Genomic DNA, 71,332 nt, shown 5'->3' with positions numbered 1-71,332 from the left:
GCCGCTCCAGCCATGAACAGACAGGCTGCTCTTCGACCAGGCCTTCTCTGCCTGGCTTTGCAAGTAGTTCCGAGAACCACCAAGCCACTCCTGGCCCACTCACGGCGTCAGAAGAGGGTCGTATTGGGATCGAGCAGCCAGAGTCCACATGAGACATAAAGACGTTTTTGCTGAGCTCCCTCCCCCTCAGGAGCCAAAGATACTGAGCAGGACTGTTGATTTCCTGGGGGAGGTTCTGGGGAAGCCGCTGCGTGGCGAAGTGGACTCTGGGAGAAGGTCCTTTCCTGCTTAGGAGCATACAGTGGCCCTGTCAGCACGCCCCACTTCTGTCCCAGAGATTCTGGAAGGATTCAGACTGTGCTGGTGTCTGCAGAGACACACAGCTCACAACCACATCGTTCCAACTAGACGTATTTCCTTAAGTACCGGAGCAAGGCAGGCCTGAGTTTTCAAGACCAGCCACGCCTCCTTGACCCAGTCTTCTCTCTGTGTCTCCGTTTTCTCTGCTACGAAGTAACAACATAGCTTTCACAGAAAAAAGCCACATCAAAATGTAAATTCTGATTGTTTATCTGAGTGTCGGAGTCCTGAGACAGAATCTCCAGGGTTTAAAGGTGGGCTTCTCCTAGAATCTTCAGTCTACTGCCGTGATCCTTCCCACTCCTTAAAAAGGAAATGATCAGAACCAGCAGCCGGACTTAGGGAGACCCTGCGGAATATGACTGGGAAGGTTCCAGAAAGAGGTGATGCTTTGGGGTGAGGAAAGGGTGGGGGATTCAAAGCTGTGCTCCCTCCTCTGTCCTCAGACTTCAGTGACCATGGCACGGTACTTAGCAAGGATATTAAAGATGAATGCTCTGGCCCATCCCAGCCTCACTGCTAAGAATCACTGAGTTACATCCAATAATCTACAATTTTAATAAGCTTCCTGGAAGATTCTCAATGCACCAAAGTCTGGGAATCACTGCCTTTCCTGGAAGTCCCTCCCTCTTCCCCTGTGACCCGGTCACCTCTGGAAGGAGTGAGGACTCTCAGTTTAGCTGGGGGCTGCAGTACAGTAACATGTATTTGGTCTTTGTCCCTGGTTCCTAGCACAGAACCTAAAGCCTTGGGATCTCCTGAGCGATGAGTCTTTTATTTGATAAAGATAAAGATGGGGGTGTGCTCAAAAGATTCAGGATGGGGCTTGATTACCAGAAAAATAAGCCAAGAGTTTAAGGGACTAGAAATCTCAATCCCTGCCTTAATCAGTGTTCTATTGCTGTGAAAAGGCACCATGACCATGGCATCTCTTATAAAAGAAAGCCTTTAATTGGGGATGGCTTACAGTTCAGAGGTTTAGTTCATTTTTGTCATGGCAGGAAGCATGGTGGCATGCAGGCAGACATGGTGCTGGAGAGGTAGCTGAGAGTTCTACATCTGGGTCCACAGGCAGCAGAAAAACAGAGTGACACTAGACCTGGCTAGAACATTTGAAACTCCAAAGCCTACCCCAGTGACACACTTCCTCCAACAAGGCCACACCCTCTAATCCTTCTCAAGTAGTGCCATGCCTTAATGACGAAGCATTCAAACATATGAGCCTTTGGGGGCCATTCTTATTCAAAGTGCCACAGCCCTATCCCCAACCTATGGGGAAAGGAAGGGGGCTGGAGGTTGAGTCTAGTCATCAGTGGCCAATGATTTAATGAATCACACCTAATGATATTTGTCAAAACCTGGATGAAATGGAGCTTTGGTGTGTTTCAATACCGGTGAACACACTGATATTCTCAGAAAGTGGCTGTGATGGTTGATTTTCATTGTCAGCTTGGCAGGACTAAGAATCACCTAAGAGACACACCCCTGGCCATATCTATTGGGGACATATTTCCAGGAAGGTTTAATTGAGAAAGGAAGACCCATCCCAAATGTGGGCAGCACCATCCCACAGGCTGGAGCCCTGGGTTGGTTTAAAAAAGAAAAAAGGAAAAAGGGAGCTGAACACCAGAACATATCTCCTGATGCTTCTTGACTATTGCCTTAGTCGGGGGTTTCTACTGCTTCAATGAAACACCATGACCAAAGAAACCTGGAGAGGAACAGGTTTGTTTGCTTACACTTCCACACCACTGTCCATCTTTGAAGGAAGTCAGGGCAGGAACCTGGAGGCAGGAGCTGATGCAGAGGCCGTGGAGGGGTGCTGCTTACTGTCTTGCTCCACACGGCTTGTTCAGCCTGCTTTCTAACAGAACCCAGGACCACCATCCCAGGGATGGCACCACCCCACAAAGGGCTGAGCCCTCCCCCATCAATCATAAATTAAGAAAACGCCCCGCGGGCTTGCCTATATCCCGATCTTGTCTGGAGTCATTTTCTCAGTTGTGGCTCCCTCCTCTGTGACAGCTCCAGCTTGTGTCAAGATGACATAAAACTAGACAGGACAACTGTGTATCTCAGCCGTTGCTCCCCCACCAGTGACTAATGTGTCCTCTGAACTGTGAGCCAAAACAAACCCTCCTCCTCTTCCGTGGCTTCTGTCAGGTGGTTTGTAAGAGTGATAGAAAGTAACTAATGAACTGGCGTTCCCAGAGATCGTGTGGAAGCAAGCCCTGTGCAGCCTGAGCCCCACAGCTTGCTTTATGCATCCTCTCTGTTTGGCCGTTCCTTAATAATACACCAGTGAACATAAAGTATGTTTTTTTCCTAATTTCTATGTGTCATTTTAGCGAATTATCAAATATAAGGGGAGCCTGTTGACGAATTGCTAAAGGTCTTATTAAAAAAAAAAAAAAAAAACGGAGCCAGATATAGGGGTGAAAACCTGAGAGATCAGAGGAATAGGAAAAGCCACAAGCTAACCTCACCTCACCGACCCCTCAGTCCCCAAAGAGACCTACTTCCTGTCTACCCACGCCTATATGCCTTTCTCTTCTCCTATCTCATTTGCTCTCTGTCTAGCTACATCACTTCCTCTTCCTGCCCAGATCTGTCACTTTCTGTCTGGCTGTACAGACTTCCAGACCTTTATGGTTAGTACTGGGATTAAAGGCATGTGTCACCACGCTTGGCTCTGTTCCCAGTGTGGCTTTGAACTCACAGATATCCAGACAGAATATCCCCGCCTCCTGAATGATAGGATTAGAGGCCTGTGCTACCATTGCCTGGCTTCTATGTTTACTATAGTGGCTGGCTTTTTCCTCTGATCCTCACATAATTTTTATTGGGGGACAGAGTACATTAAGGGACACAATACATCACCATAGGATGCCCATGGAAACCTCAGATTTTTAGTTAGCTTGGAAGAAGTACACCCAGTTTGTGGTGAACATCTGATATGAGGGGAGTCTTGAGAGACTGAATCCTTTAACTTGTAGAACCTCACCCAAACTCTAGGTAAACAGGGTCAGAATTTAACTGCATTCATAGGGGAGGTAAGAGTGGTATCCCTCCAAGCTGGAGAGAGGGCTCATCAGTCAAGAGCACTTGTTGCTCTTGCAGAGAGGATCAAGGCTCAGCTGGTCCCTAGAGCCCACATGGTGGACCGCAACCTCCTGTAACTCTAGTACCGGGGGATCCGACACCCTCTTCTGACCTCCATGGGCAGACATACATGCAAGCAAGACACTCATGTACATAAAATAAAATCAATAAATCTATAAAAGAGGGAAGCAATCCTCAATGGCCATAGGGTCATAGCCTGTGGTGGTCTGAAATGAGAATGTCCCCCATATATTTAAACACTTGGTCCCCACTTGGTGGTGCCATTTGGGGAGGCTTAGAAGGTGTGGCCTTGCTGGAGGTAATATACCACTTGGGGCAGGCTTTTTGAGTTTAAGGCCTCACCCTACCTATAGTTTGTTCTCTCTGCTTCATGCCTGCGGCTGAAATGCCAGCTCTCAGCTTCCTACTCTGTTTACTGTTCTGCTGTTGCCATGCCTCCCTGCCTCGATGGACTCTTATCCCTCTGGAACCATAAGCCCAAATAAACCATTTCTTCTACAAGTTGCCTTGGTCAGGGCATTTTATCAATATAAAAGAAAAATAATTAAAACATGGCCCATCTCTAACAAAAGACAGATTAGCAAGAGAAAAGACTAAAACATTATTTAATCAAAGTTTATGTGTAGCCAGATATAGTGGCACACATTGGTATTCCCAGTCCTCAGAAGATGGAGGCAGGAGAATCAGGAGTTCGAGGTCAACCTTGACTACATATCAAATTTGAGAGGCCAGGCTGGGTCACGTGAGACCTTTAGAATGAAGTTCCAATTACACAGAGAAGGTCCCCAATTTTTATACTTAGACTCGGGGAAGTATGACTGTGTTTGGACAGAAAAGGTATGGTAGTTTGAACGTAATTGGCCCACATAATCTCACAGGGAGTGACACTATTGTTGAAGTGGATATAGCCTTGTTGGAGAAAGTGTGTCACTGTGGGGGAGGGCTTTGAGGTTTCCTATGCTCAGGATACCGCCCAGTATCTCCGTTGACTTCCTGTTGCCTACAAGATGTAGCACTCTCAGCTAAGACAGCACCACATCTGCCTGTAGGTCGCCATGCTCCCCGCCATGATGATAATGGACTGAACCTCGGAAACTGTAAGCGAGCCACCCCAATTAAATGTTTCCCTTACCAGAGTTGCCATAAGCGGGGCAGTGGTGGCGCACGCCTTTAATCCCAGCACTCGGGAGGCAGAGGCAGGCGGATCTCTGTGAGTTCGAGGCCCACCTGGGCTACAGAGTGAGATCCAGGACAGGCACAAAAGCTACACAGAGAAACCCTGTCTCGAAAGGGAAAAAAAAAGAGTTGCCATGGTCATAGTGTCTTTTCAGCAGAAACCCTAAGACAGAAGGTATGATCCAAGTGGAACCCAGTAAGACATGTCTCTTTAGGTCCCCTTGGCTTTTTGGTATAGCATTCCTTCTTCACAGACATAGGGCAGAACCCGTTGTGAAATAGGGTCTTAGGACCTGGTATCAGACAAGGGAGATGAGAGATTTTCTTTCTGGCCAGCTCTAAGACAAAGGAACCAGGGGAAATTCAGGCAATATTCTCAGGTATTATGGCTTACTTTGAGAAAAAGGGATCTAGTTTCTATATAAAAAAGTGGTTTCAATGAACCTCCTTTATAAAAAGTAGCTCTGCTGTTTATGTATCTATGTCTGTGTAAGTGTATTCCACACATGGGCCAGTGCCCAAGGGGGACATAAGAGAGCATCGGATCCCCTGTAGCTGTGAGCAGAGTGGGGTAGGTACTGGAAACAGAACTCAAGTCCTCTGGCAGAGCAAGAGGTGCTCCCAACCACTGAGCCATCTCTCCAGCCCCATCTATGACCCTCCTTAGTAGGAGAAACTGTAATTTCTGGTTCTAGCTTCAGAAGGAAAAAGGAGAGTAAGACCCAAGAGGACAGGAGGAAGTGAGAGAGAGAGTTTGCTTTCTGAAGCCTTGCTTCTGAGACCAAAGTGTCCCACTCTGGCTTATCGTCTTCTGAGACCCAACCATCACTGGGCACATAGCTAGTGTCACAGAATTGGTTGGTATGTGGAGAAATGATATGTAGCTGGTGTCAAAACAAAAATCCACTGCATAGGGACTCTGTGGTTTTTTTCTCCTCCTGACCTCAGCTGACCCTTGTGTCACATCAGAAGTGGCAGCCACTCTGATGAAATTCTCTGACCTACGTCCAGAGGAATAGAAGAAGTGTGGCTTACATGGCTCCAGTAAAGCCTGCACCAGGGAGGGCCGGGTTTCCCTGCAGGCCTCTGAGCCAGGCTTCTGATTAATCTACACCACACTCTGTGGGCATTTCAACAGGCCAGGAGCACTGGAATTAGGTCCGGCCCTACCCATTGGTATCAGTCATCTAAGAGACGGAATGCCCTGCCTATCACTGGACTTGGAGCTGCTGGTTGACCTTTGAGTCTATGAAGATGTTAGGTCTACCAGACTCCTCCTAGTTACTCAGCTAGACCTTTTACACTAGCTGTGCTTGTCCTAGGACTCTAGAGTTGCCACAAGCACACTCAGCTGCTTCCTCTCCAGTTTGACTCAGGAACCCAGACAAAGCCCCTGCTGACAGCTTCCCATTCTCACCCTGAGCCTGATGCCCAGATGTGCGGCTGTCCCAGTGTTTGCGTTTAAATTCTAGTTTTTCTGTCTTCTCCTTCCCTCTCTCTCCTTCTAAAGAAGATTCGCAGTGTCGTCAACCAATGCTACCCATTTTTGTCCATTAATGATGCTACAACAAAACTACTTGAGACATTTAAAACAGCAACAACAACAAAAACATACCCAGGAGTAATGATACATGCCCTTAAGCCTGGTGCACAGGAGGCAGAGGCAGGCTGATCTCTGTGAGTTCAAGTCCAGCCTTTGATGTGGAATAATCCTTTTGTACACTGTGAAGATGTTTTGCTCTCATTGGGTTAATAAAGAGCCAATTGGCACTGGGCAGTGATGGTGCACGCCTTTAATCCCAGCACTTGGGAGACAGAGGCAGGTGGATCTCTGTGAGTTCGAGGCCAGCCTGGGCTCAGAGTGAGTTCCAGGAAAGACTCTAAAGCTACACAGAGAAACCCTGTCTCAAAAAATAAAACAAGAAAACAAAAAACAACAAAACAAAACAAAAAAAAGAGCACATTGGCTGATAGCTAGGCAGAAAGAGGTTAAGTGGAGAGCCAGACTGAAAGAATGCTGGGAAGAATGAGGTAAACTCACCAACCAACTGCAGAGGAGGCAGAAGATGAACATGCTGTGCTGAAAAAAGGTACCACCACATGGTAGAGTGTAGATAAGAAATACGGGTGAATTTAAGCTGTCAGAGCTAGTTAGTAGCAAGCCTAAGCTATCAGCTAAACATTTATAATTAATAAGTCTCTGTATGGTTATTTGGGAGCTGGCTGACACAACAAAAACTCTGCCTATAAGCCTTTTCTACAGAGCAAGTTCCAGGCCAGCCAGGGATACATAATGACATCTTGTTTCAAAAACCTTTTGGGGATTTTTTGTTTGTTTGTTTGTTTGGTTTTGGTTTTTTTAAGACAGGATTTTTCTGTGTAGCCCTGGCTGTCCTGGAACTCACTTTATAGGCCAGACTGGCCTCATCTGGCTAGACTCGGAGATCCACCTGACTCTGCCTCCTGAGTGCTGGGATTAAAGGAGTGTGCCACCATGCCCGGGTCTCCAAAAATCGTTAAAAAAAATAAGACATTTATTTTTCCCAGTTTTAGGAACTAGAGAATCCAAGACCAAGATATCCGTAGGTGTAATGTCTGGGGAGAACCTGGTCTCTGCGACCAGCAGACTATTGTGCTAACTGGCTCTACTGACTGGTGGGAAGCACCCTAGGGACTTTAGATAAAACTTGAGACAGTACCTAAGGTAGCTTCCGGTCCATAAGTCCATTAGTCAAAGAACGGTTCTTTCGCAGCTGTGCTGACACCTGGAAATGTCTCCTTCCATTCTTCCCTACTCACCACTTCCAGGTTATGAACATCCCCAAAGCCTTGGGGCCAGTCTCAGTGCGTTGCTTCATCTGGCGTTGGTAGATAATGAGTTCCGACATTTTTACTGGAGTCTTTTAGAAGGTAGAAAAGAGGATTGTATCACGTTCAACGGTAAAGCTCTTTGAAAGCAAAGACCACGTCTTATCGGCATGTAACTATTACTTAGCACAGTGCCCGGGATAGTCTCATCAATATTTGACAAATTAACGGCATGCTTACATGGCCAAATTCAGTTGTCTTCCTGAATAACTCTCCTGTGCCTTCCATCCTGCTTTCCCCCGTAGCCAGTTCAAAATGGTTGATGAAATTAGGTTGTATTGAACTACAAATAATTCTACCTCTTCCGGACTTGATGGTATTCTCCCAGGTATTCCTGGCTTTTAGATACAGGTAGTTTCCCTCTGAACCCAAATATAATGAGCTTGAGTTAAAAAGCAAAATGAAAAGACGTGTGTGTGTGTGTGTGTGTGTGTGTGTGTGTGTGTGTGTGTATGTCTGTGTGTGTATGTGTGTGTGTGTGTGTGTGTGTGTGTGTGTGTGTGTGTGTGAAAATATTGAGTCTGGCATCTTCTGCAAGATAGTTTCTTCTAGACACGACAGAGAAGTTGGACCCATGAAATCTCAACAATATGGTTACGGCCCCCTAAACAAAACTTACGTAATGACAACACCAGTTGACATGTAAAAGCGGATAAGGGAAATTTCACAAGGCCTCACCTCTACATGAGGAGCGGCTGGCATTCAGTGGGTGCTAAGAGAAGGAGAATCGGTTTCTCCAAGGACAAAACCCCTGATAAGTTACCCTGTCCCGGGTGGTCAGTGTTGGTTAAACAGCACTGCTCCTCGTGGCTGGCCGCCCCCTGCAGCGGCCATGCCCACGGAGGAGAGTGCTGATCGGAGGAATCACAGCCATGGTTACCTTTTTAGAGCTTTATTGGGAGAGAGGTGGGGAGAGAGAGGGCAGACGAAAGGAAGGAGTGGAAAGGAAAGAGGGACGCACAGAGGGCCCACCCGCTTTTTAGTCTGGGACGCCATTGCAGGCTGATGACGTAATTAAGGACAGAATCCTTACAGTCAGCCCTCAACAAGTGTATACATAAGCCAAACTAAATAGGCTCAGTAGGTCACATATTTATTATGTATATATGTAACATAACGACAATAATTAAAGATGAGACTGTGAATTTGAGAGAGAGTGAGGGCCATGGGAGGAGTTGGCGGGAGGTCGAAGAGTGGAAATAACGTCAATATAATACTCATGTATGAAATTCTCGAAAGATTAGGTTAAAAATTGAGTCTTGGAATCCATAATTGAGTGGAACAACAACAAAAACAATGTTTTTCCTTGGGAAGGAAGGAATTATCTCAGATGGGGACTCCTGAGTGCCACGAGGAGGGTTGTCGATGAACAGCGCGGGAAAGAGCAGGGATGCAGAAACAGATCAGCCGGGTGGGTGAGAACCTCCTCCAGGTCTCTTTCCAAACAGACGAGAGTTTCTTATTGCCTGTAATGGCTCACGGCTTCAGAGTCTTCTTTATGAATCCTGGAGCAGGGGTCCTGGGAGCAGCTCGAAGCCTGCAGTTTCTGTGTGGCATTCGGAGTACAGAGTCTAGGGGCTCACATCTCCTCAGGCCTTGGGCCTGCTGAGGGGATTATGCACTCGCTCGGAAGAGCAAACCTTATTTTTCAAGTTCTTATATAATATTAGAGGGACCAGCTTAATATTATACTTCCCAGGGGCTCAGGAGAGAAAACTACGAACGGTGAGGACTATTTTTGGGAAATAGAATCTCAGCACACCAAGCTCTATAGTCCACTTGCTTTAATTCCTCTAGGATAACATCCTATTTACACAGCTTCAGTTCTGTTCTCGTGCCTACCTCCTTTCTTGCCTGATTTCTCTCTATATTCATCTACTGCTCCCTCTAAGTTCTATCTTAATTCTCTCGTCTTAATTCTGCCTCATCTAGGTCCTTTTCATCTTGTTCTTACCCAGCTAGTTCTTCCCCATCTGGCCTTCCTGTCTTCCATCTCGTTCCTCTAGTACTCTCTTCTAGCCCTTCAATCTAGGTCTTCCCCATCTCAGTTTGTTCCTCTCAAGTTCTTACCCATCTAGTTCTTCCATTCTCTTTTCTCTTCTCAGTGCTGTTCTTCTCTCTGTCTACAGAAAATACCTGCCTTTTCTTTCCCTGGGCATGGGGTTCCCTGCCTCCTCAGGAATATTGTTTTATCTCTCACCTTGATATGTAAAAACCTCTTTTGTTCTCAGTCAAAGTGCTCTGGAGAATCACTTAGGCCTCCTCAAGGCGAGGGGATGGTCTGAGCTTCATTAGCTCAGGAAACAAAGCTATGTGTCTCCCTCCAGCTTGTCTCCTAAGCTCAGCAGGGCAGTTAGTAACTTAGTAGGTACAGCAGGTCTGGGGAGCTGAACTGTTGACCAATTGGTCACGCAAGGATTTCATAGCAGAAGACAGCTGGAATATTAAAGGCTGGGTAACACCACATATTCATAATAAATGGCTCTGCCTTTTGACAGACCCTTGGCCGGTGAAAGTTCAGCTTTAACACACAGCTGAATCTCTATGATATATTCCTGCGGCCCACAAGATCAAGTGTCTAGCCTGGCACCTTGGCCTCTGGTTGAGCGAGAAGATAAGTAATTTTTCTTACAAAAATGTCATCACATTTACTCTACTCCTTTACCATGTAACTTAACCTTCAGGCTTTGTCCGAAAAGTAAAATTAAATGCCTCGTAGAATCTAACAACGGTCCATTCCTACAGTACTGCTTTGAAGCTGACCTCCCTCTGGACAGTGAACGTTGCTGAAGACTTGGCTTTCAAAGCAGCACAGTGTTGCAAGATTAAGAAAATGGGTTATAGCCAGGCGGCGGTGGTGGCGCATACCTTTAATCCCAGCACTCGGGAGGCAGAGCCAGGCGGATCTCTGTGAGTTTGAGGCCAGCCTGGGCTACCAAGTGAGTTCCAGGAAAGGCACAAAGCTACACAGAGAAACCCTGTCTTGAGAAAAAAAAAGAAAAGAAAGAAAAAAAAAGAAAAGAAAGAAAAAAAAAGAAAATGGGTTATGTGAGTAAAGAAAGCAAGGTTTCTAGCTCACACAAGGTTTAATATGCTGAACACTTCAAAGCCACAGGAAAAGGACATGTTCCCTTTACATCTTAAATAAATACGCTATGTTTCATACCAAGCCAAGCAATAACAACTTCCCTGGTGATGCTCGGTGCTAGCCGCCCAAGATGCCTCTCTTTCATTCTGTGGCAGCATGAACTTGGCAGAACATTGAGAACCGGAGGCTGAGAGATGAAAATTGTGCTCTTCCTGCTCACAGAGGAGGTTCTCAGGCATCTTTGCTAGCGCAGCATTGCTGAAAGGGCTTGTGTGTGAGTCAGACACACGTGTTGGTGGGCTGATGAGACTTGCAGAATCTGTAAGGGTTTCTGATGAAGCAGCATACAAGCGTGCCTTGGCGTTATTGTGTGAGTGTGGCACCGTCTATAATCTGACTCATTTGGATCCTTGTGTTATTATATGTTGTACTTCACCTGCTGCAGGCTCTTCCTCCTTGGCTATCAGAATGCCCTTAATTTCTTGATGAAATTGAGGCTCTGTGGCAAGAATGCTAACTATTCCTTCAAATTTCACAGACAGAAATGAGCGAGACGGTTATAGTGTTTATCAGCATTTGATTATAGGAACATGAGCTCGGTTCGCCTAATTTCCTAATCACAGATGCATCTCTGCGCTCACCGAGGCTAAGTAAGGACCAGGAATACAGATGGGGTGAGTTATATGCTTTTTTTGTTTTTTTTGGTTTTTTGAGACAGAGTTTCTCTGTGTAGCTTTGCACCTTTCCTGGAACTCCCTCTGTACACCAGGCTGGCCTCGAACTCACAGAGATCCTCCTGGCTCTGCCTCCCGAGTGCTGGGATTAAAGGCATGTGCCACCACCGCCCGGTGGTGTTATATGGAGTTATATGCTTTGCTGGGCTCCCAGATCTCTCCTTCCTAGAGCCAGCACCGTTCTAGACCTGGAGATTCAGTAATGGAAGACAGAGGAGCCTGTATTTTCTCTCATGGTTCTATTGAGGCTCCTAATAGCATGCTCTTAATTCTAGGCCATTAAAGCCTAATTTGGGAAAAGTCAGTTAGTCGTCAAACCTTCCCACAGTATTTCTTTCAATCTAGTCCCAGATAATCGAAACCAGAATGGCCTGAGAGGTGAGGAAGAGTGAAGATTCCAGGGCTGGAGAGATGGCTCAGTGTCTAAGAGCTAGAGTCGGGGAGGTTGATGCCCCCTCTCTTGTCAAGTGGCTCACAACTGTCCACCATGGCAGTTCCAAGGGACCCGACACCCTCTTCTGGCCCCCATGGGCACTTCACGCACACGCATAAATCCACACTCAGATACACTTAGGTATACACATAATAAAAAATAAATAAAATTAATTTTTTTTTTACAGGGCTAGAGAGATGGCCCAGCAAATAAGAGCATTTCTTACTCTTGCACAGCACCAGGGTTCAGTTCCCAGCAACCACATGGTGGCTCACAACCATCTACAACACCCATTCCAAGACATTCAACGCCCGCTTCTGATTTCTCTGGGCTGGGTGCATGAATGAGGTGCACATACATACGTGCAGGCAAAACACTCAACACATAAAATAAATAAATCTGAAAAATGAAGATTTGTGATTATCACCTTGGGTTCCCAGAGTCAGAAATTTTGGGCAGCTAATTATGAGGCACAGTAAAGCAAGATAATAATTTAAGGACCTCAGAGTCTTCTCCAAACTATACATGCTGAGGTATGTCTTCTTACTTGCAAAGGATATGAAAAGAACCAGTACCTGGTATTTACTTGGTACCTGGACTGCAATAAATACGTGCTCCCTTAATTCCTTTTTTTTTTTTTTTTTTTAATACATGTTCTTCTGAAACAAGCATCATTAATCCCTTCTTATAGGAGCTTTGGACATCGGGAGCAAAAGGGAGTAGATGTCTACACAAGTCTGAGGCTCTCTCTGATTACACGTGTGGGAAGGGTCTGCCTGAGCTGGAGACTGAAAGTCAGGGGGCCCAGTCTAGTGAGGGGCTTAATCCTTTGAGACAAAGAAAAACAAAAGAAAATCAAAACGGATCATCAGTCAGCAGAGGAGTCTGCAACGACTTTCTCCATCTCTAAACCACCACCGTACCACGTCACTTCGTTCACCCCGAACAAAGAGTTAACCAGAATTCCCTTAGGATCTGTCTTATTGTCCCAATATTAATAACCAGCATTGACGGCCAGTCGGCTCGGCTCGGAGCATCTTGTGAAGGTGTGCAGAGGAATGGGGATTAGTACATACGGATGGGCAGCATGGCTTAGTAAGAGAGCGGCCCCCAAGCCTGCCCACCTGAGGTGATTCCTCAGAGCCTAGTAAGGAGAGAACCAAGATTGTCTTTTGACCGCGCGCGCCTGCGCAAAGTAAATAGTTGCTTTGGTTTAAACTACATGCCCCAAGATGCAAGTGCCATTTTCTTCGAGACTACCTTTCCCGACATGCACTGCAGCCAGGATGCGCGAAGGAAAAGACCTGCAAACTTGACTGGAAAGTTTACCTCTCCGGTACCTCAGGCAAAGGAAAGTTTTTAAAAAGCCTCAGGCGTTCCCCCTCCTTCCCCCAAGGGGTGCTCAACTGCTTAAATCCCGGCAATGAAGGGGAGGAGTTAAACCGAGTCCCTCCCCTTCTCCCGGGAACTTTTACCATTCCAAACGCGATCCAGGCTAGCGTTGGAACGGCAGGGAGTAGCTGCACGCCCCGAACTTTCCCCATGGTTTCGGTGACCAGAACCGCGTTTGGAGAGCTGCCCTCGGGGGGAGGGACGGTGGAGAAGTTCCAGCTTCGGTCAGACCAGCTGAGTGTGGACATCATCTCCTGGGGCTGCACGATCACTGCTCTGCATGTCAAAGACAGGCAGGGAAAAGCCTCAGACGTGGTGCTCGGCTTTGCCGAGTTGGAAGGTGGGTCGCGTCCTGCCCTGGACTGCCAGACGGTCCCAGGCCCGCACGTACTCCCAATCCTGTGGACCCCCGGGTCCTTCCGGGCACTCACGGGACTTGACCCGAGGTCCCCAAGCTTGGGGCAGTCTAACTTGGAAGCGCGTGAGTGGGCTAATGGTAGCGGCTAACTGGATTGTGTGGTTGGAAAAAGCAGGATCGAATGCAAATAGCTGTAGGACATGGCTTTAGGCAGTCGGACTAGTCAGGTTCACGAGGAAGTCCCTGGAGCGATCTTTGATCTGTGGGCCACTGGGTGTGTGGAGCCTACTCCTCCCTTGTGTTTTTCTGAGGAAGGAAAGCAAAGACGGGCGCCTGTCACTACTCCACACCCCCACCCCTATCTCCACCCCCATCGGATTTTCTTGGAGGCCTCCTTGAGCAGAAATGCCTCAGAATGTAGGCCTGGTGTAAACTCATCAGAGCCCTCGACTACTGTGGTCAGTGTGGGGCACAGTGTGTTCATTTGCTCAGGAACATATTCTTTGTTTGTTTTTCTTTTTTGTTTTTTCGAGACAGGGTTTCTCTGTGTAGCTTTGCGCCTTTCCTGGAACTCCCTCTGTAGCCCAGGCTGGCCTCGAACTCACAGAGATCCGCCTGCCTCTGCCTCCCTCCCGAGTGCTGGGATTAAAGGCGTGCGCCACCACCGCCCGGCTCTCAGGAACATATTCTTAATGAAAGGGGTAAAGCCACTAGTCTGGAAATAAGGCCTCCTAAGACATGGATATAATCATTAGGATTTGTTGGGCAATTCGGATCATGTCTTTTTGTGTACTGGACAGAGGTCTCATGAAGCCCAAGGTGGCCTGCAACTCACTATGTAGCCAAGGCTGGCCTGGCATTCCTGATCATCCTGCTTTCACTTCTCAAGTTTTGGGACTGCAGGCAAGCGCCAGCAGTTTTATCTTAATCCACAGACAGGTTTTATCTTAGCTCCTGCAGTTAAAATTCTGTTGATGCGGTGGACTCACTCAAGATAGACGAGGGTCACCCTCAACTTGCAGTTTAGCTGGGGAGACAGATTTTAGCCCAACAATCACAAAATTAAGTCATCGGATTGCAGTTTGATTTGCAGCAGGAGAAAAATGTACATCTTGCCAATTCCTAGCATCGCACGTAACCAGACAGGAAACAAAGTCTGAAGTTAAAATTGGCAAATGGAAACAGAATTAATCTGCTCTGCTAGGTGGTAGGGTGTAGACGGCTTTTTGTACCACAAGGGGAGGTTTGAGGTTTTCCTTTGGGCACCTCTTTCTACCTACTTGGTTCTTCAGATGTTTAACTTGGCCCTTGCTTTGGGGTCAACAGGAAAACTTGGTTTTATTTATTCATTTTTATTTGTCCCTTAAACAAAAATAGATGTGTTCCTCATCTTTTTGTTAAAATGCACTGTAAGGGTATTGCTGAGGCTCCTGTTCGCCCACCCCTGGCTGTCTTTACGTCTGTATTGCCCGGGACCCTTCCCAGCAGAATTTCTTTGGTGACTTAATTGAGGCTGTTGCATGGGACAGACTGGTGGGAAGGTGTGGAGACTTGGAGAAGGTGAGCTCCGATTCCTCCTTCCGTGGCTAGAACGTCTTCAAAGTTGGAAGGCACGAGGGCAGGCGTGTGATGGAGGGGGAGGCTTTAGAGCCAATCTGCTGAGTCACTCCTCTCTGCTGGTAGCATAGCCCTTTTCTGGGCTGAAGTAAAAACGCAAAGCGATGACGGTGGAGTGGAGGGCGAATCTGATACGGAGAATTCCAGAGCCAGAGAATTAGAGGTGGCGGGTGGTGCCTGCTCTTATATCTGTCTCTTATCACCATGCCGGGGGGCACTACCCACCACCCGACAGAGACAAACAACCGCCCTGGCTCCTGGCCACTTTTAGTTTCAAGGTGAGAGTCCAGTGGACCTGAAATAATAAGATCACAGGATGTCTTTCAAATCCATATGAAATGTGAGTGCAGGTGACATCCTACCCAGGTGGCACCAGTTTCTTTACCAATTGTGAGGCTAATCATCTTAGTTTGGGGTGCCTATTGGAGGAGGCTCAGTGAAAGAATTATCCTCACCTATGCATAAAAGCTCTAGACAAAAGGCATTAGCTCTCCTGAGATTAGAGTAACCCAGCAGGTCTCCCCAGAGCTTGAGAAGACTCTAAAGCCATGATTCTCAACATGTGGGTCCCGACCCCATAACAGTAGCAAAATTACAGTTCTGAAATTAGCAACCAACGAAATAATTTTATGGTTGGGGGGAACTGTATTAAAGGGATGCATCGTTAGGAAGGTTGAGAACCACTGATCTATAACATTTTCTTATCAAGATGCATCACAGCTTCACCAAATCAAAACTTTTAAAATATTCTTGGTGCTGTATCAAGATGGACATTTGCATTCCCGTGCTATAATTTGAATGCTGAATTATCTTAAAAGGAGAGAAGAGCTATTTTTGAAAGAGAAGTTAAATGGAAAATACTTGTAGATCATTAAATTGTAATGATTTCTGAGATGTTACCTATCTTCGAGAGTACAGCAGAGTGCAGAGACTTACAGCCCTTGTAAAGTCCTGTTTTTCAGGTTTTCATAGACTCTTCTCATGTTATCAAAGATAGGCATTAGTACATATCACAACAGGAAGTGTATTGTCTCAATTGTAGAAGTATAAAATGGCTCTCTGCTACTACCTTGCTTGATTTTAGTGTATTAAAATCCGCCGGGCGGTGGTGGCGCACGCCTTTAATCCCAGCACTCGGGAGGCACAGCCAGGAGGATCTCTGTGAGTTCGAGGCCAGCCTGGGCTACCAAGTGAGTTCCAGGAGAGGCACAAAGCTACACAGAGAAACCCTGTCTCGAAAAACCAAAAAAAAAAAAAAAAAAAAAAAAAATCCATTTTAGATGCCAGCCTTAACGGCCCACACCTTTCATCCTGGCACTCAAGAGGCAGAGAGTTTGAGGTCAGCCTGGTCAACAGATCAAGTTCTAGGACTGCTATGGCAGTTACATAGAGAAACTGTGTCTCAATAAAAAAAACATTTTAGAGTGGGTTTGGTGGTACCTGATCTACATAGCAAGTTCTGGGATAGCCAGGGCTGCAAAGTAAGACCCTGATAACAGAGCCATCAAAATGGGTCATCAGGTAAAGGTGCTTGCTGCCGAGCGTGACAATCTGAGATTGATTCCCAGGACCCACATGGTGGAAGGAGAGAACTGACTCCTCCAAGCTGTCACCTGACCTTCACATGTGCACATGCGGCACCTGAACACACACATACACACACACACACACACACACACACACACACACACACACACACAAATAAGTAAATAAATAATTGTAATTTCATTTTTTTTAAGTTGGTTTGTGTAAGTCTGGCGTCCCTTTTGTAACTGCCAGCCTCCCAGACAGATTTTTACACACACTGCTTGCTTGGCAGCCATGACCAGAGGTCAGACTGGTTCAATTTCTCTCTGGGAAAATGAGATCTTTCTTCTGTAGAATTCTAAAGAGGGAAATTATATATGATCTTTTAGTTGTAGACTGAAAAAAAAAAATCAGTAATGTCTCCTGTGGGTTTTTCCTACCCTTTCTTCTCAGCTTGTGTGACCCACCAACAGTCACTATGATTTCTTTCAAAGCCTGTGATAAGAATATTTGCTTATAAGCAACAGGTATAAACAGCCTACCCATACATACAATCAATGAGACTCCTGCCCTTTCATTTTCCCCCCAGTTACCACCAAATAACCAGCTATTACTGTTGTGAGAGCCATTATGAAAAGAATAAAAAAACAGCCTTGCTGCCTTGAAGTCCGGGCATGTAGTTCAATGGTTGAGCCTGTGACTGGCGATAAACAGAACTGAGGGGCCAAGGTCCGGGAATGGAGCCCGTTTGGTAGAGTGCTTGCCTAACACGCATGTAGCCTTAAAGACTTTAATCCCAGGCCTTTGAGAGGCAGAGCAGGCAGATCACGGTGATTTCGAGACCAGCCTGGTCTACAGAGTGAGTTCAGGACAGCCAGGGCTACACAGAGAAACCCTGTCTCGAAAAAACAACAAAAACCAACTCGAATTCCATCCCTAGCGCTGCCTAGGAACAAGGTGTGGTGGTGTTTGCTTATAATCCCAGCACTTGGGGGATGGAGGCAGGAGGATCAGAAGTGCAAGGTCATCCTCATCAACGTCAGTTTAGGATGCCTGAGACCCTGTTTCAAGACAAAACAGCAAAAACCTCGGTTTTGAACAGGGAGTGGAGACAAAGGAGTTCTAGTTAAAGACTGAAGATTGGTACTGTAAGTGCCCAAGGGTAATGCCCTGTTGGAACGCTGAGAACTCCTGATTTAAATCAGTATCTTGTTAAAGCTGTGTGATCTTCCACGTCCAACCACGGGAGCAAAGTCTCTAACTAGAGAACTGTCAGTCTTTGTCATCTCTTCCTCCTTTTGCCCCTGAACAGCTTCTTTCACGCTGCTAGACTTTTTATTCATTTATTCATTTTGCTTATCCCGATAATATGTCATGGAGATAGTATCTGGCATAATTAAAGTGATTGTCAATTCAAGTATTTTCTTACTGCCTAAGGGCAGTAGTTCAGTGGGTGGAGCTTCTGGGGGAAACAGGGGGTCATTTTCCTTCAGACTTTAGGGCCCTCTGGCCAAGTCTTGGGCTGTCTGATCTGGGTGGCATGGGAGTAGAAAGGCTGTATGGCACTGTTAAGCACGGTCCTGATTTATTCTAGCACAGAGACCAGGACAAACTTAGCCTCTACTCTTTAACCTCGGCAGTTGCGTTCACTAAGTTAGCATTCATAGCTAGACCTAGGAACTTTGACCTTTCCATGAGAACCAATATTTTCTGCAATTCAAAACCCTTTCAGCCATGCCCTCTTCAGGATCAGGGCTCGTCATTTTCCACAGTCCTGATTTGATGGGAAGACTTGGAGACACTTGATGTGAAAGGATTTCCAGAGACAATAATGTTTTCTTTTTTCTTTCTTTTTTTGTTTTTTTTTTTGTTTTGTTTGTTTGTTTTTCGAGACAGGGTTTCTCTGTGTAGTTTTGCGCCTTTCCTTGAACTCGCTCTGTAGACCAGGCTGGCCTTGAACTCACAGAGATCGGCCTGGCTCTGCCTCCCGAGTGCTGGGATTAAAGGTGTGCGCCACCGGACACAATAATGTTTTCTTGGTCCTTGTGGTTTAGTCCTTAGAAACTATTCATCCAAACTAAGGAACTGGCAAGTGCGTCTCTTTTCCAGGGACTGGGTCACTGTTGCCGGAAGCGGTCCCCAGTAAAGGGATTCTTACACTCTTGAGCAGGAGCCTTGCGGTCTCACAGGCGGCTCTCTCCAACACCTGGCGCAGCTTGGAGAGTGGGGGCTCCATGTGCATTTGTTAGATCCATCAAGGTATCTCAGAAAGAAACAGGTACAGCCAAACAGTTTTCAGATTAAAAAAAAGAAGAAGAAGAAAGAAAGTTTGTTTAGTTTTATTGTTGTTATTGCTTCTTTTTCTTTCTTTCTTTCTTTTTTTTTTTTTTTTTTTTTTTTTTTTGGTTTTTCCAGACAGGGTTTCTCTATGTAGTTTTGGGCCTTTCCTGGAACTCACTTGGTAGCCTAGGCTGGCCTCAAACTCACAGAGATCCGCCTGCCTCTGCCTCTCGAGTGCTGGGACTAAAGGCGTGCGCCACCACCGCCTGGCTGTTGCTTCTTTTTCTTCTTCTTCTTCTTCTTCTTCTTCTTCTTCTTCTTCTTCTTCTTCTTCCTCCTCCTCCTCCTCCTCCTCTTTCTCCTTTCTTCTTCCTCTTCTTTGAGACAGGGCAAAAATGGTTTTTCTTTATGTGTTTGAGCCTAACTGGGACTCAGAAACTGATGCTCCAAAGCAAAGCCCTTAGGCGCAGCTTCTGGCCGGCTCCTGTCCCTCTTTCCTTATCCTCCACCAAAGTGTGCCACAGAAACCAGACTTCTTTTTCCTGTAAGTCAGACAGACACCAGAAGCCTCTTCCCCAAAGCCAGTCACAGTACACAGAAGAGTGATTCTTTCCCCCATCTTTCTAAGTTGGCTATAAAGAAATTCTCTGACCCTCCTTGACTGACTACAGGTCGTAAGACCCCTAAGTGAGAAAGGGTCTTACCCCAAACCTGGGATGAGGGAGTCCTTCCCAAAGAGGCCAGCAAGAGTCTAACAGACGGGCCCTGGTGGGTTTCTTCTTCAGTTCCTCACTATTCCATTATATCCACTTTATCAAACTATGTTTTTCCATAGCTGCCCACCTTTTATCAGACCTGAAGGGTCTTTTAGTCTTAGACCTGAAGTCTCTTTTGTCACATATATATTTGGTATATGTGTCTCCTGTTAACTCATTTATCTTTTGTCATGCGGGGTCAGCCACGACCCTTTACGACGAGTGCAAAAGGAATCGTTCCCTTCCGGCCGAAATGCACAGGAGCAAGACCAGAAAGAGGTTGTTTGAGTCGTCGGGACTTTTTCTGGTTAACCACTATAAGGGGTTTTAAAGCCACAGCTTCTGAAATGAAGGCAGGTGGGAGACAGAATGGGGTGGGCAGAGAGATTGCCACCCACAGGGAGGTGCTAAGGCCACTCGACCAGAAGGACCTGTGACTTCCAAATGTAGTCTTCCCTCAGTACCTGTGGATTCCACCGACCGTGTGGTGAAAACACCTGGGAGAGAATGCCAGTGCTGCGTGTCCATCATGCCAGCCCTGGGGAGCCTGGTGCCGAAGAGTACCATAGGCCTGGGGTACAGAGTGAGGTCCTGCCAAGGAAGGAAGGAAGGAAGGAAGGAAGGAAGGAAAGAAAGAAAGACAGAAGGGGAGATGGCTCAGCAGCTGGGAGCCCTTGTTTTTCTTCCAGAGGACCCAAGTTCAGTTTCCAGAACCACACTGGATGGTTCACAATTGCCTGTAACTAGCTCCAGGCAATTGTAAAGTCCTCTGTTGGCAGACACACACACTCTCTCTCTCTCTGTCTCTCTCTGTCTCTGTCTCTCTCTCTCTCAAAAAAGTAATAAGTAATAATAATAAAAAAACAAGAAAAAGAATATTTGTGGGAGGGGATTGCATTTGTACTAAAGGTATTTAGACTTTTTCTAGTCATTGCCTAACAATTATTTATGTAATATTTACAAGTGTTAAGTCTTATATGTAACCTGTGACTTAAAGAATGTGGGAGAGAAGCTGGAGAGATGGTTCAGTTAAGAGCACTGGCTGCTCTTCTAGAGAACCCGGTTCAACACCCGCCCCCCCCCCCCCAAAAGTATGAGGGAGAATATGCGTAGATTATATATAAATGCCTCACTATTCTCTATCAAACATGAACATCTGCAGATTTTGATGCCTTACAAGGGTAGGTCCTGAGTGAAACAACCTCCCCTGGGATACTGAGAGAGAACTGGTAGGTGATGTTAGTTAGGCTTAAGAGCATGGACGCAGAATAGGGAGGGTGTGGTGACTCATACCAATAATCCCAGCAATTGGGAGGTAGAAAAAGAAGAATTTCAAGGCCCAACTAGGCTGTATAACATGATCCTGCCTAAAAAAAAAAAAAGAGAGAAACAGAGACACATAAACTCTGGAGCCAGACTTTCAAGATTCAAGTCTGGGTTTTACCGCTCGATGGTGTTTGGGGGCAAATTATTTAACTTCTCTGTAAAATGGGGGTGATAAGAGTATCATTGCTGCAAAGTTCCAAGAATAAAATGGAATAAAATGAGTGAAATGCAGAGCACTCAGGAAGTGTCTGGGACTTAGAAATCGCTCAGTGATTGTTAGTGGTTGTAATCTTCGGTGGGTCAGGAGGACTCAGAAGCATCATGGATTAGTGAGAAGCAAACAGGACAGTGAGCTTACAAAATGGTTAATGTTTAGCTTGTCCCGGGCCAGTTTAGCTTGTACCTAATTAGTTCAGGGGCTGTACCCTGAGCGTCTCCTACAACTGTGGGAAAAGTTTACATGCTTGCATCCCATTCTCTGTTGATCAGAAGTGAGAATAGAATTCTTAGTGTTTAAAAAAAAAAGCTGTCAGCAAAAAACTCCTTACTAAACCAAACACAGGAACATAAAGAAGTGAGGAAAAAGCCAGGCGCTGGTGGGCGCACGCCTTTGATCCCAGCACTGGGGAGGCAGAGCCAGGCGGATCTCTGTGAGTTCAAAGCCAGCCTGGGCTACAGAGCTCCAGGACAGGCTCCAAAGCTACACAGAGGAAGCCTGGTTAAAGTCACAAGTGCAAAAATGCAACTTTGCTTTTTACAGCATCTGCCCCCAAAGTCAGTAATAGTTTATGCTCATTAGGATACCCTATAGCCATCAAGAGAAATACGGTAGATAGCTATGTTAGGGATGGGCAGATTTTAAGACTTGGGATAAGCCAGGGGGTGGCGGTGTCCGCCTTTAATTCCAGTTCCTGGAAGGTAGAGCCAGGCAGATCTCTGAGTTTGAGGCCAACCTGGTCTACAGAGTGAGTTCCAGGATAGCCAGAACTGCACACAGAGAAACCCTGTCTTGAAAAACAAACAAACAAAAATGATGCATTTGTGTCCTGTCTGTCTTTGCAGGTTACCTCCAGAAGCAGCCCTACTTTGGAGCCGTGGTTGGGAGGGTAGCCAACCGAATTGCCAAAGGAAGATTCGCAGTGGATGGGAAGGAGTACCACCTGCCCATCAACAGGGAGCCCAACAGTCTCCATGGAGGATTCAGAGGGTTTGATAAGGTGAGTGGAGCGTGTGACAGGGGCCCCTCTTGGCACACTTCAAAGTCCCCTCAAGCCAGTATTTGCCTGTGGTGATCCCAGGCCCTGGCACACTCGTGTGGCGGAGGGATCCAGGAAAGAAGTTGCTGGTTCCACACTTTGACAGCCTCGGACTCAGGAAGCCAGGGCACACAGCTTACACAGTGTGAGCCTCAGGGAGCTGGGTTTCAGAAACGTGGGTTCATGATTATTCCTATGACTTACTGCACGGGCATTTGGATCTGTTTTCTCTAGTCCTTGTTAAAACCGCGCATGCTCACCAAATGTGACCACCGAGGCCCCAAAAGGCTACTTATCTCCTAGTAGCATAGCCAGGCCTGCCTGGCCCCAAGCCCTCCTTCCTGCACGGAAGTACTTGTGTCCTCCAAGGCCGTCCCAAGTGTGTGAAATCCAACACACCTCCTTGTGCCTGTCCTCCGTCCCCTCCCCCACGCATAGTGTGCACCACACCCAGGTCTCCCCTTCCACGGAAGTGCTTCGTTCCCCAAAGTTAGCCCAGGTGGTCTCCAGGTTCCCCTTTCCAAGCAAGCACTCCGGAATCCCTGGGGAACGAGGTCAGGAGAGCAAGTGGGACAAGCTGCTTCCCTGTGATGTGCGGGTCCCTGCCTTGTGCGCCCCAGCGCCGCTGTGGGTCAGCTCAGCGACTCTGACCCGTCTTGTTCTGGGCCGTGAGGGAGAAAACCCCGGAGGTAATTTTCCTTTGGGTCATGCAGCTTAGGTTGCTTCTGAGACTCTGGCCGGAGAGGATGAGAACGTGGGTGACAGGTAAAAGGCGCGTCTCTTCTCCACCCAAGGAAGCCGGCTGCTCCCACTTCTGTTAGCAGCTTCCTGTCTACGGCCCAGAACCAGACTGCTACCCTCTTGGTTCCCTTTCCTCAGGGAGGTGCTTCCCACACTAGGAAGAGCAGACAGTGCAGCGAAGTGTCAGTTCCGCCAGGGTTATGGCTGCGGATCTCTAGAAGGTGCCAGGCCCATGTGCAAACCTCAACCCAGAGGAAGCTGGACCCAGCCTTGTTCCTCCTTCTAGTCCTTTGTATTTTCTGTGGTATTCATTAACGCATATTCCCTTTATGAACACAAATAGTACTGCGTATCTGTCTGCCTCCCTACATTTTCTTTCTTTTCTCTTCTTTTTTTTTTTTTTTTTCCTGACAGGATCTCATGCGTCCTATGCTGGCCTTGAACTGGCTGCATGGCTGAGAATAATCTTGAATTTATGATCCTCCTTTCTCTAGCTCCCCATTGCTGGGATAGCTAATTTGTTGTTGTTTTTTTTTTTAAACGTTTATTTTATTATTTATTTGTGTGTGTGCATGTGTGTAAGTGTGTGAGTGTGCATGTGAGTGTGTGTGTGTGTGCGCGCACATGTGTGTGCAGGTGCCTCAGGGAGGCTGGAGAGGGTGTTGGGTTCCTGGAACTACAATTACCGGCAGTCGTGAGCTGCAAGATGTGGGTACCAGAAACCAAACTTGGGTACTGTGCAAGAGCACCCAGCACTCTTAGCTGCTGAGCCATCTCAAGTCACCAGTTTTATATGGTGATGGGCACTGAACCCAGAGCTTCATGCGTGCTAGGGAGTCGCTCTGCCAGCCGAAGTGCATCCCCTTCACCCTGCCTCTGAACGTTTTATATTGGTGCAACTGAGTACACAAACCAGTTAAGACAAAGGTCTGAATTAGCTCACGTTTCTGGCAGCCGGACGTTCAAGCGCATGGGGCCAGCCTTTGGTTTTGTTTCAGATGCTGGCCCTCTCTCCCTTTGCTTCTTCCTAACAGGGAGGAGGCCTCTTAGGCTAATTGTGACAGCTCAGGTCTTTCTTCCTCTTATTATAAAACCACGAAAACCATCGTGGGGGCGGGGGCTGTGCTCACAACCATGACCTCATCTAATCCCAACCACCCCACCGGTCAGGTGCTCTACCTCAAAGACCTCTACCATGAATTTGAGAACCAAGTTTCCAACAGACAAAACTTTTGAGCAACACATTCTGATGATCGCGATGTCCTTTAGTGGAGGGAGTCCCTTCTGTGTGCCAGGGAACCTAACAGGTTGAGATTCCTGAGTTTCCGAGGATGGCCCCTTCCATCATGGGGGCACTGCAGCCACAGAGATGTGAACAGTGTGCTGCAGGAAGTGAGTGCGAACAGGTGCCCAGCAATGGGGGTGGTGGGATTTGAACTGGCCCCGACGAGCAGATAGCATCCAGCCGTCTGTGGCTATTTCCAGAGCATGGCTGTGAAGGGAAAGGCTTGGCTGTTTTGGAGCCACTGAAGTTCGGGGCAGGAAGTTTTAATACAGGAGCATGACAGCATCGTTGAACTTGGTGCTTTATTCTTTATTTGATCTCAACAATAAATGAATAATTTAGCTTGGAGATGATGTACTTTTTCTATTTATATCAACACTTTTTTTTTTAAAATGAAAGTTGAGTCCTGACAGGACTAGAAATAGTACAAAGATTAAGATGTGAGATTTCTGGAAGTTTGGAAGCTCAGGGTCAGGAAACCCTTCCCGTGGATAGGAATTGCACTTAGCTGAGGATAATAAAAAATATTTCCATTGTGTCCTTTCTCTAAAGGTCAAAAACCTAAGGGGCAAGGCAAAAACATTTTATTTCAAACATTTAATTCCTAAAATTTTCCATTTGGGTTTTTTTTTTCCCTTAAAGTTACACGTGTAACAAGCTTCCTTAATTTTTTAAAAATTCCATTTGTGTTGTGTGCATATGTGTGTGTATCTCTGTGTATATATCTTTGTATGTGTATGTATGTACATGTTTATGTGTGTGTCTGTGTCCATGTGTGTGCGCTTGTGTGTATGTGCATGGGTTTGTCTGTGTGTGTATGTTAGCACGTGTCTGTATGTTTGTGGTGTGTGTGTGTGTGTGTGTGTGTGTGTGTGTGTGTGTTTAGTTATTTTTACTCTTTGCTCTTTGGGGGTCCTCCACCCAGCTCCCAAATAAATACACTTATAAATAAGGCTTATTCTTATTTATGAATGTCCGGCCTTAGCTTGGCTTGTTTCTAGCCAGCTTTTCTTAAATTATCCTGTCTACCTTTTGCCCCTAGGCTTTTACCTTTCTCTATTCTGTATACCTTTCTTTACTTCTTACTCTGTGGCTGGCTGGGTGGCTGGGTGGCTGGGTGGCTGGCCCCTGGCATCCTCTTCTCCTCCTTTTTTTGCTATTTATTCTCTCGGCCTGGCAGCCCTGCCTATCCTTTCTCCTGCCTCACTATTGGCCATTCAGCTCTTTATTAAACCAATCAGGTGTTATAGACAGGCACAGTAACACAGTTTCACAGAGTTAAACAAATGCAACATAAAAAATGCAACACATCTTTGCATCATTAAACAAATGTTCCACAGCATAAAAGAATGTAACACATCTAACTAATATTCTGCAACATGAATGTCTGTGTGTGCTGTGCATGTGGAGGTCATAGGACAACTTTTAGAAATCCATTCTCCCTTTTCACTGTGGGTTCTAGGAGTGGAATTCAGGTTGTGGGGCTTGCATGCAAATGCTGTTGCCCACAGAGACATCTTGCCATGCAAATGCTATTGCCCATACACCTGTCTTGCCACCCCTAGGCTTCCTTTTTGTTTTGTTTTTAGATTTATTTATTTTATTATATGTCTATGAGTGTTTAGCCTACATGTATGTCTGTGCCCTGCATGCCTGGAAAAGGGCATCAGATCCTTTGGGACTGGAATTCCGGATGGTTGTGAGCCATGATGTGGGTGCTGGGAATGAACTTGGGCCCTCTGCAAGAGCAACAAGTGTTCCTAACCACTGAGCCAACTCTCCAATCCCTACCTAGGCTTTCTATTTTGAATGCCTTGAAAGTTCACCGTTTCTGGGAGTGTCATCTGACCTCAGTGAATTTGTTCTCAATATAGCTGCTTTCACTGGGGGGCGGGGGGATGCAGAGATCTTCATCCCTGCTGGGCTCCTCTTCCTGTCAAACGTACACTGTGTAAGAGCAGACCCTGCTGGGAGTTGAGTAGACAAGACCTGGCCTCATGGGCTATTCCTCTGGTCTAACAAGTTATTAACTTTTAACTCTGTTTGGAATGACATGGTTTAGCTTAACTGTTCTGTTAAACATGGAGATTTGACCAGTTATGCATGCCAGGAAGAAATGCTGAAGAGGCAAGAGATCACAAGTTCGAGGCCAGTCTAAACCTAAACCTATAGCCTACACCTGTAGGCTATGTGGGCTGCTGAGATGGTTTAGTGGCTAAGAGTACTTTGCTGCAGCTGGGGGGGGGCGGGCATAGTGGTGCACGCCTTTAATCCAGACACTAGGGAGGCAGAGGCAGGTGGATCTCTGTGTTTGAGGCCAGCCTGAGTTCCAGGACAGCCAGGACTGCATTGAGAGACCCTGTTTAAAAGAAGAAAAAAGAGAATACTTGCTGCTCTTCAAGATGATCCAAGTTCAGTTCACAGCATTGCATCAAGTGGCTCATTAACTCCAGCTCCATGAGATCTGACACTGTCTTCTGGGCTCCACAGGCACATTTATATCCCCGACACAAACACACATCCATTTTTAAAACTTATTTTTTTTTGTTTGCTTGCTTTTTGTTTTTGTTTTTTTGTTTTGTTTGTTTGTTTGTTTGCTTTGAGACAGAGTTTCTCTGTGTAACCCTGTCCATCCTGGAACTTACTTTGTAGACCAGGCTGGGCTCGAACTCAAGAGAGTCGCCTGGCCTGCCTCTGCCTCCCGAGTGCTGGGATTAAAGGCGTGCACCACCATAGCCTGACAATAGATATTTTTTAAATGTAAGTTTAAACAGCACATTTACTGAAACCAAAATGCGGAATAGCATAGGCAGCTAGACTTGAGTTTGTATCCTAGCTCTGGCACTCATTACATGTTTGATTTTAAGCAAGATTCCCTGCTCACCTCTCTTTAAATCGTGAAATATTCTAGGGTTCTCTTCTGTCCTCAACGTGGGAGGTAGAAGCAGGCAACCTGACTCCATACTGGGTTAACAAAATACTGAGATAACAAAATTAGTTGGCGTTGTAAGAAATGGTCAGGGCTCAACTATTGACCTACACCTGGTTGAACCAAATCCTTTACTTAAGGTGGCTTATGCAGAATAGATGAGCAACCAAGGAACATTCAGCAAATTGAAGTTCTTTTTACTTCAGCCCTTTACCAGTGATCCCAAACTCCATAGGAATGAGACTCTGGCCAGTTCATTCTGATATTTGTAGGATGAGGGGGCGGGCACACGCTCTGGCCTGAGTTCAGTCTTTCTGTCCGGGTAACCTGCAGTGAACAGTTTATCCATTTGAGGAGTCTCTCTTTCTTTTAAAAAAATGACACATGTAACAGGCTTCCTTTTTTTCCCCTGAACTTCAGTTCTCCCGTCCTTGGATAACGGTGCCTCCTGTAAGTCTCCTCTGAGATGATGAGACGGCCCCTGTGAAGTTGCTAGCCAGGTGTAGCTCTTAATGGACACTTGGTAAATGTTGGTCTTCCCTGTACTAGATACATGAGCTTAGGACTCCTGGGCAAAGCTGAGAGGCTCCACTGTGAATCCAGGATTCCTGTCTCTGTTTGCAAAAGCGCTTTTGGAGAACTTCTCTGTAGTTCTTACTGTTCTTAGAATCATGTTTGCTAGAATAAGACCTTCAAGATAACTTTTTCAGTATCTCTATTTTAAGGGAAGGTTGTTGCCAAATCCACATCCTGAGCTAGGGACACCCTAGTCCCTAAACCGGGACTCCTAACTTTTGGGATGCAACTCTTGCAAATGGAATAAGCACGATAGCTATTTGCTTTAAACCCTGCCCAGGGAGCATGGCCAACCTCAGAGTATTTAGAATAAATATTTACAGAGGCACTGGGGGAGTAGCTCAGTGGGAGAGCACTTGCCTAGCATGTACAAGGCCCTGGGTTCCAATACCAACACCAAAATGATAATAATAATAATAATAATAATAATAATAATAATAATAATAAAATGTCTATGTATAGTATCCCAATAGAAAGGGGTTGATTATGTTTTTTGTTTTTGAAGATAGTATCTCATGCAGCCCAGGCTGGTCTTGAACTCCCTAAGAGCTGAAGATGACCTTGAACTCTTGATTCTCTTGCCTCTGCCTACCAAATGTTGAGGTTATAGTCATGCATTACTGTAGCTGGAAATTTTCCTGTGTCCCTCCTGGTCCACAGCAGCTTGTAAAATAATCACTCAGAGGCTTAATATGAATTATAAACTATTTGTCCTATGGCTCAGGTTTCTTGTTAACTAGCTCTTTCATCTTAAATCAACCCATTTCTAATCATCTATGTTTTGCCACGTTGCCATGGCATTACCGGTCTGTTGACATGTTGCTCCTTGGGCAGTGGGCTGGCGTCCCCTGACTCTGCCCTTCTCTCTGTCTCTTTGCTTGGATTTCTCGCCTGGCTATAACCTGTCTTGTCAGAGCACAAAGCAGCTTCTTTATTAATCAGTGGTAGCAACGCATATTCACAGCATACGGAAAAACCATCCCAGGGCATATCACCATACCAGGATTTGTGTGGTTCTAGAAACTGAACCCAGGGTTTCATGCATGCTGGGCAAGCACTCTGCCAGCTGAGCTACATTCCTGGCCCCAAGGTCTTATACTTGTCAGACTGGAACTCTAAGATCGAAATACACATCAAAGCCAGGCATGGTGGCACACACCTTTAGCCCCAGCACTCAGGAGGCAGAGGCAGGCGAGTCTCTGAGTTTGAGGCCAGCCTTGTCTATAGAGCAAGTTCCGGATATCCAGGACTGGGGGTGGGGGTGGGGGTGGATCAAAAGAAAAACAAATAAACAAAGAAAAACAGACACATAAATACATAAATATAAAGTTAGGAGAAGAACGTGTAGGAAATATAAGTAGATAAAGAGGAAAATGTTTTCCCCCAAAAGCCATCTTCCTGTATAAAACAGTTTTAGGTGAGTAAAGTTCCAGGCTATTATTCAGGAGCCTTTATTTCTGCATAACCTGATCCCTTTCTAGACTCTGTGCTCTTTAAATATTGAAATGTGGCATTTCCATGGGTACCGGAGTGACTAAGCAACTCTGAACACTTCTTCCTAGGTCCTCTGGACCCCTCAGGTGTTGTCCAACGGCGTCCAGTTCTCTCGAGTCAGCCCAGATGGTGAGGAAGGCTACCCTGGAGAGCTGAAAGTCTGGGTGACATATACCCTGGATGGTGGGGAGCTTGTAATCAACTACAGAGCACAGGCCAGCCAGACCACACCGGTTAATCTGACCAACCATTCTTATTTCAACCTAGCAGGCCAGGTAAGCGAACTGACTTCTCTCCTGCTGTAACCCAGAATCTCGGAAGGATGATCAAGGGATGTGGCTGGAGAGACCAGCCCATCAGGGAGATGAGCTCATGCCCTTGATGATGAAAATGATCCTAGCGGAGTGTCTGGCTTTAAAGAGATGCTCAGTAGGATGGAAGTCATAGAGGAAGAGCAAGTGAATATGTCATCTTGCCAAGGGAAGTAGCTGTTTCCCTGTGATGCAGACAAGTGGCTGGTTATTTCAAAAATTCCCTTTCGTCTTGTTGCATGTATGCACCTCGACTCCCCTCATACTTCTGCTTCCCCCCAGACTACTCCCATTGAGGTGACTCCCTTAAACGTTGAAAATGAGCCTGTTCACCCCAGCCCCTTTAAATGTACCACAGGTACTGTGTGGTTCTCCAGCTTCTCCCAGGGCTGCTGGTGATCATTCTTGCCCTGCGCAGTACAGTTGGACAGGGCCCTGGACTTGAATTTAGAAGACCTGGAGTTTTAGATTACTAGACATGTTCTCCGTTTCATCATAGAAGCTAACTGTGTTCTATCAGCCACGTCCAAAGCACTTTGTGAAGTTGTTGGTGGAAACATTGAAACCGACCTCATAGCAGGACCCTTTATAACATCTGAGAAGGCAGGCAGATCTCTGTGAGTTCAAGGCCAGCCTGGTCTACAAAGCAAGTTCCAGGACAGCCAGAGCGACACAGAGAAACCCTGTCTCGAAAAAGCCAAAATAAAAATAAAATAAATAACTAAGTAGAGTGACATCTGAGAGTTGTATAGAATCACTGTCAGCTCCCTCCCTCATTAGCAATCCTCTGTAAGCCCAGTCATCCCCTGCTAATAGTTTTAGCCGGTTGAGGAGGCTGTCCCACGATTCATTGTGGAGCCAGACTGTAGATTCTCTCTATGACTTCCTCATCGGAAGAAGTCGGCTTATCTAATCACTAGAATCACTTTGGCGTGATGTTCTGCAAACTGGTGGCCGTGACCAGCTGGCGATATCATCCATTTCTGCCCTTTGTTTTTTTTTTTTTTTTTTTTTTGGTTTCTCAAGACATGGTTTCTCTGTGTAGCTTTGCACCTTTCCTGGAACTCATTCTGTATCCCAGGCTGGCCTCGAATTCACAGAGATCCGCCTGCCTCTGCCTCCCAAGTGCTGGGATTAAAGGCGTGCACCACCGCCGCCCGGCTTCTGCCCTTTGGACGCTGATTTGCTGGTGGTGCTGATTTGCTCTTTCCTGCAATAGCAGCTAGCTGGTTCTTACAGAAAACCCAAAGTTCGTAACAACGAAGATGACCCTTCCTCACCTGTTTTTGTTTTGTTTTCAGGGAGGGTTTCATTTTGTAGCCCAGGCTGGCCTGGAACTCATAGCAATCCTCCTGCCTCAGTCTCTCCAGTGCTGGGGCTGCGTTGGGAGCTACCACACCCATCTTCTAAATTTAGTCAACAGAATTTTCTAGTTGGAGGCTGAGCTTCAGGTTACCACCTTTCAGTTTCAATGTTGGGGTCCTCAGGTGAGAGTAGGGGATCATGTTTTTTCAAAGAATGGAAAAGGTATGTAGATTGCAGGTGTTTTTTGCCTTTTATCTTTCTGTCCTAGCCTACGCCTACTGCAAAACTCAAGGAACGTTTTGTTGTTGTTGTTTGGTTGTTTTTTGTTTTTTGGTTTTTTTTGGTTTGGTTTGGTTTGGTTTTTTGAGACACTGTTTCTCTGTGTAGCTCTGGCTGTCCTGGAACTCGCTCTGTAGACCAGGCTGGCCTCGAACTCACAGAGATCCTCCTGTTTCTGCCTCCTGAGTGCTGGGATTAAAGGCGTGTACCACCACCGCCCGGCCGGGAACATGTTTTGTTATTGAAACTTTACCTGTAGAGCTATGAAAGCACACCATAGAGGTTTGAGACGGAAGGTAAGCAGTGTGGTTCTGCTACGTCTAGATAGATGTGCCAGCAAGGATCCATCTTCTTCCATTTGTCCGTTTTCCTTCGGTCTTAGTTACATTTTATTACTGTAATGAGACACCACGACCAAGGCAACTTATAGAAGAGTCGATTTGGGGGGCCAGTTTCAGAAGGTGAGTCCATGACCATCATGACTGGGAGCATGGCAACAGGCAGGCAGGCATGGCACTAACCCACAAGCATGAAGCTCAGAGAGAGAGAACTACCTGGGAATGGCATGGGCTTTTGACACCTCAAAGGCCACCCCCAGTGACATGCCTCCTCCATCAAGGCCACACCTCCTAATCCTTCTCAAACAGTTCCACCAACTGGGAACCAAGTACTGAAATACATGAGCCTATGGGGACCATCCTCGTTCAAACCATCACACCTTCCTTGGTCTTTGGGCTTTTGTCTTCAAACTTGTCCCTCTCATAGTCACAGAATGGCTGCTGTAGCTCCAGGAGTCTCATCCTCATATGCTCATCTCCAGAGGTAACACGGGACTTCTCCCTTTTCCAAGAACAAACAGGACATTGTTCAGAAACACCCCCACAGGCTTTGTCTCATATTTCATCAGCTAAACTTGTGACCCACACTCTTACCTAACCCAGTCGCCGCAAAGGAGATTAAAACAATTGCCTTTGGAGGCTGCAGAGGCTTCCCCTTCCCTGGACACGTTAGTCAGCAAGTCTGACTTTTTTAAGAGAAAAGGAGCTGATGGCAGAGGAGTCGCTGTAGCTTTTGGGTGGAAGTCTCTCGTCTGTCCCCTCCTGGAAGACAGTAGTCATGGCGATGCATAAGCAGGTCGTTAGGGCCTGTGCCAATCATAACAGACTGTGTGTGTCAACGGTGTGGTTACAGCAAGCAACAGCCAAGGGAAATTACCAGAATAAAAAAACACGAGGCTCAGAGAGGGGCCTCAAGGTCTGCGTGGGACCCAGTGTTTCGTGCCAGGTTTTCACCGGCCCGGAGAGGAAGTGTGTCTGACAGTAATCTTCCACCGACGCAGACCACTGCATTTTCCAGACCAGAAGACACAGAAACTGCGTTTGCGTCTTGAGTGCAGAAATGCCTGGGCTGTTCAGAGAGCGGCTCCCGATACACATCGCCGCTCCTCGCCCTTCCTGATATCTCATACGTACCTGTGTATTTGGTGTTTGGTTTTCATGTTGGTTTATTTTCTCCCTGCCTTAGTGCTTGAAACATTTTTTTTTTTCTTCTTTTGAGAGAAGGAACGGTCAAGGAAATTCCTCCGCAGCTTTGTTCTATTGTGAAAGCCCTGGAGACAAGCCTCGTGTGTATCTACGGGAGAGTTGTGTAATTCCCAACAATACCAGAGCTGCAGCACAAAGGACCAAATCCCTGATCCAAGCCATTTGTTGTGAAGTAGAGAGGAGGCACTGGAGAATATCTACTGTGGGCCGCCATTTATGTGAAATGGCCAGAGCAGAAGCGACCAGTCTGTAGCCGTAGGAACCAGAACAGCGTTCTGGTTGTAAGTGGGTATTTATCTCTCACCAAGGAATGGCAGCAAGCAGGCAGGTTCCCGGAGGAGGAGAGTGAAGACCCAGACGCAGGTTGGGCTGGGAGACTAGAGATTGGTCATCTCCACCAGGTTTCCCTCACTTGGATGATGTTGGCAGGGTTGTGTCTTTCAAGACTCACGTGCGGGGGAAGATGGAGGAGGCTTGGGCCTGGCTCTTATGCTTTAGGAAGAACTCTGCCCCCTAGATAGGCTGTTGCTCCTAATCGAGTGTCACCCAGGCATCTACCCAACCTTCCACACTAACTCGGCAGCAGAGCCTCCAGGTAGTGTAATGACACCCATTTCTGCTGTTTAGACACAGCCTCCCATGTCTCTGAACTTTGGCCTCTCGTCTCAGGATGACTCATCTGAGCAGCCCGAGTCTTTCAGACTCTAAGATCAATGTCCACACAGCCCCTGCTCGCCTACCTAGACCCTGGCTTCTGCAGAGCTTTGCTCAGGGTTTCTCAGAATTGCCCCTGACGTCTGGGGTGAGATAGTTCTTCGCGGCAGTGGGGGCTTCTGTGCAGTTAGCATGCTTGACCTCTTCCGGTTTAGAAGGCAGCAGCCCTACGTGTCCAGACATTGCAGATGTCCCTCTGAGGGCAAAAATCACACCTAGCTAAGAAACCTCGGTTTACTGATTTTTGAACAATCGTGAAGTGAAAGCTCCCACGTGGCTGCTCTTCCCCCTTTCTGTTGTGTGGCTTTAAGATACTGAAAATAAGAAATCATGCTTATATGTTTTCATATGTAAAAGTAATTTCCAATTTACAAACAGCATACCCCTTGACTAAACTGTACTTCAGAAGGACCCTGGGAAAAGTGAGGTGTCTCCCAGTTTTCTATGAAAACAAGTGATGTTCCAGAAGACTTTGTGACTTCCCTGGGGACACCCAGAGAGACCAGAACTGGATCAACCCTGGACCTTCTGACCACTGACCTGGGCTTCCTAGACCAGGCTTTGGTTCTCCCCTGAAAAAAAAGTTTTCAGAAGCAGGGGCTGCAGTTCTGACTTCTGTTGCATGACTGGGAATGTGTCCTGTTAGTGGGAGCTAACAGGTGGCCTTAAACTTGTCAGGGGCTATTTGGAGGTGCCGCCTACCTCCCCTTAAGTGATCTTATTAATCGTGGTGACCAGTCAACTGTCAATGCTTTCTTAAATAATTTGTTTATTTGTATTTTATGTACATTGGTGTTCTGCCTGCATGTATGTCTGTGTGAGGGTGTCGGATCCCCTGGAACAGGAATTACAGACAGTTGTGAGCTGCCATGTGGGTGCTGGGAATTGAACCAGGGTCCTTTGGAAGAGCAGTCAGTGCTATTAACCACTGAGCCATCTCTCCAGCCCCGCTTGTAGACATTTTTGCAGAAGTTATAACGTGAACATGTAAAATAAAACCCAGTAGCCTGATGTGGTGGTTTTTCGAGACAGGGTTTGTCTCTGTAGCTTTGGAGTTTGTCCTGGAACTTGCTCTGTAGACCAGGCTAGCTCTGCCTCCCAAGTGCTGGGATTAAAGGCATTTGCTACCACTGCCCGGCGTGGCTAACACTTAATCCCAGCACTCAGAAAGCAGAGGCAGGTGGATTTCTGTGAGTTCGAGGCCACCCTAGTCTACATAGCGAGTTCCAGGACAGCAGGACTACGTGGAGAGATCCTGTCTCAAACCCCACCCCCACAAAAGACCCAAGCAGTACATTTTTTTTCTTTCTCTTTTCCTTCCCAGGGCTCCCCAAATATATATGACCATGAAGTCACCATTGCAGCCGACGCCTATTTGCCTGTGGATGACACCCTGATTCCTACAGGTCAGTGAATTTAAACTATTATGTCGTGTAGAACCATGGTTCACAGCCAAAGAAAGGTCATTACTGTAAACCATTACCGTGTTCACCTTTACTAGGTGAGTCCTAGTAAAAGTGGTAGTTTAGTTAACTAGCATACTGATGTCAATCTTTCCAGTTTGGATTTTTGCATCCTGTTTATACAGATGTCAATAATAAGGGAAGTAGATGAAAGATATAACACAGGTGTACCATTTTATCACATTTCTGTAAATCTGAAATTATTTCAAAAATGCAAAGTGAAAAAATTATATGAGAAATTACTTCCCTTTTACAGGACACCTGTCTTATACTAGGAAAGGGTTTTCTTTTAGTGTTTGGTCTTTTTAACACAGCGGATTTGTGTTGACTGTTGCAAATGTAAAGTTTTGACAGGGTACTGGGTATGGCGGCTGTCTTAGTTACTGTTCTATTGCTGTCAGGAGACACCATGGCCCAGGCAACTTATTTTTTTTTGTTTGTTTGTTTATTTTTGAGTAAAACCAAAACTTATTCTAAGCCACAGTCATCCTAGGGTCCCCCCTGCCATACAGCCTCCCTGGATCTGTGGGTTGCAGTCTGATTGTTCTTTGCTTTGTATCTAGAATCCACTTATGAGTGAGTACACACCATGTTTGTCCTTCTGGGTTTGGGTTACCTCACTCAGGATGATATTTTCTAGTTCCATCCATTTGCCTGCAAATTTCATGCTGTCATTGTTTTTCTCTGCCGAGTAGTACTCCATTGTGTATATGTACCACATTTTCTTAATCCATTCTTCAGTTGGCGGGCATGTACATTGTTTCCAGGTTCTGGCTATTACAAATAGTGCTGCTATGAACATAGTTGAGCATGTTTCTTTGTGGTATGATTGAGCATTCCTTGGATACAATGATCAAAAACACTAATGACAGTCAATGTTGGAGAGGATGAGGAGCAAAGGGAACACTCCTCCACTGTTGGTGAGAGTGCAAACTTGTATAACCACTGTGGAAATCAGTATGGCGGTTTCTCAGAAAATTGGGAATCGATCTACCTCGAGACTCAACCATACCACTCTTGGGCATATACCCAAGGCAACTTATAAGAGAAGCGTTTAATTGAAGCTTGCTTACAGTTTCAGAGAGTTAGTCTGTGACCATCATGATAGGGTGATGGGGAGTGTATCAGCAGGTAGGCATCATGCTGGAACAGGGAGAGACAGACAGACAGACAGAGATTGGACCTCACATGGGCTTTTGAAACCTCAAAGCCCACCCCCTGTGACACACCTTCTCCAACAAGGCCACACCTCCTAATCCTTCCTAACCAGTTCCACTGACTAGGGACCAAGCCTTCAAAGCTATGAGTCTATGGGGGTCATTCTCATTCAGTCCACTAAAGGGAGGGGAGAGGCCAGTGAGATGGCTTAGTGAGTAAAGGTTCTTACTGTGCAAGCCTGACCTGAGTTTGATCTCTGGAACCCATATAAACATAAAAGGAGAGCTCTGATTCCACAAAGTGGTCCTCTGACCTTCACACACAGGCCATGGTACACTCATCTGTACACATGTCATATACACACATACCTAAACAATAATAGTTAATATTTTTTACAAAGGAAAAAAGGTAAGTATATGGGCCTACATACTGAACAGCCTCAACAGCGGGAATTAGACTTTCATAAATATAGTGGCTGGAAAATTAATTGGAGGTGGTACATGGGGCACGCACATTTGATCTCAGCACTCAGAAGGCAGGGGCAGGTAGATCTCTGTGTTGCAGGCCAGCCAGGCCAATGGAGTGAGACTCCCTCTCACACTAAAAAACAAGCAAATACACAAACAACCCAAAACCTAACTCAGGGAAAATGCTTGCAGAACATCCACCATGTAGTCTTGTGGATGGGGTCCACCCTTTTCTTTTTCTGAACTTTGAAAAATACAGCTTTTCGTTTGCCTCCTCTCTCTCTCTCTCTCTCTCTCTCTCTCTCTCTCTCTCTCTCTTTCTCTCTCTCTCTCTCTCTCTCTCTGTCTCTCTCTCTGTCTCTGTCTCTCTCTCTCTCTCTCTCTCTCTCTCTCCTCTCTCTCTCTCTCTCTCTCTGTCTCTCTCTCTGTCTCCCCCAGAAACTGGTCAAAGCCTAAACATGGTTTCTCTGGCTCTCTGGGCATTTTCACCCTTTCTGTAAAACATCTTGCTTCTGCCAAGCAGCTGTGTGCCAGCCTCCATGGAGAAGGACATGGCTTTCTCGAATCCTCTTCCCATTTCCCTCTTCCTGGCAGCTGCCCTAAGTTACAGCTTGCCCGCCCTATTTTTCTCTCAAACTTGAATAAAACAGTCCCAAGTTTTTTGTTTTTTTTTTTTAATGGAATAATAAGAAGTTAAAATAAATGGACTAAAATTTTTGGCATCTCAGCTTTGAATATTTTCCCGGTTGCTGAGCCGGATTTAAAGGCTTTTCTGTCTGTCTCACTCACATGTGTCGTCTCCTGATATTTATGTGACTCAACAGAGGAGCAGGAATAAGCCGGCCCCTCTTGTCCTAGATGCAGAATTATTGCATTAAATCCTAGTACTGGCTTCTGTTTGTGACTGATAAGGGAGAAGGTAAGCTTATAAATGCTGCTCATGAAATAGATGTGTCTACCTGTGTGCATTTATGAATCTTCTTATACCATCCTGGTGGGTTTGAATCTAATGAGAATCACGGGAGTCCACATCTGGCATCTGAAATGTGTCGTGATTGTGAGGGGGCAGAACACAGTGCATCCTACCTTGGAGTAGAGCAAAATGCATAAAAGTCTCCTTTGCCTCAATTCCGCGCCGCAAATGCCATTACGGTGAGATTCTCCATCTTGTACTAGTATTGAAAACTTGTTGAGTGAGAGCTAAAAGTTTCAAACTCTGGTAGCAGGAGACCTGGCCCAGTCTTCACTTGGTTCTGTTTGCGTCGTCGTGAAACCTGGACTGGCCTGGGACCGTATGGAAGGCTGCCTCTGTCGCGCCTCCCCGCCCCCACCCCATCCTCGCCCCACCCCCGCAGTGCTGGGATAGGATCACAGGCATGCACACCACCCGCCCAACTCTCATCTGGTTCTTGCCCAGGATAAAGGCCTTTCATGTTTGAGTAATGTTTTAACAGTTCACCGCACAGATTCCCATTTCCTCGCACAGATTCCCACTTCCTCGCACAGATTCCCATTTCCTCTTTTACAAATAGGCAGCTTAAGATAAGCTTCATCTACTTCAAGACAGTGTCTCCAAAAAGGGGCGGAGGTGGGGAGCCGGGCTGGAGAGATGGTTCAGCTGTTAAGAGTGCATACTGTTATTCCAGAGGACTGGAGTTCATTTCCCAGCACCCACAGTGGGTGGCTCACAACTGCTGAACCCCAGCTCCAGAGAATCCAAAGCCCCTAGTCTCCATTGGCACCCACACTCATGTGCACTTACCCCATGGCTAACAATAAGATAAAAATACTTTTAAGAAAATTAGAATACCTATATAAAGTATCCATATTTCCATTTTTCTAAGTTAGAAGACCTGTACAGCACAGTTTGGAATAATAAAACAAATCTCTTTTTATTTTATTTTTTTTTATTTTGGTTTTTCGAGACAGGGTTTCTCAGTGTAGCTTTGGAGCCTATCCTGGAACTCACTCTGTAGACTAGACTAGGCTGGCCTAGAACTCACAGAGATCCACCTGCCTCTGCCTCCTGAATGCTGGGATTAAAGGCGTGCACCACCACGGCCCGGCCTAACAAATCTCTTTTTTTAAAAAACAAATTGGGAATGTCTATGTTAAGCAGTTGTCTCTGTGTGACCGTGGGACTCCATCCCAGGACCCTGTACGGATACCACAATCCTCATTGCTTAAGTCCCCTGTATAAAATGGCACAGTGTTTACAAGTACCCTGCCTACATCCTCCCTTATATCTTGTTCTTATTTGTTTGGTTTGAGATAGAATATCACACTGTAGTCCTTGCCAGGCTGGAACCCACAATGGCCTTGAATTCATAATCCTTCTGCATCAGCTTCCTGGGTGCTGGGACCAGGTGTTTATCACCATGCCCAGACTCCCTCTCGGTTGTTGACATCATCTCTAGATTACGTGGCATATACCGCACATATTTCAGATGTGAACAGCTGTTGTACTGTGCTGTTTAAGAAGAATTAAAAGGGAAGTCTGTACATGTCCAGTACAGAAGTAATATTTTTTTTTCTAAATAGTTTAGCTCTTCGAGGGGTTGAATCCACAACTGTGGTATTTATAGATGTAAGGACCAACTGTATCTTAATGAAAACTGCTTTTAAAAAACCTAATTTGAATAATAATGAACAGAGATAAATACATTTTCTAAAACAAGAAGCTGGGTGGTGGTGGCGCACACCTTTAGTTCCATCACTCGGGAGACAGAACCAGGTGCATCTCTGTGAGTTCGAGGCCAGCCTGGTCTAAGAGTGAGATCCAGGACAGGCACCAAAACTAAAAACACACACACACACACAAAACAAAAACAAAACAAGAAAATACCTAGCTATTATTTATAATCACTATTCTTTCATATAAGATTGTGTGTGTATGTGTGTGTGTGTGTCTGTGTGTATTCTGGGAATTGAACCCAAAGACCTCATGCAAGCTTGGCCAGCATAATCCTACTGAGCTATATCCCCAAACCAAGGAAAAAAAAACAAAAAAAAACTTTAATACCACAGAAATGGGAAATCTTGAATTTCAAAACAAAGAACATTTAGCTTTAAATTTTTTATTATGTTTTATTGATTTATTGTGGGGTGTGTGTGCCATGGTGGGGGTCAGAGGATAATTTTCAGGTTTGTCCTTCCACCCTATGAATCCTGGGGACTGAACTCAGGTCGTCAAGCATGGAGGGAGGTACTTTTACTGGCCAGCTAACTCGCTAGCCCAACACTTCACTTTTTAAAGAACTGTGATAGCAGATTATCCCAGCGAACCTCAGTCTTCTGTGTACCGATGAGACGGTTATTGGAAGCTAACAACAGGATGTCGGTAATCGGTCTGGAAGGCCACTTGTGGCCCTTCCTTTCTGTGGCTCTGGGAAGGTGCAAGCGGGCAACCACTGTTCCACCTCTCTTGTCCATTAGGACGCCCGCAGAGCTCATGAAAGATTCATGGTTCTCTGCCTCCCATTTATCCATTTGCTCACGAGCCTTAGATGCTGCCACTGTTCACGGAAGCTTTTCCAAAAGTGGGTGCTAACCACTACTCTGTATCTCAGTGGTGGAAGAACCCGTATGCCTGGCCCAGTTTCTATCAAGAACAGATCTTTAGGAGCCCAAGACTTCTTCTGGCTTTCACAGATTTGTTTCTGTGCACCAGTGTTTGCCTGTTTCTATGTGGTTTCTTATTTAGCAGATGTAGAAACTGGACAAGAGTTTCAGTAACTTGTTTGGATGTGATTTGTGTCCCCGGAAGACTCATATGCTGGGAGCTTGGTCACCGGATGGCAGGGTTTATGAGGTGGGGCCTCAGTACAAGGCCGTGGTGCACTATACTTAGAAGGAATTTATGCCCGGCTCAGAGTAAGTTCTTGTGGAAACGGGCTGTTATAAAGAGGGACCACCTCATGTATGTGGCCTCTTTAAGATGACCATTTCCCTTCCATTTCTCCACTTTGTTGTGATATAGCTGAGGTTCACTCACCAGAAGCCAAACAGATGTGGCCCTGTCATCTTGGACTTTGTTTTTTCAGTTTTTAGATTGTACGTGCATGGGTGTTTTGCCTGTGTGTGTGTGCACTATCTGCATGCACTGCCATGGAGGCCAGAAGAAGGTATCAGATCCCCAGGAAGTGGAGTTATAAACGGTTGTAGTTCACCATCTGAGTGCTAGAAATCAAATCCTGATCCTCTGGGAGAGCAGCCAGTGTTCTGAGGGCTGAGTCAGGTCTCCAGCCCCAGAAACATTAGTAGAGTCTTAGTAGAGTTTCTACTGCTGTGAAGAGACACCAAGACCACAGCAACTCTTATAAAGGGAAAACATTTAATTGGGGTGGTTTACAGTTCAAAGGTTCAGTCCGTTATCATCATGGCATGGTGCTGGAGAAGGAGCTAAGAATTACACATCTTGATTCTCAGGCAACAGGAAGTGAACTGAGACACTGGGTGTGGCTTAAGCATATATGATACCTCAGAGCCCCCCTCCATGGTGACACCAACAAGATCACACCTACTCCAAGGCCACACCTCCTAATAGTGCCACTCCCTTTGGGGGCCATTTTCTTTCAAACCACCACATTTAGGGAGATCTCTGTTTTCGTCATTGTAAAGGAAATAGGCCGAGCACCAAGAACAGGCTGGCCTCGAACTCACAGAGATCCACCTGCCTCTGCCTCCCGAGTGCTGGGATTGAAGGCGTGTGCCACCACTGCCCTGTGCCCTGGCGGTTTCTAATACAAACAATATCCCTTCTGTGTTCGCTGGTCAGCTAGAAGACTCTGGCATCCTTATCCTTCCACCTGAAAACAAACAAACAAAAGCCAGGTGGAGTGGTGTGCTCTGGAGTTCCCACTTCTTGGGAGGCTGAGGTAGGAGGATCACTTGAACCCAAGAGTTCAAGATCAGCCTAGGCAAACACAGACCCCGTGTCAAAAGAAAACATGAAAAAAGGAAGAAAAGAACGTACATTAAATGAGACAAAAATTTTGTATAAGGGGCTGGAGGGATGGCTCAGAGGTTGAGAGCACTGACTGCTCTTCCAGAGGTCCTGAGTTCAACTCCCAGCAGCCACATGGTGGTTCACAACCATCCGTAAAGAGATCTGGCTCCCTCTTCTGGCCTGCAGTCATACATGCAAGCAGAACACTGTGTACATAATAAATAAATTAAAAAAAAAAAAAAAAAAAGAATTAAAAAAAAAAAATTTTGTATAAAACCCATCGCCTAGCTGCCAAATCTACTGGGATGACATTCTCGGCACTTCTGAGCTCACCGGGACCTCTCGTACACCTTGGCAGGCTGCCCTTGCGGAAGGCCTCTGTGAGGCCGAGAGCTCCGTCTTAACCCACAGCTCTGGTTTCAGTGGAGCTCTCAGCCACGATCAATCGATTGCCTGTTGGCCATTAGCTTTGTTTCCCCAGAGCAACTGTTTTTAGCTACTTAAGGCAAACCAACCCCAGACCCTTGCTGCTCATGAAACATTGACTCTTAGTCGGATGTTGCGAGCCTGCTTGCATTGGGGCATCCTGGGTCCTCTTGAGAGTATTTGCTTCGTGTATTGTAGTCAGATCTAGCCCTGAAATGAAACTCCTAGAGGCCATTTACAAGAAGGGACAGATACTATAACAATGGCAAGAATAGAGAAAACTCTAGCATCAGATCGATCTTTTTCTTTTTTTCATGTTTCTGTGTGTGTGTGGTGTGCATACATGTGTGCGTTGGTGTTCGTGTGTGTGTGTGTGTGTGTGTGTGTGTGTGTGTGTGTGTGTGTGTGTGCATGCACACACACATGTGCATGTGGAAGCCTTAAATTGTCGCCTGGAATCTTCCTCCACCTCTCCTCTACTTTATTCTTTGATGCACAGTCGCTCAGACAGACCCAGAGCTCGCAGATTCGGCCAGTCTCCCTAGTCAGCTTTCTCAGAGGCTCCTCTGTCCCCTCCTTCCAAGGCTGGGATTACAGGGAAGCCACCTCCTCTGCCCAGCATTTACGTGTGTCTCAGGGTCCAAACTTGGGTTCTCTCAGGCTTGCATAGCAAGCCCTTTGACGACTTTGCCATGTCCCTGACTCCAGTACCTGAATCTTGTTAGGTGGTCGGCTTCGGGGCCTGATTCTAGGGCCCTGTCCCCCGGCAGCAAGAGAAAGCTGGGACCCTACTCAGGTAGCAAGCCAGGAGCTGTTAGCACAAGAGAGTCTAACCCAGCGAGGAACCCGCTCCCAGACTTGTAAACCCTGCATTCCACCCTTGCGCAGCATGGAGGGCACAAGAGACAAGCTGTCCAGCAGAGACGTCGCTGTGTACAACTGTGTCTGGTTTTGCCGTGATGTATATAAGGAATTAGAAAGCAGAAGCACATGCTTTAGCCGGCTCATCTGCTTCTTACAGTCACAATTGTTTTTTAAATGTTACAAATCCCTTTCCTTGAGAAAATACACCTCTTAATTTTTAAAATTTTTTTTTACCCAGTCTGCTCTGTCCCCGCCCCGTCTGCGTTCACCTGCTCTTCTTACCACCACGTGTTTTTGGAAGCTCTTTGTAAAATCACATGAAAGCAGCCCTATTTTGACCAAATTAGACTTCTGGTCGGAAAGACTTACCACTACAAGGCTGTCCAGGGAGGTCCAGCAAGACGTGTTGATTTTATTTCAGCCTCTCCGTTCAACCTACAGTCCCGTCGATGATCTAATTACTTCTCGAGGGTGGGTCTGTGTTTCCTCCAAAGAGAGAACAAATTCCAAGGTTGCCTCTTGTTTCCAAGATGCTGCAGGTGAAGACTGGCTATCCAGTGCTAACAGGTGGGTTTTCGTCTTTCTGGAGTTCTCACAGAAAATTCCTCAAGTCTTTACATAACCTAAAATAATGCCTGAGGTATTTATTTCAATCATCCACGGAGACATTTCTCTTGCCTCCCCCATGTCCCTAGTCACTGGTCCTCCTGGTTTTTAGCTGCTGGTATTCCTCAAGTCTGTCCCTTTAGTCTTTCACATCGGTTACTCAACTCCATCTTCGTCAGTACTCTCCTGGTTTAAGTGACTTTTTTTTTTTAAATCTGATCAGTTCCTGACTTACATTATGGGCACATAAATATTGACCAATAAATGAATGGACAAGTGAATCTAGATGATTATTCTCTCACTGAAAAATGAAACCTTAAAGGTTTATTCTCCTTCTGGTTCCTAAATGCACCTAAACTGCAAACCTTACTTCGATAGTTGCTCTTTTGAAATATCTTTGTAGGGTCTGGGCAGTGGCTCTGTCAGGAGATTGCTTGGCGAGCATGTGTGAAAGTTCTGAGTCCGTCCCAGCACTGCATAAACTGGGCGTCGTGGTACACACCTCTAATCCTAGCACTCGGGAGGTGTAGGCAGGGCAACTGTAAGTTCTAGGTCACGCTTGACTACCTAGGAAGTTTGAGGTTAGCCTGAGCTATTTGACACTTCATTTCAAAACAGACAGCCCACCCCGACCCCCTACACACACACCTTTTTTACACTGCTACCCAGCCAGACACTAGCTGCTTCCCAGGGACTCTCTTGCCATGCCTTGCTCACACCCCAACAGTCTCTGAACGTCCCCCACCCCCATCCTACGGGGGGGGGGGCTGTAAATACCCACCTTACCTCATAAACCCCCTCTCACCCTTCAAGACTCACACTTTCTTTTTGCCTGTCCTTCTCGACCTTCTCCAAAGCCGCTTTGTTTCCTGTGCGTGGTTTTGGTCATGTCTGGCGCCACGAAGACCCCTCTCTCTGTTCGTCCACAGCTGAAGAAGTTCCACAGACGTCCATCTATCAGGATAGTTGTACAGCCAGAGAAGGGCTTGATGTCTTTGGTTTACAGCTAGAAAAACTAACCTAGGGCTGGTGAGATGGTGCCACAGATAAAAGACACCCGTTACCAGGGTTCCACCAGGATTCCACGTGGATTCCACGTGGCGAAAGGAGAAACCAGCTCCTACAGTTGTCCTCTGACGGCCACGTGTAGGCTGTGGCACATGTGTGCACTCACATGCGTGCACACATCCACAAAGGCACACCCAAAATAAATAAAATGTTAAAATCAATATAATAAAATGAATTTATACATTTAAGACAGGGGTTCACTATGCAGTCATATATATATACATATATATATACATATATATATATATATATATGTATATATATATGACTTCAAACTTAGAGAAATCTTCCTGCTTCTGCCTCCCGAGTATTGGGATCAAAGGTGTGTGCCTCCATACCCGGCTTAAAAACAAAAACAAAAACAAAAAAACTAAAAGAAGAAAATCTAGTCAATGCTAAATACAAGAATGAAACCAACTAAGAAATGATCTGTATGTCCTAGGAACAGCTGCTTTTCCCCCCCAAGGCTCTCCACGCCAGCCCCCTTGCAGCTGGTGTTGGTTTGTTTGTTTTGAGCCAGGCTGTCCTGGAACTCACTCTGTAGACCAGACTGGCCTTGAACGTAGAGATCCACCTGCCTCTGCCTTCCGAATGCTGGGATCAGCTTTTGCTACCACCGCCCAGCTCCTTGCTGAGTTATAAACAGTGTGTTAATGCAGCGTGGTGTGAGGACTGGGATTCAGAAAAGCAGGTTCTGTCCCCACTGGCCACGCCCTAGAGAACCCCGGTCCTTCTCAACCAAATACGGAAAGTCAGAAGAGTTGAACTCTGGCATCCTGTCCCAGTTCTAAAACTCTGACCCAAAGACCACGTGGAATGTTAGCCAAGATGTCCCTGACTCATGGCCTTGTGTCTAGAAATCTGATGAAAGAACTTATGGGGATCCAGCAGCTCCCGAGAGCCTGAGGCATTGAGGCAGATGCCGTGTGAGCTAGCCAAGCCATCTGGGTCTGCACAGGGGTTTTCTTGTCATCCCCCCTACCCTCTCGGTAGTAACAGTCTGTGGCTGCCTTTCTGGATGGTTGTGCACGTAAAGGTAACCATCGCGTCTGAGAGAAGCAATAGTGTTTTCCTGTTGAGGAATCTCAGGCTGGGTTGGGTGTTTTGTTCCATTTTGCCCAGATCATCACAGCTGCACTTCCTGAAGGGAGCTGGAAGGTGAGCTAAAGGAGGAAGGGGGCATACCAAGGAAAAGCCATGTCCCCAAATTCCACCAGAGAAGCAATAGCAGTGAAGGGCCTGGAGTAGCTGGCTACTGTTTCTGCCTGATCTGATGCATGAAATGGCCTTCCCAGGTCCGTCAGCTCGTGTCTGGCTTCAGGCCTGGGCCCTCAGACACAGAGGATGAGCCGGCAAGCACACTGGTCCACTCTGCAAGTAGAAACAGAGGACCATATGTCAGCTGCTGCCCTCAGCCCTGCAGGTCTAGAGACAAGCCCCTCCAGCCCCAGGTCCGTCTCCTGTTCCTTTTCCCAGTTTCCATCTCCAGGTGATACAGAGTATCCACTGTGTGCCAGGTACTGTGTCTGTCCCGGGGGAGTAATACTAAACCAGCTGGGTAAGTTCTGCCTACACTGGGAACACAGAGCAGAGTCCATAGCACAGGCTCTGTTCTCAGTTAAGGGAGGCTACAAAGTACAGTTGAGGCTGGGGAGATGGCTCAGAGGCTAAGAGCACTGGCTGTTCTTCCAGAGGACTCAGGTTCAATCCCCGGCACCCAGCAGCTAACAACCAGCTGTAACTCTAGTTCCAGGAGATCTATTTATTGCCCCTTTGTGGTCTCTGCAGGCACGGTACCAGCATATGGTTCACAGACATACAAGCAGGCAGAAAAAAAACCCATACACACAAAGTAAAACTGAAATATAGGTGAGAGTGGCCCTAAAGCCAGGCTTGGTGGTACACATCTGTAACCCCAGCCCTCTGGAGGCTGAGGCAGGAGGATTGGGGCAAGTTTGATACATAGTGAGTTCAAGGGTAGCTCCAGATACATAGCAGAAGCTTTGTGTCTAAATTAAATAAATAAGAAGGCTGGCAAGAATGGGTAAAGGCACTTATCACCAAGCCTGATGACCTGGGTTCAAGCCCTGGAACCCACACGGTGGAAGGAGAGACGTGACTCTGGAAAGTTATCCACATGCTCACTGTGGCACACGTGTGTCCACATTCATACACATGGCTCTCTCTCTCTCTCTCTCTCTCTCTCACACACACACACACACACACACACACACACACACACAAGAAAGGAAGGAAGGAAGGAAGAGAGGGAGGGAGGGAGGACACTCAAAGATTAGGCCCATGGCATTAGAACTGCTTATCCTAGGACAGGTCCTGCCCAAACAGCAAGCAAGGAGGTCACTGCAGGTTCCCCAGGGACTCTCCTGCTGGCACTGATGCTTCCCAAGGGACCCATTTCTGAGGCCCTCTCCACAAAGCGAGCCCAAGAACAGCTTCATGAGTCTGCAGAATAACTCCCCAAGCTGCTTGTGTTCCCTGCTAGGAAACACATCACCCACCGCTACAAGATTGGCAGACACGAGCCAGCCTGCTGGAAATTTGGCAGGAAGATCGCTCAGACGTGAGCACGCGGCCAGGTTCCATGGGATTCCTGTGAAACTTGCGGGCTCCCATCAAGTCCGTTTGTCACAGTGAGAGTTATTTGCCAGAGTTCTAAGCCCTACCCTTGGAGATCTGACTTATCACTCATGGCTCCGTCTCCCCCGGGTCCAACAAGGATCTGTAGAGCTTCTTAGGGTCTTTCTATTCCAAAGAGACTGAGGATAATGGGGCTTTGAATAATACATCAGAGGCTGCCTCGACTGAGTTCCCAGAGCAATCTTGAGTTCAGCTCGTGTCCATACAGTGCTCACTGACTTCCACACTACCTGAGGCTTGGCCATACCTAGAGAGAGAATGGAATACCGGAGAAGCCATAGAGAAGCTCCCGGGGAGCGGGAGAATCTAACGTGGCCTTGAGTAGTGATGGAGATACTTAGGAGATAAAATCAGGAGGCTGGGGTTGGGGAACATAGCTCAGTTGAGTGCTTGCGGACTTGAGTTCCATCTCCAGAACCCATATAAAAAAACTAGATGCCTTAGAGCATGCCTATAATCCCTGCACTGAAGAGGTAGAGACAATAGGACCCCTGGAGCACTCTGGCCAGCCAGCCCAGCCAAATCTGCAGGCCAGTGAGAGACATCGTCTCAAAAACCAAGATGGATGGCGCCCGAGGAACAACACCTGAGACTGTTTCTCGAGTGGCCCCTGGGCAGTAGAGATGAAGATATTAAATAGTGATTAAGTGGTGGTGGTGGTGGTGGGGGGTTTCAAGGACAGAGGACAAGCTTAGAGAGGAGCTAAGAGTGTGATGGATTAGCTTTGGAAATCTGTGCAATGAAGGTACCTGCAGGGCATCCGGGCAGGGCAGGTACCAAGCAGTTGAGCAGATGGTGGGAAAGAAGGGAGGGTCGGAGGTACAGGATATGCACATGCACTTACCTTGTGGGTTCCCGGGAGGAAACAGACTGAGGAGAGCAGCCGTGGGAGATCCAAACTCAAGGGGGGCCAAGGAAACCACCACCAGTGTGTTAGGTATGAGAAAGGCCCGTGCAAAGGGTGCCAGGAAGACAGCCAGGTGGAGAGCAGAGAAAAAAGGGTGTCGTGGCTAGCCCCACTGAACAGCGCGAGCGGGGCAGAAGTCGGTTTGTGAACGTGGAGAAATGACAGGAAGTGAAGAGAGAGTGTGGTCATGGGAGTGGTTCTCAGCTATGGCGGCTTGAAAGCAGAATCCCGGGCCTCATCCCCGAGATTCTGGTTCCTTCGTTTTGCTGCAAGCCTGTCCGTGTTCAACAGCCTGGGTGAGAAATGGGAGATGGAGGGAAGAGGAGAGAGGGCGCCAGTGAAGTTCGGTTTTAATCAAGAGAGAATGTCAAGTAAAATGGTTCTGAGAGAACTCAGGGAATCCAGCTGATGGAGACCGAGACCCTGACTGAATTCATGTAACCTCAGCCGGGGCTTCGGTGAATTTTCTCCTGGTTCTCTCAGAAGTCAGGACAAAGGACCCACGGTTAGGGTTTTGTCAGATGAAAGGGCAGGAGGTCAGAGTGCAAGACAGGTCAATGAAGGTCACTCCGCCGTTAGCCCAGACCACAAAGTCTTTCATAAGTACTGAAAGAGGGTGAAGGATTGGAAGAATGCACAGTAGGAAAATATAGTAACAACAGGGACCTGGCAGCCTCTGGAGAAGATCAGACCCATCAGGGATCTCAAGCCTGGGGCAGAGCCGGAAGGTCTGGAGGCCACAGCCGGGCAGAGGGCAACTTCAGGGTGAACGTTTTAACTTAACGGCAAATCCCCGTGTGCAGTGCCGGCCCGATGGGGATCTAAGATGGAAAAACACTGTCATGGAAATGCCTTCTGTGGGGTTAACCGTGAAAAATTGCCTCCTCACCTGAAAGTGACCCGCAGCTCGGCTTAGCTTTTCCTGCCGTGGACGGCACGTCGTATCTGGAAGCCATACCCTCCCCCACTGCAAGCCATAGTTAAAATTCAGAAAGTGCTCAGTGGAGTGGAAAGGGGTGGGGGCGGGTGCACCCCACCACCCCCACAGCGGCGGAATGATGAAGCCACAGACACAACTAGACGGCCCAGGAAAGTGCCGGCCAGCTTTGAGGTTGCGCGAATCTGTGAAAACGTACCAAAAATGCCGCCCTTGCAGAAAAATCCCAAGGTGCTTTACTTGGGCCAACTGCTGGAATGAAGTAAAAATTCCCACCCGGGGTGTTACTTTCCATTATCATTCTCTTTCTGTTGTTTCCTAAAATAATAACTGCCATTCTGGAGATGATTTACCGAGATAGCTTAATTAGGTAACAGACGAGTGAGTACCTCTGTGCCCACGAGCCCCGTTCCTGCAGACCTCCTCACGCAAATCTCTCTGACTGTTCCCAACCCGACTCGCTAAAGACGTAAGACATAATTGGAGCAGCTGGGCTTCGGAGCACAACAGCTGGGCCGTCCCCATGGAGACCAGACTCCGGCACCCAGTGCTTGCTGTGGCTCCAGCTTCCTTTCCTCCTTTTTTTTTTTCAATGATCGTGCAGCAGCCCATCTGAGCCCAGGTCTGTGCTTGTCAGCTTCGGTGTGCAAACCCATCACTGGGGAGCTTATTAAAATACAGATTCTGCCTCCGTGTTCTCCAGTCGGGCTACGGGGTCCGTGACTCTCACCAGCCCCTCGGTGAGGCATGGGCTGGTTGGTGGTGGTCCTTGGGTCTCGCTTCAAGCGGCGATCTGCCAGGGCCTCTACAAAGCTCCCGCTAGCCTGCAGAAGCCTGTGTTGTCTTTTTTCAGTGGGGCACCATTTTTTCCCTCTGGTTGCCCTCCGCAGCCCCTCTGCGGTCTCCAGTGGCCCTTATCCCTGTATCCCCTCCCTCCTCCAGCGTTCCATTCCTGGGCTCTGGGCTCTCTGTCGTCAAACTTGGGTTTTTTTGTTTTTTGTTTTTCCCTTTTTCCCTTTTTTTTTTTTTTTTTTTTTTGGTTTTTTTTTTTTTTGGTTTTTCAAGACAGGGTTTCTCTGTGTAGCTTTGCGCCTTTCCTGGAACTCACTTGGTAGCCCAGGCTGGCCTCGAACTCACAGAGATCCGCCTGGCTGTGCCTCCCGAGTGCTGGGATTAAAGGCGTGCGCCACCACCGCCCGGCCCAAACTTGGGTTTTCCAGAACACTCCGGCAAGTTGCATTCAGCCTGTGGTCTCCTTGGATAAGACAAGCTGAAAATCGTATTAAAAACCAATGGCTGAGAGCCCCGCGGATCTCTGTGAGTTCGAGGCCAGCCTGGTCTATAGAGTGAGTTCCAGGACAGGCAGGGCTACACAGAGAAACCCTGTCTCAAAAAACCAAAAAAGGGAAAACAAAACAAAAAAAAATGGCTGGGGATGAGGCTCAGTTGGTAGAGGCCCTGTCTGGCACGTGTGAGGGAGGCCTGGGGTCCATCCTCAGAATAAAACTGTTGTGGTGGCCACACCTGTCATCTCAACACTTGAGTAGCAGAGGCAGGAGGATCAGAAGAAGTTCAAAGTCATCTCAGTTATATAACAAGTTCAAGGCCAGCCTGGGGTGTGTGGGACTCTGTCTCAAAATAAAAAGTTTTAAAAGAAAAAAATAACCACATATCACAGATTATTCCCAAAATCAACAACCAGCTTCACTGTTTGTGCCGCATGGGTGTGACAAAAATCTTGGGGTGTCCTAATTGGAAATCATCACCTATTTATGGGTCCCGCATCTGGATCCCAGAGCTAGACAGCAGCGAGGTGCCCCTGGGATAGACTGCTGCTCACTGTCCACCCTGGGCCAACACATCAGAAAGGCCTTTCTTTTCTTTTTTGTTTTGTTTTGCTCTTCGAGACAGGGCTTCTCTGTTGTAGTTTTGGTGACTTTCCTGGATCTCGCTCTGTAGACCAGGCTGGCCTCGAACTCACAGAGATCCGCCTGCCTCTGCCTCCCAGTGCTGGGATTAAAGGCATGTGCCACCGCCGCCTGGCTCTTTTTCTTTTAGACATGGTTTCCCTGTGTAGCCTTGGCTGTTCTGGCACTCTGTAGACCAGGTTGGCCTTGAACTCAACAGAGATCCACCTGCTTCTATCTCCTGAGTGCTGGGCACAAGTGCACCACCACTGCCCATCTTGGAAAAGCCTTTCTAATATTGAACTAGACTCCATCTACTTAGAACTGACCCCTACGTGGCCTCTTTCGGGGATTCCAGTTCTTGGGTCGCTTTAGAGGTGGCATAAGACTTCAGAAGGCCGTTGTCATATCTTTTCTGAGTCTTTTCTTCAGGCAAACGTCTCAGGCCCATGGACTATTCTTCTTACGTCATAGCTCAGTCATTCTGGTCATTTCCCCCTGACTCTACCTTGTCTTTAGGCCTCTCCATCTGTGATGTTCATTCTGCAAAAGAATGGCTCAAGATTGATACCATCTCATTGCAGACTCTGTGTGTGTGTGTGTGTGTGTGTGTGTGTGTGTGTGTGTGTGTGTGTCTGGATGGGACTCCTACTAAATGTGATGTTCCTTTTGGTTTTTCAGCACCAAAAGGATCTCAACTATATATTGGTGGTTGGCCTCATGGTCCTCCTGCCTCAGTGCTGAGAGTACTACACTGGGCCCAAACTATATCTTTTTGGTTTTTCAATACAGAGTTTCTCTGTGTAGCCCTGACTGTCCTGGACCTCACTCTGTAGACCAGGCTGGTCTTGAACTCATAGAGAGCCACCTCTGCTTCCTGGGCGCTGGGATTAAATGCATGTGCCACCATGTCCTTGCTTTTTTGTTTTGTTTTGTTTTGTTTTGTTTTTTGAGACAGGGTTTCTCTGTGTAGCTTTGCGCCTTTCCTGGATCTCGCTCTGTAGACCAGGCTGGCCTCGAACTCACAGAGATCCGCCTGCCTCTGCCTCCCAAGTGCTGGGATTAAAAGTGTGTATCACCACCACCACTGCCCGGTCCACTTTGAATTTTTTTTTTTTTTTTTTTTTTTGAGGTAACAGCTCAATATGTAACACAGCCTGTCTTGAACTCAAATTTATCAACCTCCTGCCTCAGATTCCTGAGTTCAGGGCTTATAAATATATATCTTCTCAAGGTGGTGATGGTGCACACCTTTAATCCCAGCAGGCAGGCGATTGTCTTGTCTCCAAGTACCAAAATAAATAAATAAACAAATAATTTCAAGGTGGTGAGCTGGCTCAATGATTAAGAGCACTTGTTGCTCTTGCAGAAGACACAGGTTTGGTTTCTAATACCCACATGATGGCTTATAGCCACCTGTAACTCCAGTTCCAGGGGATCTGACGCCTCTTTTTACCTCCACTGGTACCAGACATACATGTGGTACACACATATTTGTACAAGGAAAGCACTTACAAAGTAAATAAATCTCTAAAAAAAATTTTTAAATGATGGTTCAGGGCTGGAGAGATGGCTCAGCAGTTCAATTCCCAGCTACCACATGTTGGCTCACAATCATCCGTAATCAGATCTGGTGCCCTCTTCTGGCCTACAGACATACATGCAGGCAGAACACTGTATACATAATAAATAAATAAATCTTTAAAAAAAAATGATGGTTCAGTCCAGACCAATCATTCTGTGGAGTCCGATTACCAAACAGGTGAACAGGATGATCCAGGGAAGTGATGTCACCGTTATTGGTGATCAGTGACTTCTGATAGCCACCAAAACCCAGGGGTGGACGCTTGGCCTCTGCAGCTGCATTTTGGAGGTTGTCGTTAGGAGCAAGCCCTGCTTTTTTCCATGCTTCCTTCCCCTACTATTTCTGACTTGCTCACACTGAGTCAAGCATCTCTGCCTTCGTGGGTTTGTCGTATGTGCCTGCCAGAAAGCGGAGGGATTGTAAATGCTGCAGAAGGAGGCCCTGGTGTGGCACCTGGATCCTTTTCCTGCACTGCTGTGAGTGGAAATCAGCCAGTATACTCCTCGTGACTGGTGATGTAACTGCAGCATGCCACCTGTGAATTTTGGCTTGCAGTCAGGGGAAGGTAGTATGCTCTGTGATGCTTCGCAGTATAAGGCGTGGCTGGACTTAGGAAGTTCTAGAACCTTCTGTGTGTGCATATGCACATTTACTGAGAGAGAGAAAAAGTCTATAGCTCTCAGGATTCTCCAGGGAACTCATGACTCCACACGTAGTTTTAAACCCATTGTTCTAAACCTTTAAATAATTAACAGTGGAAAGTGAAAAACAAAACAGAAATAGCCTGTTCTTAAAGGAAACTGGCCGTGCTCCAACACTTTCCTTTTACCAAATACACGTGTGCATGCACGTGTGTAACAATCAAAACAAGCTAATCGTGTGCCAAGCAGATGCTGGTATTAGGGAAATTAAATCCTGCAAAGACACAGAACTTAGCCAAGGTCACTCAGTATCTGAGCTCATCTGAATCCAAAGATATTTTACGTAGGTTTACAAAGCAAAATACAAGGAAAACAGAAGCTTTGTTTTTAAACTGGAGCTGATGGCGGAGGCCTGTAATCCCAGCCGCTTGAGAGGCTGAGGAAGGAGAATTTCAAGTTCAAGGTCTGCTTGGGCAACTTCGTGAAACCCTACCTTAGAATAAAAAGCAAAAGGAAACCTTGGTGTATGAGTCAGTGGTAGAGTGTTTGCCTAAGGCCCCAGGATTAATCCCTGGGAACACACACACACACACACACACACACACACACACACACACACACACGGGACCACGGGACCTCATGTATTCCGGACTGGCCTGAATCTGTAGTCAGAGTAACCTCTCATTTCTGGCTCTCCTGCTTCTACTGCCCATGTGCTGGGGTTGTAGACAGGCAGCATCCAGTTTATGCAGGACTAGTGATAAAACCCAGGGTTTCATGTATCCTAGACCAGCACTCTACCAACTGAACTACATCCCCAACCCAAAAAAAACGAGTTTCAGAAGACACAGTGTTTTTTAAACTTCCTGTGTATGTGCATGGTGCTGGGGATTGAACCCAAGGCCTTGCATGTGCTGGGAAAGTACCTTCCACTGTGGTACATCCCTGGCAGACCAGGCTGGCCTCGAACTCGCAGAGATCCGCCTGCCTCTGCCTCCTGATCCTTTTTTAAAAAAATTTATTATTAAATTAAAATGTCTGCATGTATGCCTGCAGGCCAGAAGAAGGCACCAGATCTCATTATAGATGGGCGAGCGCTGTTCCGAAGGGAGTGGAGAAGGGTTCCATGTGAACAGCAGTTGAACATGGGTCAGCCAGTCGTGGTGGTGCACACCTTTAATCCCAGCACTTGGGAGGCAGAGGCAGGAGGATCTCTGTGTGTTCGAGGCCAGCCTGGTCTACATAGTGAGTTCCAGGTGCGTCGGGACTATAGAGAAACCGTGTCTCAGGAACTGTTGCTGGAAATTGAACTCAGGACCTCTGGAAGGGCAGCCAGTGCTCTTAACCACTGAGCCATCTCTCCAGCCTCCCACCCCTTTATTTTTTAAAGAAAGAAAAAACATTATTGGAGAAAACATTTTCCTACCTATCTCACCAAAGTTTTCTAGAGAGCCTCTACCAGATTTAAAGTTTTTAGATTACATTTTTTTAAAACGTTTCATGTATGTATGCACACACACAAGCCATGGTGTGTGTGTGGAGGTCAGAGGATAACTTGTGGGAGTTGGTTCTCTCCTTCTCCAGTGTGGGTCCCAAGAATCAAACTTAGGTCATAGGCTTTCTGACAAGTGCCATCTTGCTGGCTCTATTCTTTTCTCCTTCTCCTCTTCCTTTTAAAGAGTGTTATTTAGTATTATTTGTGTGTGGGGGGGGTGTCTGTATGTGGGGGTGTGTATCTGTATGTGGGGGTGTGCATCTGTATGTGGGGGGTATATCTACATGTGGGGGTCTATGTATCTGCATGTGGGGAGTGCCTGTATATGAGGAGTGTGTATCTGTATGTGGGGGTAGGTGTATCTATATGTGAGTATGTATGTATCTGCATGTGGTGGTGTGTATCTGTATGTGGGGGTAAGTGTATCTGTATGTGGGGGTGTGCGTATCTGCATGTGGGGTGTGTTGGGGAGCTTGCAAGCCACAGCACATGTGTAGAGGATATTGCTTTTTTTTTTTTTAAAGCGACGCACATTCAGAAAAAGCAGACAACTATTTCACTATTTTTGATCAAGAGTTCATAAGCAGCAGCTCACTGTCTACCCTGTTTCTTACATCTTTTACCCCCACACCCGAATTGTCAGAGCTCAGAACCCCTTAGGGTTTGTGTGATGCCATATAAACGTGTCTAGCTTGTGTCCCAAGCAGAAGTCTATCATCGCCTGCCCCTCATCGCATGAGCCAATCCTGACTCATCCTGTCACACCTCTGGAAAACCAATGCTGACCCACCTGAGTCCCACAATCACACAATTGACATAGATGATACTTTGATTTTTTTTTTCCCTTCGAGACAGGGTTTCTCTGTGTAGTTTTAGTACCTGTCCTGGATCTGGCTCTGTAGACCAGGCTGGCCTCAAACTCACAGAGATCCACCTGGTTCTGCCTCCCGAGTGCTGGAATTAAAGGCGTGCGCCACCACCGCCCGGCTAGATGATACTTTAAAGAAAAAATTGAACTCAAATTCCTGTTTGTGTGTGTGCACATGCACGCAGAAGCCACACGACAGCCTCACATGCCCTTCCTTGGGTACCATTCACCCTGTCTTTGGAGATTTCTCACAGACTTGGAACTTAACAATTAGGCTTGGCTCGCTGGCCAATGAGCCCCAAGCAGCTGCCTGTCTGTGTTTTCCTGGAGCGGGGGTCACATGTCACTGTGCCTGGCATTTTAAATTTTTTAATTAACTTTTTCCTTTTTTAACGTAGGTTCTGTGCATTCAACTCGGGTCCCCCAGCACTCCCCTTTACCTATGCTTGGTTTTCCCCCATCCAAAAGTAAAGTCAAGGATCCAGGCTACTGATGTAGCCTCTCTTGAAGGCACTTAAAAACAACGCACATAGGAGAGAAGGATGGAGAGAGAGGAGCCTCCCCTAGGGCTTATCAGTTAAATTCGGAGAGGCAAAAACGTGCTGGAGCGATGTACTGGAGCTGTTGCTGCATAACCAACCAGTCCCTCCAACCCGGTGCTGCTGGGACATCTGCAGTCTCCCCTTCCGAGTTGGGCTGTCACCCTGACTGCACACACTCCGCCTTGTGACTTCTTAAGCTTCCTGATGATATATATGGTGGTGGGGCTTCCAAAGCACATGTCCTGATAGAGCAGCTCAGGCTGAAGCCGCTGTGTATTTCCTAACTTCAGCTCAGGAGTCACACCCAGCACCTCTGTTGTTTGAGGCAGTTCTTGAGGTGCGTGTAAGTTCTAGGGGGGAAAGATATCAGCTGTCAGTGAGGGAGTGTCAGTACCACGTCAGAAAGGGGACCTGAGGGATGGGATGTAGACGGGGCCTCAGTCTGCCACAGACATGAAGAAAGGCCACACTCCTGGTGATAAAATGTGCCGGTGAGGCCCTCGGTGAGATAAGAGAAATCAAGGCCCCTGAGTTGCAAAAGGGCTGAGTTTTCACTTTCAGAAGACACTTCACACTGTCAAGGATGTGACTAGTATGAGGCCGACCAACCCCTGGTGACAGATCTAGCATCAGACAGTTCTGTCTTCAACGATCAGGTCCGCTTCATCTTGCCAAACTGACGCAGCTATTATGGCCAGAGCGCTGTGCTCATGAAGTCTTTGGGGACCCTGTCCATACGGCCTCCTCCTGTCCCTACCCCTCACTTCCGGGTCACTGTCACTCCAACACCACCCTGTCATAATTCGTGGCCTTTTCCTTATCCATACTGGTGCCGTCCTGATCTCCTGGACCCTTAATCCTTCTCTCTTCAGATGAGCCTGTCCTTTACTGTCTTAGGTTTGACTGTGTTCCTCCCGTTGCCGCCTCTGACCTCTCTTCAGGATGTCTGTCCATGAGATCCCATCATTCTTCAGTACCACAAGAACCCATGGTCCTTTGATCCCTCTACCCTTTCCTTCGGCTCTCACCCACCCACTCATGACCTCCCTTCCACCCCTACCCGACCCCGGTTCAGGTCAGGAGCCCATCGCTGAAAAACACCCCATTGCGAATGTTCTCAGCTCACTTGCCTCTCTCCCAAGCGAGCCCCAGGCTGTTACATCCAGCCCACCCTCACCACAGCAGCTTCCCTGCAGCTTTAGGTCTTGTGGCCTGCGTGAACAGCACGCGAGGGGTCCTTACCGCTGTGTGACTCAGGCTCTGCTGGAATGAGGAAGCAGGTTCAGTCAACTCACTCCTGAGCCCTTGGGCTGTACCCCCACGTCTTTGGGTCAGAGGTTACCAACTGCCAGGCTTTAGGTTTTGCGGCACACTGAGAGATGGATGGATGGATGGATGGGTGGATGGACGGACAGGGAGGGAGAGGGGGTGGGGAGGGAGGGATCTGGTGGCTTCTAAACCAGAACCATGATATGACATCCTCTCTGCGGACACATTTTCCATTTCCTTTTCATTTTCTGTGCGCTCAGCTTTGTTCAAAGCATGATTGACGTCTCTTTTCTATTCTTAGCACGAAGCAGAAACTCACATATGCAGATTAGCCAAAGTGAAAAAGAGCTGGTTCATTTTCCAGAGTCTTAGAAAAACCAAGAGGATTTGGGGGCTCAGGGTGGAAGGTTGCTGTCACCAAGGCCCCCTCACCTCATAGAGCGTCAGAGAGGGCCTTCAAGGACATTCGGTGACTGGGGCTCTGGAGACGTAGCACTTCGGGCAAGTCCCCATGCACCTGGGTCAGTGTTTCTCTCTCTCTGCAAAGTAAGGGGTCTGGATGAGGCAGTTCTCACGGGCCTTCCCAGACTCCCCATAACGGCTCCTGTTTTCCAGCATTGGTTCAGGCAGCCTCAGCTTTTCCATCAAGCAAAGGCTCTAGCTCATGCCGGCGGCTATGGCACTCAGGACACTGTGTTATTTATTAAGCGGCGCTGTTTACCGTGTGAGAAAGGCCACGAGGTACGACAAAACCCACTATAAGAGTTTATTAAGGGAAGGGAACAGAAGGGATGTGCTCAGGCCATGGGAATGATCGTGTAGGAAAAAGGGAAGAGGGATAAGTGGAGTATGCTTTTATAGTTTCCGCCCGCACATGCGCATATGGGCTTACGTAGCTACGCCACACATGCATGTAGATTACGTGATCACGCTGCACACAAATTACATGGTCACACAGCACACGGATTACATAGGACATAAAGTTCTAGGATGACTGCGCAGGTGCAGTCATGTAGCTGGGGGAGTGGCCAGGAATTCTAACACACTGCTCCTGCCCTTGGGGAACTCATCTTTGTAAGAGGCCAAAAGCTTGCTATTGTGCAATAGTTCGACCATCCCAGCGTGTGGTGAATGGTTCAGAAAGCCTGTTCCATGTCTCATGAGAACAAAGTAGAAAAGGGATTAGTCTGACTGTGGAAGTTAGAGTCCTTTCCCAGGAAAAATGCTAATAGACAGGTTAGAGGGTACTCTGACTTTTTTGTTTTTGGGTTTTGGTTTTGGTGTTTGGTTTTTTGAGATAGATTTTCTCTGTTATGGAGCTCTGGCTGTCCTGGAACTCACTCTGTAGACCAGTGGACCAGGCTGGCCTCGAACTCACAAAGATCCACTGCACAGCTTTTCATTTTTAGACTGGGTCTCACTGTGTCACTCAGGCTGATCACAAACTTGAGATATTCCTGCCCAGTCCCTAGGGGCTGGGATTACATGCAGCACCGTACCTGGCTGTAGATGACTACTGGGGATGCTGTGAATGTTTTGCTCTGATTGATTGATAAATAAAACGCTGATTGGCCAGTAGCCAGGCAGGAAGTATAGTGTAGGCGGGATAAAGAGAGAGGAAAATTCTGGGAAGGAAAGACTGAGTCAGGAGACACTGCCAGCCGCCTCCATGAGGAGCAGGATGTAAAGTACCGGTAAGCCACGAGCCACGTGGCAAGGTATAGATTTGTAGAAATGGGTTAATTTAAGGTATAAAAACTAGATAACATGGGTTGGGGATTTAGCTCAGTGGTAGAGCGCTTGCCTAGCAAGCGCAAGGCCCTGGGTTCGGTCCTCAACTGTGGAAAAAGAAGAAAAAAACAACTAGATAACAAGAAGCCTGAGCCACACGGCCATACAGTTTATAAGCAATATAAGTCTCTGTGTGTTTACTTGGGTTCAAGTGATTGGCTGCAGGGCCACAGGAGCTAAACAAAACCAGGAAGCATTTAGCTACAGATGATTACCCCCCCCCCCCCCCCGTTGTTGTTACTGTTGTGTTGAGATAGAGTCTTACTCTGTACCTCAGATGTGGTGCTCAGGGTGATTCTCCTGCCTCATCCCTGTGATGCTGAGATCACAAGTCTGTATCACCATGCATGACTTAGAGAGGATGCTTTTTTTATTTCATGTGCATGGGTATTTTTTTTCCTGCATGTATTCTGTGCACCGTTTGCATGCCTTCTACCCACAGAGGCTGGAAGAGGACATCAGATCCCCTGGAATTCACGTTAGCAGGCATTTTGTGAGCCGCTGTGTGGGTGCCGGGAATTGAACCTGGGCCCTCTAGAAGAGCAGTCAGTGCTCTTAACTGCAGAGCCGTCTCTTCAGCCTTTAGAAAATAGTCTTAAGTGATCGGTTGGACTTTACCGGAGTGTTTTGGGAGTTACAGAAAAGGACATTCCACTTATTAGAAAAAGCCCAGGCATGGTAAATCTAGGGGACAAATTTCATAATTTCCACATATCTGCACATGAAACACATTGAGGGCATATGAATTTTTAAAAAAGAAAAGAAAGGAAGGAAAGAAGAAAATCTTACTTTTGGAACTATTCCAAATTAATTAACTCTGTCTCCTCAGTGTTGGAATTAAAGGCGTGCGCCACCACTTCCAGCTCTATTCCAAATTTCTAATTTTTTGTTTTGTTTTGTTTTTGTTTTTTGAGTCAGGGTTCCTCTGTGTAGCCCTATCTATCCCGGAACTCACTTGGTAGCCCAGGCTGGCCTTGAACTCACAGAGATCCGCCTGACTCTGCCTCCCAAGTGCTGGGATTAAAGGCGTGTGCCACCACCGCCCAGCTCCAAATTTCTAATTTTATGTCACGTCATAGTCTTTAAGAATGAACCCTCTCCAACCTCTGCTCGATGCTGCATGCTTTACCCTGAAATATTTGACTCGTTCCTGTGTGCTCTGCTCCTGATACATATCACCAATCAAATATGTCCATGGAATGTGTGAAGCAGCCCATGACAGACAGCAGCTTCATTAAGGAAGAAGAAGTAAGCCTTGACTTGCAGTTTACCCCGTGTAAGCGAGACAGGCCTGCGGTGTGCCCTGTACTATTGTCATGAAATTTCATGGCTTCTTTATTTCCTATAATCTTCTACGTATGCCTTATGGGGAAGTATTCATAATCATTAGGTCTGTCACAAAGTTTAGACTGTCGGTTGAGTCAAGTATGGCTTTAAGAAAAAGTTAAGTGGCCAGGTAGTGGAGGCACACGCCTTTAGTCCCAGCACTCGGGAGGCAGAGGCAGGTGGATCTCTGAGTTTGAGGCCAGCCTGGTCTACAGAGTGAGTTCCAGGACAGCAGGGCAACAGAGAGAAACCCTGTCTGGAAAAAAAACAAACCAACAACAACAAATATGTGTGTGTGTGTGTGTGTATATGTGTGTGTGCGTGTGTGTGTGTGTGTGTGTGTGTGTGTGTGTGTGTGTGTGCATATATACATTTACAATAAAGGACTTCCAAAACCAAAATTACACTTGAAAAACTGTATAGTAAACAACTTTGATAAATATTTTGCAAGAAGAATGAAATAGAAACATTAGATGGCCACATGTGTCTCCTACTTTGTGTACCTTGGGCAGTTTCTCCACAAGCTGACTTGATTATGATTATATGATTATACTTACTAAAGTCTACATAAATGTTAAAAAAAAAACAAAACGTACCCGGGAGATCCCCACCATCTAGAATTTGCCTTTGAGATCCAAAATTAGCTCCTAATTCTCCCCATAATCAGGGTGCGGAGGACTGACTGCTCTCAGTGTTTGAGACTGTTCTTGCTCTTGCGTCTCGAGTTTGTAGCACCACCTCCTGGCAAGCAGTGTCTCTACTACCTTCCTTTCAAAGTGATAAGGGGGGGGGGGGGATAACCCAGGCTTTGTAAAGGGCAACTGCCTTGCAAGCTTAAGGCCCTGAGTTCAACCCCCATGACATACAGAGAAAAGCCCAGGCGTGGTGGCACAGACAGGGGAGGCAGGGACTGGTAGAACCTTGGGGCTCACTGGGCCAGCCAGCCTAGACTGACCAAGTTCCAGGCCAGTGAGAGCCACTGCTTCAAAGAATAATGTGCCGGGCGTTGGTGGCGCACGCCTTTAATCTCAGCACTCGGGAGGCAGAGCCAGGCGGATCTCTGTGAGTTCGAGGCCAGCCTGGGCTACCAAGTGAGTTCCAGGAAAAGGCGCAAAGCTACACAGAGAAACCCTTTCTCGAAAAAAACAAAACAAAACAAAACAAAAAAAAAAAAAAAAATCAAAGAATAATGTGGGTGGGGCGTGGTGGTGCCTGCCTTTAGTCCCAGCTCCAGAGGCAGAGAGGCTAGCCTGGTGTAGTGAGACCCTGTCTCAAAAACAAAACAAAAGGAGCCAAACATTTTCCTGTGACTCAGACCATAAAAAGGCCTCGGAAGTTTCCTAAGATAGAAGAAACAGCCAACATGGATCAGAAAGTGTCTTCGCTCTCTTAGGACCTCTAATGTCTATCAAATGGTTATGTATTATAATCACATATAACAAAAACTTACAGTACATTAGAGCATAAAATAATGTAAATATAGGGGTTTTTTGTTTGTTTGCTTTTTGGGTTTTTTTTTTTTTTTTTTTTGGTTTTTTGTTTTGTTTTGTTTTGGTTTTTGGTTTTTCGAGACAGGGTTTCTCTGTGTAGCTTTGCACCTTTCCTGGATCTCACTCTGTAGACCAGGCTGGCCTCGAACTCACAGAGATCCGCCTGCCTCTTGCCTCCCAAGTGCTGGGATTAAAGGTGTGCGCCACCACCGCCCGGCTAGGTTTTTTTTTATAATGAAAATTCTTCACATCTGAGATAGCTGAAGTACTGCTGCGAAGAAAATCTGCCCTACTTATAATAACCAAGGAAGTGTAAATGAGAAGGGAACTAGGTGTCTAGTGCAAGGAGCGTGAACAAGAATAATAGCAAGGGCTTTAGAGATGGCTCCGTGGTTAAGAGTGCACACTGCTTGTGCAGAAGACATGAGTTTGCTTCCAAGACCCTTGGTCAGATGTTTGTAACCACGTATAACTCTGGCCCCAGGGAATCTGCCTTCTTCTGGTCTCCTAGGGTACCTGCACTCATGTGCACGTACACCAACACAGACACACACACATATACACACGCACACAGAATAAAATTTTTAAACAATAAGAATAACAAAATAAGTATAGAAAAGAAAAAAAGGAATAAAGAACCAGACATCTGGAGATGTCTGGTTCATGGAGAGATGGCTCAGTGGTTAAGAGTATTGGCTGTTCTTCCAAAGGACCTGGGTTCAACCACCCACATGGCAGCTCACAACTGTGTGTAACTCCAGTTCCAGGGGATCTGGCATCCTCACGTGGACATACATGTAGGCAAAACACCCACGCACATAAAATAAAAATAAATAAATTAAAATAAAGCCGGGCGGTGGTGGCGTACGCCTTTAATCCCAGCACTCGGGAGGCAGAGCCAGGCGGATCTCTGTGAGTTCAAGGCCGGCCTGGGCTACCAAGTGAGTTCCAGGAAAGGCGCAAAGCTACACAGAGAAACCCTGTCTCGAAAAACCAAAAAAAAAAAATAAATTAATTAATTAATTAATTAATTAAAATAAATAACCAGACATACATCTGTAATCACAACACTTATGAAGCGGAGGCAGGAAGATTGTGAATTTGAGACCAGCATTGACTACGTAGTCGGGTCCAGGCTCTCTGGGGCTACACAGAAAGACTATCTCAGGTTTGGGGATTTAGCTCAGTGGTAGAGCACTTGCCTAGCAAGCGAAGGCCCTGGGTTCGGTCCTTAGCTCCAGAAAGGAAGAAAGAAAGAAAGACTATCTCTAAACAACAACAACAACAATGGCAGCTGACATTATGATTTTAAAAAGAGGAGCTGCTTCACTGGAGGGAGGGAAAAAATAATAGATAGAACAGGGCTAGGGATGTAGCTCACTGTTAGAATGCCTGACTAGTATTTGTAAGGTTCCGGCTTCAGCCTCTAGCATGGGGTGGGGGGAGGGGAGATAAAGCATCAAGAACAACTCCCATTTAATCTTGTTCAATACGTAAAGCGAGAAACCAATACTGAGAAATGATCACAGAAAGATGAAATCGAAAGGATTATAGCGGTCTCTTTGAACTCTGTGTGTGCGTGCACCCATGTGCACATTCGGAAGCCAGAGGATGTCAGGACATCAAGCTCTGCGTCCCTCCCTTGGAATGGTCTGTCTCCGAGCCTGGAGCTAGGGCGGTGGCCAGCAAGGCCCAGCATCCCTCCGGATGCTACCTCCACCGAGCCGTAGGCGCTTGTGTGTACAACCACACCTGGCTTTTTGTGTGGCTGCTGAGGATTTGAACTCAGGTCCCCACTCTTGCTCAGCAAGTTTCCTAACCCATCTGCCTAGCCCAAGAAATCTTTTTTGTTTATTTGGTTTTTTGTGTTTTTCGAGAGAGGGTTTCTCTGTGTAGCTTTAGAGCCTATCCTTGAACTCGCTCTGTAGACCAGGATGGTCTCGAACTCACAGAGATCTGCCTGCCTCTGCCCTGTACTGGGATTAAAGGAGTGAGCCACCACCGCCCGGCTTAGCCCAAGGAATCTTAAATAGACAAATTACCCTAGATGAAAAATGTCATCACAGAGAGAGTTATCTATTAAAATGCCTAGGGGTAAATTTAGAAACAACCGCTCAGACGCATTGTGTGAGAAGATGGTACGGAAGACTACCAGATTTGACGGTGGTGTGTGCACACGCCGCCTCGTGACTAGCTTGGTGATGTCTCCTGCATGGTGTGGGAGGAACAAGCAACAGTGGCTGCCATGGAAGGAAACAGCCATGTGAGGAATCCTGAAATTCCTTCATCAGCTGGTGTTTGGTACCGTCTACATCCATCACCACTTAAGTTCATCACATGGGCAATTACCTTGTCAGGATTCTGTTTAAGAAAGAGAAGATTCGGAGCCAAAGACGTAGCTGTTTTTGCGTTTCCCAAACCACTGCCTTCCTTGTCTCTCCTAAGGCTGGCTGTGGTAGCTCTTTTGTGCTACCCAGACTCCCAGGCGGAGAGCCCGGATACCAGGATGGTCTTGCCTGGGTGACGGTGTCTTGCTCAGGTGTTTGTACTCCAGACCCCCAACGCCCTGGGTGGATTTAAGGAACCCAGGCCTCCTGCATCAGGAACAGTTCTGGAATTTAAAAAGGGATGTTCTCTTTTGTCCAAAGGTCCTGTTTCCTCATAGCATGTAGAAAGCCACAGAAGCAGAACTTAGGACTCTAGTGGCCAAGCAGGTTCTTTTTTCACTTATATAATTATTTCAGTGGTTTTGTGTTTATTTGTTTTGTTTTTGAGAGGAGATCATGGAGCCCTGGCTGGCCTGGATCTTGCCGTGGAGACCAGGCTGGCCTTGAACTCACAGAAATCCTCCTGCTTCTGAGTTTGGAATTAAAGATGTACACCACCAGCTGGGAGGTGGTGGCGCCGGCGGCGGCGGCGGCGGCGGCGGCGGCGGCGGCGGCGCACGCCTTTCGTCCCAGCACTCGGGAGGCAGAGGCAGGCGGATCTCTGAGAGTTCGAGGCCAGCCTGGTCTACAGAGTGAGCTCCAGGACAGTCAGGGCTGCACAGAGTAACCATGTTTGGGGTAGAGAGGGGTGGGGTATGGGGACAGACAACAAGAACATGACTCACTGTGAATCTCAGAACTTATTAGTGTCTGGTCATTCATTATGAGCCCTAGACTAGAACAACCATTACCCCTTATCCAGCTCAACCTTTATAGTCATTATTTTTCTCATCACTGTAACAAGGACCTGGCAAAAGCAGCCCTAAGGGAAGGAGGCTTGATTTCGCTCCCGGTTTGAGAGGGCGTGGTTCATCACCGTGGGGAAGTATGGCTTAGCCACGGCTCCGGCTGTGGCTGCAGAAGCCTGAGGCAGTGCATTCCTCACATCTGGACGATTACAGTGCTCAGTCTCAGCCACCTGCCTCCCTTTTCCCTTTTTATTCATTGACTATTTTTTTTTTTTTTTTTTTTTTTTTTGGTTTTTCGAGACAGGGTTTCTCTGTGTAGCTTTGCGCCTTTCCTGGAACTCACTTGGTAGTCCAGGCTGGCCTCGAACTCACAGAGATCCGCCTGCCTCTGCCTCCCGAGTGCTGGGATTAAAGGCGTGCGCCACCACCGCCCGGCTTGACTATTATTTTTATCTGAGACTCCAGCCAGTGAGACGGGCACCCATATCCAGGGGCTTTCCTCTTTGAACTCTCAGAAACAGCTAGACAGACATGCCAGGGATGTCTCCTAGAGGGTTCTAAATCCTGCGGTGTAGACAGCAATGACCAATCATCAAAATTCTTAATGAAAAGTATGTGTTTCTTTGATTTTTTTTTGTATTTTTTTTTAAAGATTTACTTATTATGTACACAGAAGAGGGCGTTAGATCTCATTACAGACGGTTGTGATCCACCATGTGGGTGCTGGGAATTGAACTCAGGACCTCTGGAAAAGCAGTCAGTGCTCTTAACCTCTGGGCCATCTCTCCAGCCCCAGTCCTTTTTTTTGTTTTTCTTTCTGAGACAGGGTTTCTCTGTATAGTTTTGGTGCCTGTTCTGGATCTCGCTCTGTAGACCAGGCTGGCCTCGAACTCACAAATATCCGCCAGGCTCTGCCTCCCAAGTGCTGGGATGAAAGGCGTGCACCACCACCACCCGGCATGTGCATGTACTTTTTATTTGGGGGTTTCGTTTGCTTTTGAGATAAGGTCCCATCTTTTTGGAGGGGGGCAGCAATGAGATAGGGTCTCTTTACATAGCCCCGGCTGTCCTGGAACTCACTATGTAGACCAGGCTGCCTTGAGCTCAGTGAGATCCGCCTGCCTCTGCCTCTGCCACTAAGTGCTGGGGTTAAATGTGTGTGGCACATTTGAACTTCTGGTCCTCTTGCCTCTACTTCTGCGTGCTGGGATTACAGACGTGGACCATCACATCTAGGGGCCTGAATGCAGGGTTTCTTGTATGCTCTGGAAGCGCTCTACCAGCAGAGCCACGTGCCACCCCTTTCGTCCATTTTAAATATAATATGCAGTTTTAGATGCTGCATTTGGCAATCAGTTGCGTACTCTGATCCAGGGAAGCCAGCAACTCATTCTCCTCGGGATCCAGGTTCCCATCTCTTCTACACGTCGAAATGAAGGCCGAGAGACTAGACCCGGTAGGCCTTTGGGACAGTGTATAGAAAGAAAGCTTTGGTCTTGGTAATAAATAGCCACCTCTGTTGTCTCCGATCTCTTCCCAGGAGTCATTGCTCCAGTAGAAGGAACTGCATTCGATCTGAGAAAGCCAGTGGAGCTGGGGAAACACCTGCAGGATCATCACATCCATGGTTTCGACCACAATTTCTGTCTGAAGGGATCGAAAGAAAAGCATTTTTGTGCAAGGTTGGGAACTTCGTCCTTATTGTCTCTGCAGGGGAGAAGAAAGAGCAGTTCTTGTCAGGAGCCTTCCCTAGGACAGTTTCAGCAGCACCTGACAGGAGCAGGGGTCAAAGACCACAGCCTGAAGTCCTCTGCCCTAAGTGAATCCATCCTCCCCAACCTCACATCTGCCTGACCCTTTACCCAGCATCCTCTCTGCCTGTCCCGTACGCCCCTTTTCTGTCGGAGGCCCTAATTCTCCTGTTCTGGTCACCCTGCCTTCACTGACGGTCCAGAGCCCTTGGTGCGTTCCTAGTCTGTGGGACAGAGCTGGAGGCTGCGCTTCCCTTGCAGCTCTGGCCACTCCCACCTCCAGTTTGATAGACAAGTGAGTGCGAACACTCTTCTCAGCAAATCCAGTTCCCAGGGGCATTTTGTTGGGGAGAGACCATCTCTACCCGAATACCTAAGAACATGCTTGGCACGAACAGCTAGTCAGTTCATGATTGTAGACTCAAAGGAGTCCCAGGGGGGAGGTGACTCAGACCCCTGAAAGAGACAAAAAGAGCGTCCCAAATCTCCGGGCTCTAGGAATCAGGGCCTCTGGGGTTCCACCTGCTCAAGACACCTTCCTACTACATAGCTATTACTCATGTTCCTCTCCTCAGCGCCCCTACCCAAGGAGCCCTTCCTGCCTTCTCCCCATTGATTCAAATCCTGGCCCCTTCTTCCCAAACACTTTTTTTTTTCTCCAGCCTCTTGGTTGACAATGTGTTTGTATTTTTGCATTTAGAATTTTTAAAAATTATATTATTATTATTATTATTATTATTATTATTATTATTAGTGTGCATTGCGGGGAGGAAGAGGGAGAGGATGGAGTGGGGTGGGGCGGGATATCTTTCAGAAGTTGATTTTCAGGGTCAGGCTTGTACAACAGGCACATGTACTGATGAGCCATCTCACTGGCGCAAAAACACACTTTGAATGGTTTCTTGTGTGATTTGCCCCCTGGTAAGACTGTTTGACACAGGCCTTGCTTTATATCAGTACCCCCTTAGCAAGAAGTACAGACCCAGGCCAAGTCATGGGAGGCAGAGGCAGGCTGACTTCTGTGAGTTCAAGGCCAGCCTGGTCTACAGAGTGAGTTCCAGGACAGCCAGGGCTACACAGAGAAACCCTGTCTCAAAAACCAAAACTAGGAGAAATGGCTCAGAGGTTAAGCGCACTGGCTGCTCTTCCAGAGGTCCTGAGTTCAAGTCCCAGCAACCACATGGTGGCTCACAACCATCTGTAATGAGATTTGGTGCCCTCTTCTAGCCTGCAGGCAGAACACTGCATACATAACAAATAAATAAAAAATTAAAAAAAAAAACTAAATAAACAAACTACTCTTTTAGAGCCCCATGGCCAGACATGGGGACACATGCCTTTAATCCCAACACTCCAGAAGGAGAGGCAGGTAGAGCTTTGTGAGTTCCGGTGCAGCCTGGGCCACACCCTTGGGGGAACATATCTCAGCAGCAATGGCAGAGTGATCACAGGCCCAGGACCAGGCCCTGGGTCCCATCTCCAGCACCACAACAGAAGAATGTCAGGACCCTAGAATTACCTCTCTCCAGCCTATCTCCCATGACCGACTGCGGTCCGACTGTGTTACCATGCCCCAGAGAGGCCAAGATCATCCGAGAAGTTGTTTCTGAGGGTCCTCAAACCCAACACGCCTCCTCTGTGAAGCTTCCAGAATCCTTGTCCCGTTCTTATCTCCTGCATCCTTCTTGGCCCCAATGTGCATGCGGCCAGGTCCGATTCCCGTCCCAAAGCTGCTTCCTGGCCTCTTCCCTCCCGGCTCAGATGCGGCTTGTCTTTGTCCCCAGGGTGCGCCATGCCGGAAGTGGCCGGATCCTGGAAGTCTACACCACCCAACCCGGCGTCCAGTTCTACACCGGCAACTTCCTGGATGGCACTCTGAGGGGCAAGGGTGGAGCGGTCTATCCCAAGCACTCCGGTTTCTGCCTGGAGACCCAGAACTGGCCTGACGCAGTCAACCAGGTAAAGCCACCGGCTGGCTTGTCGATCCGGTGTCACACCGGTCCCGACACTCAAGTCACGCTAGATCTATGATTCAAGTCCGCGTTTGTGCTTTGCAAATCATCCAACCCCCAGCCAAGTAACTGTTGTTAAAAGCTCAAATCTCGTACCATCAACGGCTGTCTTCAGCGTTTCTCTTTGTCCCTTCCCATCGATTTTCTGCACTTTCCGGGGGCGGGGGTGGGGGTGGGGTATGGGCAGGGACGTGCCGTGGGGGTCCGAGGACAACTTTCAGGGGTCAGTTCTCTTCCTCCATGCGCGTTCCTGCGGTAAACCTCAGGCGTATCAGCCTGAGCCTCAATCACCTTTACCCACTGAACCATCTTGCCAGCCCACACCAGTCTACGAGACCATCCGAATCTTGTCTTCTGGGTTGTTCTCCCGTTTCCTCCCTGCTGGCCACTCAGAGCACTGCCGCTCAACCAGTCAGCCGTGGGAAGCAGCTTGTACCATGCTTCAGAATATAAGTCGGGGCGTTGCTTCCTGTAGCCAGTTCTCGCTTTGACGAAGGAGGCTTGGCGCGGTGGTAGATTTTTCGTTCATTTCCCTGCAAATCAGTAACGCACTGTCCTCGCTGGCTCCAGTCCACACACACACGTGGCTTCAGAGACTGGTGCAGAGGCACACCCCATGGTGCCTGGCAAGGTCTAACGGCGCCTTTCCTTCCACAGCCCCAGTTCCCTCCTGTGCTGCTGGGACCTGGAGAGGAGTACAACCATACCACCTGGTTCAAGTTCTCTGTGGCTTAAAGAAGACTGGAGATGCGACCTGGTTCGGGCCAGGCTGGGTCCCCACTAGGCCGCCTCCTATCCCGGTGAAGACTTGGAAGCTTTAGAAGTGATCCTGCGTGTTGCCATGCAAACGGAAGCTGCCGTAATACAATCAGCTTGTATACTGATTTCCTTTCCCAACGCCTGGCTTCAGGCCGTGTCTAATGACCAGCTCTGTCCTCTGTCCAGGTCAGAGGACAAATTAACTCTACTAACCAATGCCATCGTCTAAGGCCTGACCCGAGTGGAGAAGTGGTCCTCGGGACTCTGATGCTTATTACAGGCTCCATCTCTCCACCCTGGCTCCATCTTGTCTATTCTCTTTAAGCCTTCCTTTCTTTGATGGAACTCTGTTTTTCTTTCTCCTTCTTTACCTCAGACTACCCTCCAGAAGTTAGTATAACTTGAGTTCAAGCTATGAGAATTCATCTCCTCTGTACCTCTCTCTACCTCAGTCTGCCTAAACATTCCCAGGGTCACTGAAGGACAGCAGGGGTTTGGACCCTACTCCATCAGAGCCTTTCTTCTCAGATTTACGTGAGGAGCATCAGAGATGACCCAGTAGTGAAGAGCACACACTGCTCTTGCAGAGGGCCAGTTTAGTTCCCAGCACCCATACCAGGCTCACAACTGCCTATAACTCTAGCTCCAGGGGATTGAGTGCCCTCTTCTGGCCTGCATGAGTACCCACACTCATGTGCGCATACACACACAATTAAAAGTAAATCTTAAAATTAAAAAAAAAATTCACTTTAGAAGCATTAGAGTGAGTTGAACTATCTTTTTAGGGTGTGACTTAAACCATGAGAGCCAATATCCAGGAGAATTTAGATTTTCCTGCCTTTGAGGTTCACTGGAAGCCAAGCTAAGGTGTAAGAAGCTGCATAGGCATGGAAGACAGGGGATGAGTGAGAACACCTCACACCAACAGTGCCTGCAGGGATTAAACTTGGCATTACAAGCAGATGCTACAATAGAGAGGAAGTGTCTGGAGGCACTTCTTTTCCTCAATGATTACATCATCAGTGATGGGCTTAGGCTGCTGATTTTGAAAAAATATATAGTTTATGTTATTATCTGCTATAGTCAGTTAAAATAAAACCAAAATTTCACCTTCAGGAGACTCGTTCATACATGTGTGTGTGTGTGTGTGTGTGTGTGTGTGTGTGTGTGTGTGAGAGAGAGAGAGAGAGAGAGAGAGAGAGAGAGGTAACGAGCCACATAGCAAAATGTCGATTAATATAAATGGGTTAATTTCAAGTTTTCAGAGCTAGTTGGGAACAAGCCTAAGCTAAGGCCAAGCTTTTATAATTAATAAAGTCTCCATGTCATTTTTTGGGAGCTGGCAGTACAAAGAAAGACCCGGTACACCACACAGTATTGCTGCTGCTGGCCTTGTTCAGGGAGGTTCTGTTTGCTGGGGTAAGGGTGACGGTGGCAGTTCCTACGGCTGCATGACTGTTCAAGGTGCTGAGGAGTGATTGTTGAATGTTCATAAGTGGGTCATCTCTCCTCCGTCCATCCACATCTCAGAAGAGGAGGCAGGAGAATCAAGGAAGGGATAGAATGTGGTGGAATACTGTCCTCCAGCCAGGACATTGAGGCACAAGACTGGATGGGAGGGAGTGGACGAGGTCCCACTCTTCTTCAGAATACAAAAGTAAGTGCCAGGCAGTGATGGTGAACACCTTTAATCCCAGCACTCAGGAGCGGGAACAGAGCCAGGTGGATCTCTGTGAGTTGGAGGCCAG

General features: G+C 47.2%; 1 protein-coding gene across 1 annotated transcript; it reads left to right on the top strand.

The window, feature by feature from the left end:
• Positions 1-13,075: 13,075 nt before the first annotated feature.
• On the top strand, positions 13,076-70,290 carry Galm (galactose mutarotase). The gene is made up of 7 exons (XM_059248468.1): positions 13,076-13,514; positions 22,100-22,254; positions 29,387-29,593; positions 34,796-34,877; positions 66,603-66,744; positions 68,598-68,772; positions 69,483-70,290. Exons 1-7 carry the CDS (start codon positions 13,325-13,327, stop codon positions 69,558-69,560), a joined length of 1,029 nt encoding a protein of 342 aa, XP_059104451.1. The 5' UTR covers positions 13,076-13,324; the 3' UTR covers positions 69,561-70,290.
• Positions 70,291-71,332: the final 1,042 nt, after the last annotated feature.

Source organism: Peromyscus eremicus, chromosome 22, assembly GCF_949786415.1.
Source record: "Peromyscus eremicus chromosome 22, PerEre_H2_v1, whole genome shotgun sequence".
Classification (NCBI taxonomy): Eukaryota; Metazoa; Chordata; class Mammalia; order Rodentia; family Cricetidae; genus Peromyscus; species Peromyscus eremicus.
Note: the sequence above shows the minus strand (reverse complement) of the source record. Positions and strands in the feature narration are given on the sequence as shown.

Excerpts from the sequence above, each read along its gene's own strand:
- Galm (XM_059248468.1), top strand. The coding sequence starts at position 13,325 with ATGGTTTCGGTGACCAGAACCGCGTTTGGAGAGCTGCCCTCGGGGGGA. Across the intron at positions 66,745-68,597 it reads GAAAAGCATTTTTGTGCAAG|GGTGCGCCATGCCGGAAGTG; the intron begins GTTGGGAACTTC and ends CTTTGTCCCCAG. Across the intron at positions 68,773-69,482 it reads GGCCTGACGCAGTCAACCAG|CCCCAGTTCCCTCCTGTGCT; the intron begins GTAAAGCCACCG and ends TTCCTTCCACAG.